At 37.3% G+C, this 60948-nt stretch overlaps 4 protein-coding genes across 5 annotated transcripts in view; 2 read left to right on the top strand and 2 right to left on the bottom strand.

Annotated features, from left to right (window-relative positions):
* Positions 1–11004: 11004 nt before the first annotated feature.
* LOC103962271 (60S ribosomal protein L5-like) lies at positions 11005–11463 on the bottom strand. Its single transcript, XM_009374959.2, has one exon. The coding sequence runs from the start codon at positions 11461–11463 to the stop codon at positions 11005–11007; it is 459 nt and encodes a 152-aa protein (XP_009373234.2).
* A 1676-nt stretch (positions 11464–13139) lies between these two features.
* On the top strand, positions 13140–25176 carry LOC103962256 (protein VASCULAR ASSOCIATED DEATH 1, chloroplastic). The gene is made up of 18 exons (XM_009374939.3): positions 13140–13432; positions 13705–13764; positions 15542–15592; positions 15842–15907; positions 16456–16551; positions 16741–16827; positions 17024–17121; positions 17215–17402; positions 17884–17924; positions 18166–18247; positions 18390–18476; positions 18609–18663; positions 18910–18976; positions 19128–19227; positions 23869–23930; positions 24017–24059; positions 24146–24447; positions 24653–25176. The coding sequence occupies exons 1-18, from the start codon at positions 13232–13234 to the stop codon at positions 24899–24901; spliced, it is 1935 nt and encodes a 644-aa protein (XP_009373214.2). The 5' UTR covers positions 13140–13231; the 3' UTR covers positions 24902–25176.
* Positions 25177–28832: 3656 nt separating this feature from the next.
* On the bottom strand, positions 28833–30080 carry LOC103962270 (phospholipase A(1) DAD1, chloroplastic). The gene has a single exon (XM_048566824.1). The coding sequence runs from the start codon at positions 30063–30065 to the stop codon at positions 28833–28835; it is 1233 nt and encodes a 410-aa protein (XP_048422781.1). The 5' UTR covers positions 30066–30080.
* A 28928-nt stretch (positions 30081–59008) lies between these two features.
* Positions 59009–60948, top strand: part of LOC103962255 (glycine--tRNA ligase, chloroplastic/mitochondrial 2) — a 14947-nt gene continuing 13007 nt past the window's right edge. Inside the window, exons 1-4 of one of the 2 annotated variants that reach the window (XM_009374937.3) lie at positions 59009–59296; positions 59439–59489; positions 59931–59998; positions 60692–60773. In XM_009374937.3, coding sequence (XP_009373212.2) covers positions 59033–59296; positions 59439–59489; positions 59931–59998; positions 60692–60773 — 465 coding nt within the window. In that variant the 5' untranslated portion in view covers positions 59009–59032. Of the gene's footprint in view, positions 59297–59438; positions 59490–59930; positions 60009–60691; positions 60774–60948 lie in introns of both variants that reach the window. The other variant, XM_009374938.3, reaches the window with a different exon arrangement.

The raw sequence follows: 60948 nt of genomic DNA, 5'->3' as shown, positions 1-60948 counted from the left end.
CGGACGAAGCCGCTTTCTCCACCGAATTTAGCTTGGCTTCGATGCTATGAATGGTTGAGCTTTGTTGCTGCTGCTGCTGCATCGCCTCCATGGTTGGCTGTGCAGATGGTTTGAATGGCGGTGGTACTTCAGAAAGGGTGGTCGCAGGAAGGGGAAGCCATGCTAATGAGGGGTGTCAAGCGCAAGGGTGCTTTGGGGATGCGATGGGTGGGAAGAGAGTGTAGTTTTTCGCAAAAGACAAATAAAAAATGGTGATTTGCTGAAAAGACAAAAACGCCCTTATGGAATTGCGCTCAAATCCATCGTCCTTTTCGTAACCACGGTGATCTTTAATCCGTGTCAATGGTCTAGGTGGAGCTATGGCATCTTGCCCTACTGCTGACCTAATTGAAAACCGACGATCATGAAAGTGAGAAGAGTGAGGGCGGGCTTTGCCGTAGGGTCTGTGGAGATGGGCCGTGTTGGATAATGATCAACAATTAATTACAAAGTTATATATATATATATGTTTAAATATGCTAATAAATAATAAATTCAACTCAATAATTTGACAGATTATGAATAAATGATATTAATATCAAACAAGTAAAAACAGTGATCGAGGCTTGTGTACCACGATGTATTTGAAACATAATTTTTTCCTTATTCGGTTCTTGTAGTTTAATGGACGTTTGTTTCATAGGGATTCAACAATCAAACTTGGACTCCAGCACTAGAAAACTTGGCTTTTGGTGAATATGTTTGTTGTACTCTTAGCAAGAATATTTTGGTATTTCAGAGGAAGGTTGTTGTTTTTTATGTGCCATGCAGATGGATGTATATATAATGCATATATGTCTATTCGCAACAGGTATGAATATGAGATGTATCTTTTGAGAGGCATCATCTCATATGGATGTAAAGCTCTTGGCGTTCTTTCGTTGTCTTCAGACTTCATCTGAATGGATGAGTTTGTCAACTTAAAAATTAAATAATTAAATTTGAAATTAAAAAATAATTCATTATTAATTTTAATTATTAGAGCCCACGAGCCCAATAACAAAATATTCAACAATGTATGCTGCCATCTTACTCCATAAAATTAAAAATGCTAATAATTTGATTATTCTCTCTCAAACACATACAGGAAAATTTGGAACTACTATTCGGTTTAGTTACGTCTAATTTTTACTTTATATAAGAAAATACTGGCTTAGAAAGTTGAATACTCCAATGAATCACATTTTTTATAGAACGATATCGGAGTAAGCAATTGTTAGTATTGAGCTCGATATTTATATGAGCCGAATATAAGATCTCATAAAGTATAAAAGAATACCACTAAACGCTAACGATAATCATAAACTCTAATTATTGATTAAAAATATCATAATGCTTTTTTGTCCGACCTTAAGCCCTATATACTAAAGCCCAAAGGACCCAAAACCTTGTTGCCCAAAGACCGAATATACCACTTTCAATGGACCCATATGCCCATTCTATAGCGTGAGATCGTCCAGGTCCTGAACCAAATGCGTACCAAGCAACTCCAATAGACACCTACTAGTAGGATGTGTATCACGTGCACTGCACGTGACACGGTCTTTTTCAAACCCTACAGAATTATTCAATTGCTCATTTATTGCGAAAGTTTTTTAATGTGGCCATCACGTACGTAGTGTTATCAAGTAATATATTATAATTGCATATCACTTTTACAACAGTGAGGGAAAGGAAAAATACTAATTTATTTTGATGTGGATTAGATTTTCACCGATTTTCTTCCTCACTAATATTATCGTTTGTCAACCAAAAAAAAAAAAAATGTGTTATAATATGAGTAGGCGATTCATTTGATAGGTTATAGAACTAGAGAGTTAATAAACTGATTCATACGTTATAATATAAATAAATTGATAAGATTACATGGCAATATGACAGTCACACTGAAAAATTCTCATCTTCACATTTGCAATACCTTCTAGTGTTTTGGCCTTTGAATTAACTATTGTGACATACATTTAAGAATTCCAATGCTTCACGAGAATTACCAAATAGTCTACGAGGAATCGTGAGTAAGTAACACCAGTACATCACTTAAGCTCTATTTTCACATGAATTTAAGGCATGAAACATGCCCAACTTGAATTAGGGATCAGTTTTAAAGGAGTTAAACACCTAAAATGCAGAATTAGTCCAAAAAACAAGAAAAGCATGAACAAAGCATAATGCATAACTGCGTATATTATCCTTAATTACTATTTTCCCCTAACCCATATTTTTAAGAAAAAAACCAAAATTTGATAAATGCATAAAATGCATAGGAAGTGGTTAATATTTAGTCACATTACCCTCACTTATTATCTCACTCTTTTTATTGGTCGTCTTCTTCAATCCTTAAGTAATTAAATCCCCGTCAATCCTTTCATCCCAAACCACCAATCCTTCAAACCCAATTTAGCCTCTTGCTCGGGATTTTAACCTGCTCGATAGCTTCGACATGTTGAATTATAAGTCTATAGCTGATTAGTATAGGTGAAATAAGATGAGTTTATTTGTGTATTCATTTGAGCATATCTGCCAAGTGTGAGGTCAAAAAGATGTAAGGCTAAAATAGTCATGTGTAGTGATCCTATAAATTAGCTAAATGTGTGGCTGAGATCAAGTATGATGTGTGTGGATCCAGCTAAGGCAAAACGGTCATGAAATGCACGAGTGTGTGCTTAATTTTCCATTAAGAGAAATATATTCCTCTCTGCAACTTCTGCAAGAGAGAATAGAACATTCATTCCTTTTGCATCCTTTAATCCTCTCTATCTCCATATCTTATAACCTAGAAAAATAAAAGAAAACAACACGGCCTCAGAGCCAAGTTCGATCATCTGAGCATGGGCGTAAATCTGTGAACTCATTGAGTTGAGTTGAAGCTCGGTGAAAGTCACCACAGACCCATTATCATCTGAGAAAAGAAATCAACTCGTTCAGACCAAAGATGTCTGGATCTGTAGGCTCGGAAGTGAGAACTCCAATTTTCTCTGGTGAGAACTACGAGTTCTAGAAAATCAAGATGGTGACGATTCTCAAATCACATGGGTTGTGGAATTTGGTAGAGAAGAGAGTTAAAACTTCCGATTCGAAGAAGAAGAAGACTGAAGGATCATCAGAGGATGATGTAGATGAAGAAATGGCTGCTGTGTTGATGCAAGATGCAAAGGCTCTAGGAATCATTCAGAATGCAGTCTTGAATCAAATCTTCCCTCGAATCGCCAATGTTGAATCAGCGAAGATGGCATGGGATTTGTTGTATGGAGAGTATCACGGTGGTGATCAGGTATGATCTGTGAAATTGCAAAATCTGAGACGTGAATTCAAATATGCTAGAATGCGTGATGATGAAATTTGTTTGGGTATCTTACTAGGCTAAATGAGTTGATTAATCAGATGAAAACGTTTGGTGAAATTCTGTCTAATGAAAGACTTGTGCAGAAAGTTCTGATTAACCTTAGTAAACCATATGATCCCATATGTTTAGTCATTGAGAATACAAAATGTTTGGAGCCTGTAGAATTGCAGAAAGTAGTTGCAATTTTGAAGAGCCAAGAACAATGGTTTGATTTGCATACTGTTGATGCAACTGAGAGAGCATTCTCTTCACTCTTTGTGAATCCAAAGGAACAAAACAAGAGTGGTGCTCACTCTGGTTCATCCAGATTTCAGAGAAACTGGAATTCTAAAGGCAAGAAATGGGAATCAAAACCCAAATTTCAGCAGAAATCTCCTTTGAACACTTATCAGAATATGAATGCATCTCAGTCAATGGGTCAAGAGGTTGCAAAGCCTTAGTGCAAGGTGTGTTCTAAATACCATTTTGGTGAGTGTAGATACAAAGGGAAACCAAAATGCTTCAATTGTGATAAATTTGGGCATTGGGCTAAAGAATATACTGCAGCTAAAACAGTGCAAAAGGAAAACAATGCTAACCAATTGGAGATGACAAGGAATCTATTTTATGCAAATAGCATAGTTACAGAACCAAGGGTGAATGGAGAGTGGTACAACGATAGTGGTTGTAGCAATCACATGACAGGAAATGTAGAATTGCTTGTTGATGTAAGAACCAACATAGCTGGCAAAGTTCAAATGCCAACTGGAGACCTTGTGAATGTAGCAGGAATGGGCTCATTAGTGATTGATACAAATAAAGGCAGAAAGTATGTTAAAGAAGTAATGTACCTGCCTAGTTTAAAAGAAAACTTGCTAAATGTAAGTCAAATGGATGAGCATGGATATTTCTTGGTGTTTGGTGGTGGAATGTGCAGTGTGTATGATGGTCCAGTGCAGTGTGTATGATGGTCCAGCACTGGAATGCTTAGTTATGAAAGTGAAGAAGAAAGTGAATAGGTGTTATCCATTGGCTTTATTATCTGAAAACCAAGTGGTTTTAAAAGCTAGTGTCACTCACTGTACAAGAAGAGGTCTATGTTGAGCAGCCTGAAGGTTTTATAGTCAAAGGCAAGGAGGAAAAGGTGTTCAAGCTTCATAAAGCTCTTTATGGTCTAAAACAAGCTCCAAGGGGAGAAGATATCTTGATTGTTTCTATCTATGTGGACGATATAGTCTATGTAGGCAGTTGCAAATCAATGCTAGAAGAGTTCAAGGAAGATATGAAAATGAAGTATGAGATGACAGATTTGGGACTCCTTCATCACTTCCTTGGAATGGGAGTGATTCAAGCTGACTCTAGCATCTTCATTCACCAAAAGAAGTATGCAAGTTCTTTACTAAGTAAATTTGGATTAAATGAAGCGAAGACTATCACAACTCATTTTGTAGCTACTGAGAAGTTATCTAAAGATGATGGAAGTGGACCTGCGAGTGAGGAAATGTATAAAAGCATTGTGGGAAGCCTTCTATATCTCACTGCTACAAGGCCGGATATAATGTATGCAACAAGTTTATCGGCAAGATTTATACACTCTCCTGCCAATAGACATTGTGGAATTGCAAGGAGACTACTCAAATACATCAAGAGAACTCTGGATTATGGCCTAGAGTATGTGAAAGGAAGGAAAGCTTGTTTAATTGGCTTCTGTGATAGTGATTGGGGTGGCTTATTGGAGGACAGCAAAAGCATATCAGGATATGCATTTTCATTTGGAAGTGGTGTGTTTTCTTGGGCTTTGGTCAAGCAAATCTGTGTTGCACTCTCAAATGTAGAGGTTGAATATATAAGTGCATCAGAAGCCACAGCTCAAGCAATATGGCTGAGGTTTGTTTTGGAAGATTTTGGAGAATTACAAACTGAAGCTACTCCTCTTCACTATGATAACACTTCTGCCATTGCTATTACAAAGAATTCTGTGTTCCATCAGAAGACCAAACACATTGATTAAAGGTATCATTTTATTAAGGATGCACTGCAGGAAGAAATCATTGATTTGGTGTATTGTTCCACTAAAGAGCAGCTAGCAGATATTTTCACAAAACCTTCGGCTAATGATCGTTTCAACTATCTCAGGAGTATGCCTGGAGTGAAATCAGCTCAAGACTTAAAAGGGAATGTTGAATTATAAATGAAATGAGATGAGTTTATTTGTGTATTCACTTGAGCATATCTGCTAAGTGTGAGGTCAAAAAGATGTAAGGCTAAAATAGTCATGTGTAGTGATCATATAAATTAGCTAGATGTGTGGCTGAGATCAAGTGTGATGTGTGTGAATCCAATTAAGGCAAAACAGTCGTGAAATGCACGAGTGTGTGCTTAATTTTCCATTAAGAGAAATATATTCCTCTCTGCAACTTCTGCAAGAGAGAAGAGAACATTCATTCCTCTTGTATCCTTTAATCCTCTTTATCTCCATATCTTATAACCCAGAAAAATCAAAGAAAACAACACGACCGCCATCACTTCCTGTCTTGTCTATGGCATCCAGTCTTCTCCCATTGCGAAAATAGACGTCAAGTTCATCTAATGCAACCTCACCAAATTCGAGCAGCGAATATTTATCGCTCTAGAAACCCTACGATTCAACGGCATCATCATCCTCAATTGTACTGAAAACAACAACAGTGGCAAAGCCTACACCTACTTCTTTTCACTCTCACACATCCTGCCGCACAAATACAACTACATCGTGAAGGCAGATGACGAAGTTTTCATTAGGCTTGAGCCACTTGCCTTGTTGCTCAACTTGTACTACAAATTCGTAATTCCATGTGCTAGCATGATCCTGTTTGTGAACTACACGTTCGGGATATGATTTGTGCTGCCCTGGGATTTGGTTGCATGGATTTGAGCTTGTGACACTCCGAGAAAGGACGTGTTTGGTCTCGAGTATAAGTTGGTCGGAAAGTGGTTGAAGGTGGGAATAGAAGCAAAAAACCAGTTCTCGAATAAGTTGGCAATGTACAACTATCCGGGAACCGATGTGAAGTATTCTCGTGAGTTTATACCAGAAACTGTGGCTGTTCACCGGCTCAATGGGTGGGATCAATGGCTGCGTGTGCATGAATTTTTTAATACCAAAGTAGCGCTCTAACAAAATTTTTACTTTTAACTTTTAATAAATTTTTTACATGAACTTTGATAGCTACATTAAAATTGTTATGGACAAATTACAATTTTTAAACGAATGCATGGGAGACCGAAACATAGGAATTTGAATGTCCAACTTTCCAATGCATTTAATCTACAATACGAACTTGTTTGACATTTTTTATTTTACACAATTTACAACGGGGGAATACGTTGGTATCAAACTCCCTGTTAGCGCCCAATCATTTTACGGAAAGCTCTAGTGGATTAAAGACATTGCTCTGTATGTTTGTACGACCTCATGCCAATCCCAATTATATTATATGTATTTATCTGAAAAATTAGTAGTTGGTCATAAACAAGCTTTAATTAATAATCATGTCACGCCAAATAAGAAAATATATCATACCAATTATTTTAAAGTTTTAAACAAGCTTTAATTAAGCCCAATTATTTTAATTCATGAATTATCCCTTATACTCATTATCATGGTCAAAATAATTGGAGAACATTGTAAGTGAAATTCCTAAATTTCAGGCACCCAATTCAAGCTATTTCATTTCTGTTTATTGTTTATACCCAAGACAGAGTTGATGAACCAAAAAGTCTGAATAAAAACGCCATTGAACAAATCCTCTGTAGGACCAGATTCTGAGCAAGCTTCAGGGTTGGAAACATACTCTTCTTTCGCAGGTGGGGAGAGAGGTTCTACTTAAGGCGGTGGTTTAGGCTATACGGTGCTTATCTGATGAACCTGTTCAAGTTTCCGGAACTTATCTGTAAAGAAATGGATTATTTGGTTACCAATTTCTGGTGGGAGCATGATAAGAAGGAGAGGCATATCTATTAGGTTTCCAAGGACGTTCTTCGATTGCCAAAAGCTCAAAGGGTGTAGGTTTTTCAAAGCTTTATGGAGTTTAATGATGCCCTTTTAGCAAAGCAGTGCTGGCATTTAATTCAGGAACTAGAGTCACTGTGGGCATAGGTGTTGAAGGCTAGATATTTCCCTCACTGTTCGTTTCTAGAGGCTAAGCAGGGTGATCGTGCTTCATGGGCTTGGTCAAGCTTGTTATGAGGTCGATATATTCTGCTGCAAGGCGCCCATTGCCAGGTGATGAGTGGCCAGCAGATTAGTCTGTGGCGGGATCAATGGTTGCCTTCGTTTCTGGATGGTCACCCTATCCCTTCGGGGGATGTGCAAGTTAGCCGGAAATCCACAGTGGATTTCCTTATTAATCCAGCCACTAGATAATAGAATTTGGAGTTTCCTTGACCGTTTCTTTTGGTGGAGGTACTTGAGGCTATTTTGGCCATTTCAATTAGCAAGACTATATAGCAGGATTGATTAGTCTGGCTTATGGTTAAGACCAGAGTGTATTTTGTTATTCTATCAAATCGAGTTATCATTGGCAACATTCTCAGCTTCCTCCTCCTTCGCCCTAGTACTCCTCCTCGGCTGCTTCCATTCCAGGGAGATTATGGAAGTGGGTGTGGCAGCTTCATACTTCCTCTAAATTGAAATGTTTTATGTGGAAGACATTGCATCGTGCACTTCCCACGACGGCAGCTCTTTACAACCGGAAATACGCGCCTTACCGCTTTGCCCTTTATGTCATTCACATGAGGTGTCTGTTGAACATTTATTTTTTCTCTATCCATGGGTGAAAGCTATTTGGTTTGGGGGTGCTTTAACATATGAAGTTAATTCTCCAGAAATTACTTCATGGGATACTTGGCTTCTGGCTGTTCTACAGGATCATGTTCTTTCCAAGAATGACTTGATGCGGGTTTTTTCTCTCATTGCATTCTCTTGTTGGCACATTTAGAAAGCACGGTGTCATTTCTTTTACCAACATGATGCTATCAATCCGTTACGGGTTCTCTAAGCTATTTTCACCAGTGTGGCGACTTTCCATGATGCTAGGCAGGTTTCCTACAGTCGACGGGGATGACACCTATCTCATAGAGAGGGAGAGGTTAGGTGGGTGCTGCCAACTCTTCCTTATGTAAAAATAAATGTTGATGCCAGTTGGGATGTTGCTACAAGCACTGGATATGCAGGGGCAGTGGTGCGGGATTTTTTGGGGAATTTCTTGGCAGCTCGTCGCACAAAACTTAGGGTGACTTGCGTGGCTTATGCGGAAGCCTTGGCTATGCAGAATGGTTGTGACTTGGGTATCTCTTTGGGTCTCACTCATGTGGTTGTTGAAACGGATTCTCATGACACTATATCCTGTTAGCGGGATTCAATTTCTGAGAGCAGGTGGGAGGCTTTTCCTATTTTAGCAAAGTGTGTGAAGCTTGAAGAAGCTTTTCATGTCTGTCGCTGGTCTTGGATTCCAAGATCAGCTAATTTGGCGGCTGACGATTTGGTGTCGTGAAGGTGTGTGGAGATATGTGATGCGTCTTGGGTGGATAGGCCCCTATCTTCACTTATGCATGTTTTAAATAAAGATGGCTTACCTTGGCTGCCTTAATTTGTGGGGGAGGTGCTAGGGGGGACACTTTGAGCCTTGCTTTGAGTATTGGTTAGTCTAACCCCTGTACTTCATGGTTGTCTTTAGGTGATTGTTGTTGTTTGGCTTTCGTTGTTCTTTTAGGCCTCTCTTGCCTAGTTAATGTAGCTCTGTTTCCCAAAAAAAAAAAAAAGGTTTGCCATTGAAAAGTTGATTATGACGTCACCACTAACAGAAAAATGTACCCACGGGATACATGGCCTTCTTAAGTCCCATAAACTGCAAAGCTCTTCTGATATTTATGTTTGCATTCAAATGCATCAGTATTTGTTGGAGTAGGTACTCTTCCCTCCTCTCACAAATTTTTTTTTTTTGTCTTCTTCTAGTTATTAAAAAATTAACACAAATGTTGACGTGACTTAACTGTAATCGTTCAAATAGAAAGGGAAGGGAGATGAGGAAGACTAGGAAGGGATGGTTACCTGATTAGCTAGTTTGTACCCAAACTGAAAAGTTGGTTTTCCAGTCCCCATATATGTGAACAACAAAATGTACCCAATGCAAAAAGATTGTACCCACACTGGCATTTTAAGCCCCATAAAGGGGAAAAAACTTATTCAAGCATTTTAACAAACACATGTTGTACATACCAGAATTTTTCATAAACAAAAAAACAAGCCAAGATGAAATGCTCGCATATTCAAATACAAGTCATCAAAGTGAAGATACAAAAACACCTTGTCAAAAAAGAAAGGAAAAAAACCTCGAACTAGTAGTAAGATCTCCAAGTTTTCTTTGCAAATGCAAGTGCAGTTCTTTTCCCCTTGAAAAACCTCCAACTTACAAAGATTACCCATTTAAAAATCTTTACAAAGTCTCCCGATGTAAGAAAAAACTAACACAGTTTCTTCAAATTCTTTTGCAAAAATTTGCGTTCATTTGAGCACTCGTGGGGAAAATATGATTATGACTCAAAGTTAAGCGAAATATGAATTTGGCAGTACATATTGTTGGAGTGGAAAATTTCGGATATTCCAATTCTCCACTAATGAGTAATCTTGAACACATTGATAAGTTTTAGACACCATCTTCGCTTGCCATCAATAAGGGAGCAGGAAGACCTGCAAGAAAACACTTTGACACACATGTCAGTGTTTGTTCAGAATGCTTGTAAAGTATAGAACGATCTCGTACCTCTCATTTTCTCTCCCCCGTTCTGGTGGGATTTTAGTCTTTTTATAGGCATTAAAAGCTTGGCTTCCAAGTCCCATTATCTCACTCCATATTCTTTTGTAGTGGCTAATTCATGTTGCTTGATTATAGCTCCACTCTCAATGTTTGACGTGCTAGTGGGTTGTTTAGTGGAGTAATTTTTAGCTCTCATATTCCCCCATTTTTTCTTTGCAAACACATATCATTTAGGGTTTGCAGAGGAAAAATGTTTCTTTGCAAAAATTCATTTGACTTGAGATATCATCATGAGTTTAGCCTTCGACCACAGTCATATGGTTTTCAGCCTTAATTTTGGCCTTCGGCCACTGTCATATTGGTCTTCAACCATGAGTTTTGGGTCTTAAACCTTCGGCTCTTATTCGGTCTAGGTCTTCAACCCACGATCTCATGATCTTCGCTCGCCAATTTAGAGCTCATTTGGAAGTGCTTGTAAAATAACTGAAAGCGCTTTTGGTGAAAATGTTTTTAGAACCAATATTTAGTAAATATGCAAGTAAATCCTGGAAAGCACTTAAAGTGCTTTCTGGAAGAAGCACATAACTAGTGCTTATTGCAAAAAGCACTTTAAGTGCTTTTGGAACCCAAAAACATTTTATCTAAAAGCGATTTCAGTCATTTTAAAAGTACATCCAAACGAGCCCTTATGTAGTAATAGCATGGAGTAATTGAAATTCGAATAATATCAATATTACTAATGAGCATGAATAAGATAAAAATTCTTATTTGTCGACGATCGAGAGTTAATGTATAATATGTTTCTTTTGATCAGGAGCCTTCAGCACAGACGGTATTCGTGTGCTTTTAATATGCTCCATAATTCATGCACCAGAGCACAAATTCCATGAAATGCTTAGTATTCATCATCACTATCACTATTGTCGTCGTTGCTAGGTCATTGAAAGCCTTCAACCTCTTAACCAACTTCTTCTTCCTCTCATCAAAGGTAAGCTTCTTTAGGTTATACCTCTTGCATTTTTGAGGAGCCAACTTTTTAGTCTTCTTGATTGTAGGATCAACACCGATGGCAGCATGAACTTTCTTGTACAACTCCTTGATGTTATCTGCTTCAATGCCCTTCTTAATATATTCACTGAAGTGACTATGGTATTTCTCTGGCTCATCCTCCACCAAAGTCGTCATGTATGCAGCAACATGGCCACCATAGATATACTTAAAAGAGAGTGAATAGAAAACTTCCTTGTTTGGGGTTTTTGGCCTGTGCCCCCATTTTGGCTTGGGTGGCATCCACAACTTTTCCATACAGCTTTTTGTACGTTTCCCACAAACATCATTAACTGTTGGTGTGAAATGTCCTACATGAAGAAATTGCTCCACATATTCTTTTACTGCAATCCCCACGTTTGTTGAATCCTTTATTGAGAAGCGACCCTGATTGTTTTTTTTTTTTAAGCTTCATTTAGGTGGAGGTGGGTTCCTGCAAAAGGTATTGCGATGCTCAAGTCAGTCAATTGAATTCGTATAGAGGTCTGATGCTTGGGGAGCAAGTACCGCTACTTGTCCCTCGCTCCCTCTTCCGTAATGGAGGTAGTTATTTACCTCCTTCCACATGTTCTCCTTCTCATGCTCTAGTGAGGGTCACAACACACATGGATTATCACTCATGATCTTTGTGAGCTTTACCCTTTAGTCTAACCATCATAGGCTTGTCTTACATAACACCATCTCTTTGGATGATCGGTATGGGCCTATGAGTCGAAATCGAATTTGATCCTTCCACACATATCCACAATAATATTGATGAATTCGAATGCAAACGTAAAAATTAGAAATGGAATAGCTTGAACTAGGTTACTGAAATCTTAGAGTTTCAGTTACCATGATCTTCAATTATTTTGACCGTGATAATGAGTGATAGGAGAGAGAACTAGTGATCAAGGACCGAAATCTAATTTATTCTTTAAAAAATTAAAAGAACCACCAAGCCGGAATCTAATTTCTCCTATAAAAAATTAAAAGAACCACTAAACTGAAACGTCGGGTCGAAAAAGAAAAACGTAGAAACGGAAGCAGCATGATTGATGACAAGGATATCTCCACGTCTAAAAGGCTTTGGGTCACTTTCAAGAAAAGATTAATAACATTTGAAAATGTATTATTAAATAGGGACCTGCGCATAAATGAATCAAATCTTAAGTTGAGTTTTAATTCGAATGGAAACATAAGAAATGTTTTCAATTTTGCTTAGCATTGAATATATGAGAATAAATGTGAAAATAAAAGATCTAAATAATTTTGGAAATTAAATTTAACGGTTAAATGCGAACTTGAACTACATTATTACTAACTCATTGTGAGACTTAGTCCACTACTCCACCCTTAGTGTAGATAATATCGTTTGTTCATAAAAATAAAAATAAAACTATAAAAGTGTTAAAGTATTTTGCATTGAAAATGGTCTTCTAAAGATCACCCCCTCTCATTTAATGTAGCTAATATTGTTTGTCAAAAAAATAAAAAGTTTTCTAAAGATTTTCTTTTTAAATTTTTCGATGTATTGGAGATGACTTTATTAGCGTATTAGACATGTTTTTTTTTTCTCAGACAACGATATTGAAAAAAAAAAAAAAACTTAGCTTCACAATTCAATTAAATAATAAACTCAGTCATTTATAATACTTAAACATAAAAGCATTTACCTATTAAAAAATATTACTTTAACGTAATACCAATATAAAGATTAATTTTTTCTGCCGTAATTTTGTCATTACGTACCGACTATCCGTTGCGATCCAATCATAAACACACCACGAACACGAACCCAGCGTGCATGGTAATTTGCTCATTATTCAATTTCGAGATGCCACGTGGAAAAACGTCAACGTCGGCCGACTGACCCCCTTCAGACCGCCTCTCGACTTTCCCTCGTTTTAAAAAGGTGAGGTCGACTGCAACTCCCACCCCCACAACACAACAACCCAACCGACGCTTTTTCCCCCTACCAAAATTAGGACCACTTCTTCTTCCCCTTCGCCCCGAACCCGAAAACCCGACCCGAAACGTATCACACATGGCCGTGGCCACCGCGAGCCCGGAGAGGATCGAAGCTCCTCCGCAGAATCCGACAAAGGATGCCTCGCCGTCGCCGTCCAGGCTCTCCACCGCCGACGCCCCCTCCGAGGCTGAACGCTCCTCCTCGCCTCTTCTTTCTTACTCCGCCGACACGCCCAATCGCAGCGAGACTCGCAATTCTTCTCCCACCGCCGATGAGGTCATCCCCGATCACACACTCGTAGCTTATTTACTTGTATTGTGGTTCGGGAAAGTTCGTAATTTTGGCCTCCCAGATCGAAAACACAAATCTCACTTAAAATTCTTGAGTTAATTGCTGCATTTCAACTTAGGAAGAAGAAATTAGTGCAATTTTTTTTCTTTGAAAAATGAATTTAGACTTGTTTGATGAAGAAATGATTTTTTTTTCTTTTTAGTATAAATTGAGGAAAATTGGGATTATTTTTTGATTTTTTAACTTTTATATTCCAGTCTGCAGCATCATTGAAGAGTGAAGAGTATCGCCAGTTGTTTCGCCTTCCGCCCGATGAAGTGAGTGAATATAATTTCGGGTTTTATTCAAAGTGTTTTTTCCCCTTTCATTGGTGTTTTTACGTTTTGATTGATTTAGAAACGGAAAGTAAAGTATGGATGTTACCATCCTGGGACTTATCTAGCAATGCAAAACTGTTTAGAGGTTTAATACATATCTAGGAATAACAATGGTGAACTGACAGATTTTCTATTTGAGAGTAAACTGATTTAGGGAAGATCAAAAGAGCAATTGTGATCGGACTATAGCGGAAAAGTAATATCGTTGAGGCTGTTCTCGGAGAAGAAATGTTGAACCTATGATTAGTAAGAAAAAGGTTTCGTATTTAGGTACCGTAAGTTTGCTAGAGTTAAAACTCAACAGTGTACTGACTTAAATAATAATAATAATAGAGAGGAAGGCAAAGAATACGATAGGAGTACCTACATACTGCACCTGGGTACTTGAGCATCAGTCCTGATAGAAGGATCCATCACGCATCTAATCTAACATAATTGTTCAAATTTCAGTCTCTTCGTTCAAGCATTGCACATTATATACTATGTTATATATTATATTATATTATATTGTAAAGTTTAACTTGGAAGTCATAGCAAGCACCACGAGTCCTTAAATTTTTAGCAGGTTGTATCTCATTTTCAAAGAACTAAGAATCTTTTTCGCTAAATATCAACTTGATATACACTGTTTTTTCCACCCTTTTGGGTTGATTTTTAATGCTCTACAATTCAGTAGGTTTCTTATTTAACTTTCATATTTTGCACAGTTGTTTCTCCACCCTAATTTAATCTTCTAATTTAGTCTTACTGTCGTGAAAGTAAGTATAATCTTTATTGGGTGGTTAGCTAATTAGAAATAGGATGTGATTGGCAGCACTAATCTAGTTTTGGCATTGAGATATGCATCAAGTTTTTGAACTTTGTTAAAATTCAAGAGTCTGTTCTCTTTCCCAAATGCATTGGTGGAGAAATGAGACACAGAGCTGAGTACCAAATTCTTTTTTGCACTATGTTTTACTGGTTGGCTTATATAAGTAGCATCATCATGGCTAAAATACCTGTTAAATGTGGCTAAGGAGTCTTTTGTCAGGACATTTAGTTCATATATGTCAAATCATTGTTGTGTTATACTCGTCACGTGATTTCATTTTAATGAGTATGACACATATGAACATGATCCGATTTTTCTGATGTATCCTGTTTCTTGATACTGATGAATTATTTAGAATCGGTCGAAATATTTTGAAGAAAAACTTAATTGCTGAACTATACCATAAGGCATGAATAGAATCCATTGATGCAGGAATTATAATGTGAGTAGTTAGCTTGGGAGCAATATTTGGCCTGTTAGGCATTGCAGTGAATGATAGGAGGTAAAATGCCTGTTTTTCCTCGGATATCTTCACTATATCCTTGAGTATTAAGTTTGTAATTGAAAGGACTACTAAAGCTTATTCTATATTTTACTTCTTAAATAGGTAGACTGGGTCATGGGATGCATTAACACAGACATTATTGACTTTTGGATGACATTTAACCGTTTGTGTGTCAAAGTGTACAATGTCCACTAGTGGTATATGTTGATGCTAAGAGGAACATGCCTTTACATGTTGATTCAAATAGTTATAGTTGTTGAGCATTGAGTGTGAAGTTCTCTCTCTCTCTCTCTCTCTCTCATCCATGTATACATATAGTTGAACCTCTACTTTTATGTTATTTGTGTGTATCTTTGACATTTTCTCTTTTTTCTTGTACTTTTTTTTGTTGTTTTCTTTAGGTCCTCATCGAAGATTTCAACTGTGCATTCCAAGAGAACATACTTATTCAGGTTCATTTTAGACGTTCTATAGGTTATTATTTAGAAATTAAGTTTTATGTCAGGTCTTATAGTTAAACTGACGCACTGCTTCTCATTGTTTAGTTAGTAGGTTATTGCTTTACCATACTCTTTGTTTTGGTTCATGATGAAAAATTGATTTTGTCCAAAATTATAACTTTTCTTTTTACTTCTTGATTGAACATTGTTTTTAACGCGTATTCTGCTTGGCTTTGCTAACTCATTACATGTTTCTTGTAGGGTCATATGTACCTGTTTGTTCATTATATTTGCTTTTACTCAAATATATTTGGATTTGAGACAAAGGTATGGTATTCAGCTTGTCCTGAACTTTGTCCTATTTTAATAAATTTACAATTGTTGCAAATTAAGTGCTATGCATCTTATATTCTTTTCTTTGCTAACTTTATCCTCCTTATGCTGAAATTTCATCTTCATTTTTCCTAGCAATTTTGTATATATATTCAATAAATCTTGTTCATGCATTGATTGTGCACTAATACATGTAGCTGACATTGCTGTACAAAAAGGAGACATTGAATATTAAACAACTTCCTACCCAAGAGTAACATGAAGACACAACTTTACTGGTTTATACAGCCACAATAACTACCTACCCAAGAGTAAAATGAAACCAATTTTTTTTCATCAGTGCTGAGTTAATTAATTCTATGTGTAAAGGGGCTTCAGGAATCACACAGTAATCAAAACTGATAATAATGTTCCAAATGGTTCCATACATTGTTTCAGGAGATTTAAGCTCACTTTATGTTTACAATTATTAAAATTATGTTTTCATTTTGGTTTGGACTTTAAAACATATTATTATGTATTAAATGTAAATTCCCCTTCAGAAAATAATTCCATTCCCAGAAGTCACAAGTGTACGAAGAGCAAAGACAGCAGGGATCTTCCCTAATGCCATAGAAATTTTTGCTGGAAGCAAGAAGGTAATGCTAAATCTGATGTTTACTTTGTACTGGTGATATCTTGTAACCCCATGCCCCTTTTAATGTCATTTCAGTATCAGCAATGATATCTTGTAAACCCCTTGCCCTTTTAATGTCATTTCAGTATCAGCGCCGTTTTAATGTCATTTCAGTATCAGCAATATCTTACACCACTTACTGTTTTGGCAGTACTTCTTTGCATCCTTTCTGTCTCGCGACGAAGCACTTAAGATAATAAATGATGGATGGTCGGGTGCCAAAGAGTTTAGAGAACAGGTGTCTAATTTATTTGTATTACAGTTGGCAGTGATAGATTCATTTCTTTAAGTGTATTAATTCATAACTTCTTTTTTTACTTCTACAGAATTTCATGAAAGAAGATTTCATTTATGTGTACATTTCTTTAAGTGTATTAATTCATAACTTCTTTTTTCTTTATTCCTCCTCCCTCTTATCTGCAATTTTCTCTCAGGATTTGTTATCTGAGACTGGCAGCCAAGAGAATGGAGTTGGAATTGAAAAGGTGGAAAGTTCCCAATTCTTAGTTAATGAACTGGATTCCACTGACAGGTACTTCTCAGAAATATCTTTAATATTTTATTCTGGTATATGATGTTTTGTAATTGTGACTTGTCCTTATTTAGTTGAATAAACGTGGACCAGGAATGGGGATATTCATGTTTCACAAGACTCTAAGCTTGCATCCAGTGTTGTAGACGACTCTGCATTGACATCAATTCCAGAGCAACACGATATTGTAAAAGAGGATTTGGAACCAGCTCAGAATAGTGACCCTTCATGTTCGAAAGATACTTTGATCTGGAAAGAGGAAAACTCTGATGCTCCAAATGGTGAGTTTATTGTACAATCTACAATCATTGCTAATGTTGCTTCATTTGTCATGGATGATCTGGGATCAAACTTGGATTCCTCTGGGTGTTATAATTGTCTTTGTTGTGCAATGTCCCTGTGCAATACAGTTTCTACCTCACCACTTCCATCTCTTTCTAGAAGCATGAAATATTTGGGGTCTTAATGGGATGGGATATGCATGAAACAATTGATCAGTGGATGAATTTCTGTATGACACAGTTACACATACAAATGTCCCTAGCCTTTTGTTTAAGTTCTAAAAGGGTAGGTGGGGGTGAAGTTGGTCATGGGTTCAGATCTTGCTAAAGCATGTGTATATCTGTGTTGATTGGCTACTAGGTTTTGGTAATTTAATTGATGCTTCTATATTTTCTCTTCTTCAAGTTTCATTGTTTGAGCATATTGAATCCATCAATTCTCGTTGTCTTTTTAGCTAAGCTGGTTATTTTTGACGTGCAGTTCCAGAGTGTTATACAAAGGTTGCAGAGTCACAGTTTCCGGTAATTTTCTTTTCTTTTTCTGAATAATTAAATGTTTACTCCTATTAACACTGGAAAGGGAACTGTAATTTTAAAAAACAAGAGGGTAGGTTTGTGGAGTTCAACAAAGCTTCAGGAGGAGAATATATTAGCATCTTTTACGTTCTGCCATTATTATTTTTATTTATTTTTGTCATTTCAAATACTGTTTCCATTATGGAAAAGTTAGTTTGAAAATTAACATCCAATCTGTGAAGTGCAGATAAATGTTGAAGATTTCTTTAGTTTATTTTTCTCTGATGATGTGTTCACAGAATCATTTCATACAAGTTGTGGAGATAAAGGTAAATTTCTGGAGCTTTGATGAATCCCTGTATTTAGTGCATAATTCAGGTTTCTTGATGGTTCTAGAACTTTGAGGCAAAAGTCTTTTTATTATTATTTTGTTTTTAAGTTTCTAATCTGTATGGTTTTATGCCTTTTCAGAGTTGAAGTGTACCCCATGGAATCCTCATGATAAATTTGGGTTTTCCCGTGATGTTTCCTTTCAGCACCCAATAAAAATTTATTTTGGTATGCCCATGTTTTTAGTTTTATCATTTACTTTATGAATCTCTCATGTGTACCTACATGCTTTGTTGGTTGGTTCTATTATATGTTTCAGTCTGTTTTAACACTGGAAATAATGTTTTTGTTGTCATAAAGGTGCAAAATTTGGCAGCTGCCAGGAGCTCCAGAAATTTCGGGTTCACAGAAATAGGTCTATAATGCCTTTTTTGAATGTTTCTTGAATTTGTTTGCATAGATTGTGATTATATTGTGAGGAAGGGATGACAGATTAACTTAGGTGACTGTCAATTTGAGATCGTACATTTGCAAATCTTGTTTTGGCTGGGATGTATTATGAACTGTAACTAATCCAAAGGATTTATGCAGTCCACACTTTGCTTTCGTCTCAAGAATGTCTCTGTTATTTTCATGACACATTAACTTTGACTTTTGCCAGCCACTTAGTTATTGAGACATCACAAGAAATCAACGATGTGCCTTATGGAGATTATTTCCGTGTTGAGGTACAAGCTACATTTCATCCAATTTCATAATTCCACCATACATGTATTATATATATTTTAAAAAATTATTGATTACCTTGCTAAACCTTTTGGCTGTTGTAGATAAAATAGAACTCAATTAATCTCATTTTTTTTTTTTTTTTCATTTCAGGGATTTTGGGACATTGAGAGAGATCCTGATGGATCAAAGGATTGCTGCAATTTGAAGATTTATGTAAATGTGGCATTTTCAAAGAGAACTGTGTGGAAAGGTTTGCCCTGGACAACACTTATTTATTTTTGGAATTTACCTTGGTTTGTGTTGGCCAATCATGGACATAAACATGTGACTTGAGAAATGAATTGATTGATTCGACATGGGAAACACCAGAGTTTCCAAAGAAATTATACGAGGCACAAAGACATGCATAAATAGTTACATACATATGAGTCAAGATGTAGTAAGTCGTACCAAAAACCCTTTGATTTGAATATAAATAGCACATTAGAATACAAGTCATATAATTAAAGTTCATTAAAAGATGCACTTCTTGTGTTTGGAATGTTATAGCATTATGATCCTGTAGTGTCCAAGTCGTTTCTGACAAAATAAATAAAACTTCAGATTATACATGTACATACACGGGGACGTTGTCTCTTGGGAAAGTGCTGGGGCATCGGAGAGCATTTCATGAGTTATGCCCCTATGGATATTCCATCTTTTTTTTTTTTTTTTTTTTTTTTTTGAAACTAGTGTCTTCGGATTTTTGACCCGACTAATCACTAGGCCCCCGCCTGACCCCACAACATTTAGGAAGCAAGAAACTCTAGCAATTGCTATGTCATCCACATATAGCAATAGTAATATGATCATTCCGTCTTGGAACACATGATAGTACATGCAACAGTCATATAAACATCTTCTAAAATTGATTTTCAGCATAATCAAACCTCTTGTACCACTGCCTTGGAGACTGTTTCAGGCCATTCAGGGACTTCCTTAGCTGACATACTAGGTTCTCTTTCCCATATTCAACAAACCCTTCTGGTTGAGCCATGAAAATCGTCTCCTCTAGATCCCCATGAAAAAACGCTGTCTTCACATCCATCTGCTCAATCTCCATGTCATGATGAGCTGCCATTGCTAAAAGCAATCTGATAGAAGTATGCTTGACTACAAATGAAAAGATCTCATCATAATCCACCCCTTCCTTTTGTGAGTACCCCTTAGCCACGAGCCTTGCTTTGAATCTCACGGCATCTTGTTCGTGTAGTCCTTCCTTTTTCCTAAATATCAACTTGCATCCAACTAGCTTTCTGTCTTTGGGCTTAGGAACCAACTCCTAAACAGAGTTCTTGTAAAGATACTCAGTTTCTTCTGTCATAGCACTTATCCAACTATCTCGCTCATCACTTGCTATAACTTCTCAATAAGTAGTCAGATCTCCTTGACTAATGTTAAGATACTTCCATTTCTTTGGTCAAACCCAAACCTGTCAGGTTTCTTCTTGTTTCGATTAGGTTTGTCCAGTGCATCTCTGGAATGCAGGTGGATTCTTGGTTGGAGTTCAAACCCTTTGGGATATCTGGCAGATTAGAGTGCCTTCAATCTGCCCTATTTCTTGCTCCACCTGATTCCTAACTGGTGAACAATGCTGATGCTCTTCTTCTTCCTCAAAACCATCAGATTCGGCCTCATGCTCGATTTGCTCCACCTAAGCTTCTTCTTCATTTGAACTGATTAACGGATTCTTTGTTACTTTAATTTCAGCATCGTCCTTCGTCTCCCTACTGCTCTCGACTTTATTCAGAGGCATGGTTCTCTCATCAAAGACAACATCTCGGCTGACAACCTTTTTCCTGTTGTGGATATCCCAAAGCTTGAACCCTTCACTCCTTTCTCAAAACCTAAGAATATGCAATGTGCAGACTTCGGTTTGAGCTTGGACCTTTCATCACTTGGAATATGTGCAAAAGCACTACAGCCGAACACCCAAGCTTGAAACCCTTCACTCCTTTCTCAAAACCTAAGAATATGCAATGTGTAGACTTCGGTTTGAGTTTGGACCTTTCATCACCTGGAATATGTGCATAAGCACTACAGTCGAACACCCTGAGCTTGGAATAGTCCATCGGCTTCTCAGATCATACCTCTTATGCGCTCTTAAGACCGAGAATTGTAGATGGTGACTTGTTAATTAAATAACTTGCATGATTAACAGCATCTGCCCAAAAACTATTAGGCAATCCTGCATGAAATCGCGTGCTCCTTTCTTTCTCCATGAGAGTTCAGTTCATCCTCTCAACAGCTCCATTTTGTTGGGGATTCTTCTTTCTTGTGAAGTGCCTTCTGATGCCTTCCTGCTTGTAGTAATCGGTAAACTCATTACTTGTATATTCACCTCCAGTCACTTCTAAGGTACTTGATCTTTCTTCCAGTTTGATTCTCGGTTTCCATTTTCCATTCCTTGAACTTTGCAAAAACCTCGGATTTCTGCTTAATGAAATAAACTCAAACCTTCCTAGAAAAATCATCCATGAAAGTAACAAAATACCTGGTTCCATCATTTGATTTAGTTGGTGCAAAACCCCAAACATTTGAGTGAATATAGCTGAGTTGTTCCTTGCTTCGGTTATCTGCACTGCTACTTGCGAATGTTACCTTTCTTTACTTTCCGAGAACACACTATTCACAAAAGTCCAATTTGCAAGATGACACGCCTTCCAACAGGCCTTGCTTGTGTAATTCTTGCAACCCCTTTTGGCTTATGTGCCCGAGCCTATGATGTTAGAGTTCAGTATTGTCTTCTATACTCTAATTTACGGAAACAGCTGCTCCCTCGACTGTAGTGGTCCCAATTAACTTATACAACTTATTGGGTTGTAGGTCACCCCGCATTACCACAAGCGATCCCTTGGTTACCCTGAGTCTTCCTTTTTTAGATTTGTACCCATAACCGGCCTCATCTAAAGTACCCAAGGAAATCAAATTCCTTCTTAGTCATACCTGACGTTCCCCAAAGCTTGTATCATCCCATCGAACATTCTGATTCTAACAGTGCCGATTCCACTTACAGGACATGAAGAATCGTCCCCCATTAAGACTTCCCCGCTGCCAACTTCCTTGTAAGTATCAAACCATTCGCTTACTGCACACATATGAAAAGTGCATCCGGTATCCAAAATCCAATTTGTGAAGGCCTTGGAGCCCGATGTTACTGAGAGAAGCTCCTCGTCACTCTCATGCTCGGTGATTGCACTAGCTGAACCTGAGCTTCCTTCCCTCTTGGCTTTCTTCTCTTTCCAAATCTTGCAGTTCCTCTTCCAATGATCGGCTGAACCACATTCGAAGCAACCTTCTCTTCTTTTTTCTTCTTGGATTTTGACCTACCTCTGTTGCTGGTTTTCTCTTCCGTTGTCTTTTCCCGCCCCCTCTCCTTGCCTTTGGCATAAAGGCCTTGAAAGCTTTCAGTTATATTATCCAGTTTAGCATATGACTGAAGAGCTTGAATTACATCTTCAAGCTTCTAGGACTCTTTTCCAAACATTAGAGTTGTTCGAAAGTGCTTAAAGACGAAGGTAAAGACCTTAGCAAGATGATAGTCATATCATCATCTTTGTAAGTTTCTCCGACCTTCTGAAAATTAGCTATGGAATTCTGAACCTGCATATGTGATCTTCAATATCACCTCCTTCTTCTAGTCGAAGCCCGAATAGTTCATCCTTTAAAAAAAAGTTTATTGGACACGGTTTTGCCCATATAAACCTTCTTCAACTTTTCCCATGCTTCCTGGGAAGTCATCTTTTCGGTGATGTGTGACCGAACCGATCTTGTGAGATGGATCTTGATGGAACTCTTGGCCTTCTTAAGAACCTTAGTCCATGCTGCTTCTGTCATGTTTGCCGGCTTCTCACCATCGGGTGCATCATCCAAATCCTGTTGTATCAGTACGTTCTTCATCATCCTTTCCCAGTCCGTGAAGTCATCCTTGCCGTTAAAGGGCTTTAACACAGGTCCAAGATCCGCATGCATCTTCCCTTTTGACATCGTAGAACACCTTGAACTTAGCTCTTGATATCAATTGTTGAAAAAATCGCACACTACACCTTGTTCTTTAATGTAACCAACAACAATAGACTAAACTAACAAATATAGAAAACTTAGAAACACACAAGACTTATATTGGTTCTGCAGAACTTTTCCCTACATCCGGTTGTGATTTCTCTAGCTCCTTTGATTAATAATAGAGAATTACAGAACTTTTGCAAAACCCTAGAACTAGTCTCTCTCTCTCTCTAATCTCGGTTGTCACTGTTTTTTCTCTCCCAGATTTATGCCTTACCGCACCCTATTTATAGGCATAGGGTGCAGTTTACATGTCCTTTACAGATTATAATACCTATTCTAAGTGGAATAGGAAATTAGACTTGCTTTCCAATTCCAAATAGACTTCTAGGATTTCTAATCTAAATTGAATAAGGAAACTAAGATTCTTTTTTAAGTCTTTTTAGGAGAAGAATCGGTGCACCTCTTTTTTTTCCCTAAAACAATCCTAAACAGAAAAGGACACTAATTGACGAGCCAAAAAACCTAACCCATGCATGCCGCAATGATTTTCTAGGGGAGGGAGGACCTTTTTAGCGAAAATTTGTGCTTTAGTTAGGGTAGCTTTGCTTTAACATACTTTGTACTATTTGTTTGAAGTTATGCAATAGCCATTGAGAGAGTCATGATTAAAAGCTACTCTTTAATGGTTTTGATAATATTCAATTTTGTAGTGTTTTGTGTGCCATTCTTATTTATGTCGGTGTATGCTTGTCTCTTATATACAAAAAATAGGGATGTAGAGTAATTTTGTGACCAAGGACCTAATATTATGTTTGATCTAATGCTAAGTAAGTATGAATTGCAGGCAAAATAGTGCAGTCTACCATGGAAGAATGTCGAGAAGTTTTTGAAACCTGGATAAACATGGTATTATTTATTTATTTATTTTTGCATCTGTGTGAATTTTGGAGTTTGTCAGAGTTGCCTAAAATTTTGCATGGACTTTCATTCAGGCACATGAATTGTTGAAGAAGAAGAATCTTGAAAAACAAGAAGGTAGGACAGTTGTGGACAAATTAAATCATGCAATCATTGTTAATGTGGGTACTCGGATCAATTCATATAATTATTTTCATAAGCAGAGAGGATTCCTGCGGTTACCATTGTTCAGAAATTTGAAGGTCATCCTCAAATTGAAGCAGAGATGGTTGTACCTGCAGAAAGGTTTTACGAGCCCAGTGAACTCAATAGGGTACAACACTTGTCTAAATCATTGGATGCAGCCCAGCAAGTTGGGAAGCGGTTGCTGGGAGGTACAATTGATGTTTCCCCTCTTACATCATGGTTAAGAGAATCTATGCTGAAATTCCAGTCCTCATTGAGAAGTCAAAGCCAGCTTCCCTTGATCATAGTCATCGTTTTTGTTGTGATTTTCATCATGCAGGTATTTACTCTCGACCATATTGGTCAAATAATATTTGTTTTCACGTGTTGGCCCTGGTGCTGTATACATATTTCCTTGAATCGTCGTCATGCTGGATTAATTTGTTACGATGCATAATGTGACAGCTAGTGGGAATTTGCATTGCGTCAGCTTTCTTAATTGTTCTTTTATGTTGGTTAAACGTAATTTGTTTCTTTGATTGTAGTTGAGCATACTTGCACTATTAGCCAGACCCCAACACATCCATGTGCAATCGCCTGTGGACTATGGGAGTGGCTTGGGAAGTCAAGTAGGTGAAAGATCATCTGAGGTGGTCGCTTGGCTGGAGAAGCGAATCCACCACCTTAAAGACGAGATGCGCTTGGTTGAGACTCGGCTTGAGAATATGCAGCATGAACATGCTCTGTTAAAAGCTCAACTCAAGGATATTAATCATCTAAGTAAGCGCAGGTAACGTCCAATTGTATATCCTTCTCATTCTTCAAGTGATTACGAAATGTATGTTGTCCTTTTTATTCCGGTTGCAAAATATATGTTGTTCCATTATGAAGAAAATCCGTAAACTTGTAGAGAACATTGTTAATTGAAATTTATAGTTCGTCATTCCTGTTGGGAATGGAGAATCACGGCTTGTCAGAATGCTCTCATTTGATTTCAAGTGATAAATTAAATATCCCGTAGCGTCGATTAATTGTATATAATAAGAAACAGCACTAGTTTCTGTTTTCATTTTCCTTGCCTTGATATGTTCTTTTAGATAGTGTTTCAAACGAATGATTATTCATGGCTTTTAATTATTTATTTGGCAAAGCTCGAGTAAGATAACTGTCTAGTATATACACCAAATTCTGTGCATTCAAACCTTTTGTTTAGTCCCCGTTGCCCTTGGGGAACAACTTGAGCCTCCGCCAAGAACAACACGCGCTCATCTTGACGCCTCTCGAATAATATTGCCAAAAACGTTTAACACTCGACCCACAGAGATGGCTCGAGAAGCACTTGGTTATTCTGGAGGGGCGGGGGCTCGAGTTATTCTGGAGGTGCGTCTTGAGCAATGGAAACTAGGCAAAAGATTTGAATGCAATCAGGTTTATTAAGTATTTTCACACATAGAAGAGGTCTTTTTTTTCCGAAATTTCCTCTCAGGTGTCCTCCTCTTTCTCACACACCCCACACCACCACCACCACCCCCACCCCCCGGCGGGGGCTGCGGCGCGCTAGTATAATTTCATCAAGAGCACAGTTATAGTTCTAAATGAAAATAAAATAAAAAAACTTAAGAGCACAGTTATAGTTCTAAATGAAAATAAAATAAAAAAACTTATAGGTAGAAGAGTGATATGAAAATAAAGTTAAGAAATCGAGGGCAAAACATTGGACTTTGTAAAACCGTAACTTGTAGAGGGAGTAGGGTTCTCCTAATCTTTCTCCTTCCTTTCCCTGCTCTTAGAACAATTACGATTAAATCACAACAACATCTTGTGTTGATTTCTTTGTACAAAAATATAAAAAATGAAAATGTGAAAGGTGGGGAGGGAAGGGGAGGAGAGGGGATTCTATTCCCTTGCAAAGGGAGCCAAGAGTTAAAGTCGTCATTGGGAGAGCAAGGAGAAGCACCTCTACTTTTTCTCGTCTTTTCCTTTTTTTAGGCCGTGGTTGGTTGAAGCTCTTGGGAGGATTAAAGAAAGAATCAGTTTTTCTTCTGTAAAGAACTTGTCAAATAATTTATAACCTAATCTTTTCAAAAATGTTCGTTTGGGCTCCTAGAATATGGCGTCTTGGAGGTTTTCTATTTGATTGTATTGAAAGGTCCAAAGAATTGGGATTTCCCTATTGGGTCAAGTCATTTCGGGACAAGTGGATCACTTATGATGAAGAGAATGAGTTTCAGGAGAATGATTCGGAGTTTCAAGCAGAAACAAAGAAGGCAAAAAGGAATTGACTTGCTTAGTGACCAAAACAAATTATATTGGCATTACTGAAATTGCATTTCATTCGATATTGAGTACCAAAGTCGTTCTAAAATGACTTGATTCAAGGCACAGACTATTACAAGATTGAAAAGAATGGGAGCAAAACCGTGAAGGAAAGAACTCACGAAACAAGAAGATAGATCGTGGAAGTCACACGTAAGGGCCATGAATTCACCTTCATCTAGCTCTTGTTCTATATCTATGGTTGAGAACCGATCGAAATATGTGTTCCCACACTTAAAAAAAACTTGTGGCATATCGCTCAAATCATTGGTCCGGTACTAGATGTAGCTTTCCCACTGGGCAAGATGTCCAATATTTACAACACTCTGGTATATGAATGTACCCGAGAAAAGAACTAGATTATGTCCTGATAAGACTAAAAAGAATACTCACAAAAAATATATGATCCTTTCTTCAATGGATCCTACTATGAACAAATCAAATTGTCCAATTTCAATAATGTGCCGCTCGTTGACATCTAGTTTCCATAATCACGTGCAAGTTACGCGCCAGCCTCTGGTTGTTCGTTGACGCCCCCTCCGCCATTCGATTCATCTCCCAAGGACAAATCCAATAGTGTAGATAAACATTCCCAAAATCGTTAGAGATCCAACGGTGAGGCCAAGAGTGATATCATGACTCACTTTTATCTTCCTCCAAGAAATATGGACATCCAAGATTACCGATTTTGTGATGTCAATTTTTTGAGACCATGTATCTTACTCATGTTTGTTGGTATCTTATGTCGTTGGAAATGTCAAATTACAAAAACTGAATCTAACAGCACGAAAAGGGGGTCACAAAATTTGAAAAGAATCACATTTTCCTCCAAACAAACCTTTTCTAGCAAACGGGTTGGAATTTTTTCACCAAAGTACATACACAAGTTCATATAACCATGAAGAACATATACCAAGCAACAAAATCTAGAAATTTCAAAGTAAAAAAAAAACGTGAATATCTCAAGCAATCTTCCACGGTGGGTCTCGTTCTTACGACTTGTTTCACGAACTATGAACAAGGGCATCACAAAATTGAGGATTCGATTGCATCTAACCCAGCTAGATTGCCTAAGTACCTTGTGCCAATGCACAAACATCAAACTGCCATAGTTCTTATTAGCTTTTTTATACTAGGGTCAAAGGTGATACCACAGAGGGTAAACTAAGAGAGAGAAAGATTACTAGAAGAGTGAACAAGATATTTTCCTCTCATCTCCTCTAGAGCTAAGAGAACTGTTTCTCTTGTAGGTGTGTCTTTTCCCTTCCACAAAGTCTCTTTATATAGTGGCTAGCAGGTAAGGAGAAAATGAAACGGTTGATGTCTTTTGTTGGTGTGTCTTTTCCCTTTCACAAAGTCTTATATAGTGGCTAGTATGGAGGGTGAAAATGAAAAGGTTGATGTGGGACAAAGAACACACACACACATACACAATATATATATAACACATCCATATTGGATGACTAATATTGTATTTTATACAATGTAATTATTATATAAATCCTACATATTAGTTATTGAAACTGGTTTGCTATTTAATCCTATGTATCAATTATTTGTTTTCTTTTCTTGTTACTCATCACTTATGTCATCTTTTATCTTTCTTCCTAACCAAGTCGTTAACAGAAACACAACAATCCAAATAAAAAAGTTATGAAGTTTATTGTCATATATATACACAAGTATGACCACAATTTTATGTTGGTGCGTTGAAAAGCTTTAGCTCCGAATCAGTTAAAATTGGCGCCGACGGTTACTCCGGTCATTTTCGCTTAAACCTACTGAGAAAGTGTTGGGTATGGACGGCGCTACCCCTGCCGCCAACAAAGCAGCAGGACGTGCCACGTCCCGAGTCGGTGCAGTCAAACGGAAATCGCAATGCGTAATAACGTGTCGGTACCAAGGACACGCGTCTTTCGAGACCCCTCCAACAAGAAACAGACAATATTAGCCTTTTTAGGGTTTTAGTCACGCTCTTACGAAAGCACGGGTCCCGGTGGTTTACGTATAAAAAGAATCCTACCTGCTTCTGCTGTGAATCTATGATTGCTCAAATGCTGTATTGCTGCATGTTTTTGGAATAGAAAATGGTTCGGTTGCTACTTCAGACTATTAGAAATCAAACGTAACAACGACATGTTATTGTAACTGTATCTCAAACTATGTTTTACCAGTCAAACATGACAACGAGATATTATTGAGTGAGTCAATCAACTTGCTTTCACTTCCACTTAGAATAGTCAAACAAAAACCCGTGATTAATTAGTTAATTTATCTCGTATAGTGATTACAAATAATTGAGACCCCTCTCCTCCAAGATTTGGCGGGAAAAAATTACGTTTATATGGACAAATGAGATGGACGAAACGATGTCGTTAGTTGCTACTCTCTACGGGTTCTTTTTGTTGATTAGTGTTTTTTGCTGAATAATCTCTTGGCCGTGGCTTTGAACGGACATTTTGAGCTCTGGAAATTGTCGACGAGGTGGAGGTACGTGCTGAGCTCGTGACACGTTGACACGTTGGTGCCCATCAGGTACGGCGAGTCCTTGCTACTTAACCTGAGCTCCTTCCCAACCTCCGCGTACGACAACTGCGTGTCCTCCACCTTCTGGTGGATCCAGTTCTGGAACTCCACCGCCTTTCGGAACCCCCTGTAGCACGCCAAGTGGCGCCGTTCATTGTCGTCGACTACGAAACCAGGTACTTTAGTTATTACATCGTCGGAGTTCACAATGCGTAAAACTTTTGGGCCTTTCTTGTCCAGGTTCCGGCGGAAGCTACTGTTTCCTACACGTGGCCCGGCAAACGAAAAGACGGTGACTAGCGGCGACCGGTTAAACGTAGTTTTTATGTCGTAAGCTGCGAGCGTTGCAAGCGCGGCGCCGAGGCTGTGCCCGGTCAATGTTATGCTGAGAGGCTCGTTGCCGTAGGATTGAAGCAACCGCGCGATCTCTTGGCGTAACATTTGTTGCAAGCTCGGGGTTAAGTCGGTTCCTGAAGTGTATAAGCTCAAAAATCCACTTTCGACCATTGGCTCACAGTTGTCCAGACCTGAGTTATTAGGGCTGGACGGAAGCTGGGTGAGAGTGGCTCGAAGATTTTCAAGCCACTCCAAGCACGTGGCGGTCCCTCTAAAGGCAATCACTACGTCCCGTCTTCCAAGCCTTGCAATTTCGTCCTTGTCTTGACAGACCGCCACGTAGCCAATCCAGCTGGACTGCGTTGCGACCCAGCTCGGCGCCTTTTCTATCCAGCTTGGAAACTGGATTCCCGACGTGGCACGTAAATTTTTTGTAATCCGGTAGCCAGTTCCCGGAAGCCCGGATTTTTCAAACAATGAGGCTTTTGAGTACTTGCATGTTGCGTAAAAATTGGAATCTGGATCAAATTCAAACGCCTTGTATGCGGCATCGACAAACTGACCATACCGGATAATCTCACCACGTAAATTGTCGTCTAGAGGGTCGAGAAGGTTTTCCCAGTTGTTGAAGCCTTGGTAATCCATCCAACTTTTGCGAACGGGTTGTTTACCGGCGGTGGTGTTGGTGGTTATGGGGGTGACAGGGGTGAGTGCTAGGGAGCTAATGTCAACTGGGTTTAGCAAGTGCTGCCAGTTGGGAAGGTTGTGAGTCAAGGTCATGTGTTTGGGGTTTAGAGTTGATAATTGAGTGAGGGTGCATGAGGTGATTGTTGCCTTGTGTGAGAAGGTTCTGATAGAAAGCTTCATTGTGATCGGTTTGTGAGAAGTTCAGAGAGAGCTAGCTCTTCACTGAGTCTCTCACTTTGTAAGTGGGTGCCAATTTGTAGTTGCATTTCGAAGGAGCTAGGGATGGTCCTTTTATAGTAACAAAAAGTAGAGCCTGTGTATGGAGAGAGAGAGAGACAGAGAGAGTTGGTATGACGAAGAGACAGTAAAGAAGCTGAAAGTGTTTCACACTTGTACCTTAAAAGAGGAGAGAGAACTTCAACATATAGGTCCACTTTTGAGAGAAATTTTTCCACGGTCCAGCTCATTAGCTGACCTGAAGTTTCATCCATAATGACTTGACACCTAGACATATTTTTCATAGAACACGCCGTTTAATAATTAAAAAATAAAACATATTGGAGTTTGGGCCCCACTAGTCTCTTCTTCCTCTTGCCCTTCTTCAGGAAAGGCCTTTCATCACTACAGCACCGCCCTTCTCTCTTCCCCTCCATCTCTATGCACACTAGCAACCAAGCAATCTCCGACCAAAGCGAAACCACCACCTGCATCCGAACATCCGCTACTACCACCACCAAGATCACCCACTCGATGTTGACGCCTTCCACCAAACAACCACATCATGCCCACCACTATGAACACCCACCCGAAACTCAAGTCTTTATCTCCCAATTGAAATATGAATTTGATACCATCTTCTTCTATAGTCTTTCCCAACTGAAATATGATTTTAAAAGAGATGGCATAATTTTGAAATTAATTGTTGAATTATAATTTTGAATAATGTAAATGCAAAAATCTTGGATGCTTTCGTCGGAGATTGCTTGGTTGCCGGTGTGCATGGAGAAAGGGAGAGGAAGAGAGAAGGTTGGCCGGTGTTGAATTCATAAAAAGCCTTTCAGTTTCCCGAAGAAGGGAGATAGGTAGGAAGGAGTGGGTCCAAGCCCCAATATGTTTTTTTTTTATTTTTTATCTTTAAATGGTGGGTTGGTGTTAAAATATGTATAGGTGTCAATTTAAAGTTGGTGGAACTCCAAGTCAGCTAATGAACCCGGAACCTAGAAAAATTTCTCCACCTTTGAATTGGCGGGGAGCAAAGAAAAGGTAAGGTACTTTATTAGAGAAATGTAGGGAGATGAATGATATATATGTTGGTATATGAAATCTAACACAACGCGTTGGTTTGCCATGTAGTATAGGATAAGACATAAGTATCTTACTCATTACATTTAAGTAGTTCATTTTTCCTATTTAAATTACAATTTTATTTGTGTGTAACATTTTCCTTTTGACTTTAATGAGTGTTGGCGGGTTTTTGTGTCGAAGGCTTTGATGGGCTTGTGTTGTAAAGAGATGAGCTAAAACCTTCACGTTCCCCGTTTCTGAGTTAGCATGGACTAGGTCCAAAGCATCCCAAAGGAAAAGCGAGTTCTAGAGAATGCTTAAATGTTCTTCCACTGTAGAAATGACAAAGAATATGTTTGCCACAATACCTTTCTCTGTTATTGATAGAGGAATATAAACAGCAGTAATTTCTACAATTATGTTGAGAGACCTATAATCTAAATTAACAATACAAGGCAGAAATCAACTAATAAAAGGGTTAATCAATTACATATTCGCACAGCTAATTATACTCCCAAATACATGGGATATTATTGACTTTCCAACTCTCCCCCTCAAGTTGGATATTGAATGTCAAAAACAGCCAACTTGCGTAAGATTCCATTGAATGCAACTTCACCCCAAGGCTTTAGTAAATACATCTGCAAGTTGCTGAGATGATCCGGTGTGCTTAGTTACGATTGAACCATCCTGCACGTTGTCCCTAACAAAGTGACAATCTATCTCAATGTGTTGAGTGCATTCATGGAAGACAGGATTGGCGGCTATATGTAGGGCAACCTTATTATCACAATAAAGTGTAACACGTTTAAGATAAGGCAACTGTAATACTCGTAGCAAATCACACAACCAAGATAATCCATAACATGTCCCTGCCATTGCGTTGTATTCCGCTTCTGCGAAGAAAAGTGAAACGGTCTTCTGCCTCTTTGTTCACCAAGAAATCGATGAATCTCCCAGAAAAATACAATAACTAGCTATCGAACGTCTTATAGTTAGGACAACCAGCCCAGTCTGAGTCACAATAGGCCTGAAGTTTTAAATTACTTTGAGATGGAATGAAAAGCCCTTGTCCAGGAGTATTGTTAAGGTATCTCAAAACGAGAAGCGCTGCCTCCATGTGAGGTTTTCTTGGCTCATGCAGAAACTGGCTAAGCACTGCATACATAATGTCGTGTCTAGTAATGGTTAAATAAATTAACCAGCCTGCTAACCTTCTGTATTTTGCAAGATCAATAAGCAAATCGCCCTTATTAGATAACTTCACATTTTGCTCCATAGGAAAAGTAGTTGGCGTGCTCAAGTAAGCCTCCATCTTTAAGTATTTCAAGGGCGTATTTTCGCTGAGAAATATTGATTCCCATCTTGGAACGAGACACCTCGATGCCCATTAAGTATTTGAGGTCACCAAGATATGTGATTCGAAAACGAGAATGAAGGAATTGCTTAAGATAAGTGATAGCAGCGACACTATTTCTGGTGATCACTATGTCATCAACATTTATCAACAATGCAGGGAATGATGTTCCTTTCTTCCGTGTACAAGTATTTAGTATATTATTATAATATTCGTCTCTACGAATGCGTGGGCACAAGAGTAACAATATTTGGACTTAAAATAAAGTTTTTACGGGCTTTGAATTCAAAGGTATTTTCATAAATTCGTCCCGTCTCCGGAGAACTTTATTGGTTGTTAAGAGTTAGTAGGAACCAGGGGGGTATTTTCTTCTCCCTTCCTTTCCCTCCGCGCCTTTTTGGGGATGGGACTCTCACTCTCTCTTGGTTATTCCTCCACCGACACACAACACCAATACCACCATGATTTCAAAATCATCGACGAATCGAGTTTCTAAAATCACCATCATCTTCCTCTCGCAGCCACAGGTTCAACAATAGTTTCCGTTTCTTGAACTTCGAAGTCTGGACACCGTTGCACAAAGCTCCGTCACGGGGCTTTTTTCCTGGTGGAGATAAGGCTTAAAACCATTTTCTTTGTGTTCGTCTCGTCGTGTACATGAATTTTCATTTATGGATTGCATGGTTTGGTTGAGAATCGAGTGAGAATGAAGCCGGGAATATTCAGAGAATTTTTAGGCAAATTTTGCAGGATCCGATGAGTTTTCCCTTGGTTCGGGTCCTCTCCGACGGCTCAACTCAGCTCGCGTCAACGTTGACGGTTGAACTTTTTTGATTTTTGGCTGGGACCCCCAGATGTTATTTCAATGCGTTGAATCCAAATTCACACTCCGTTTCTTCAAATTTGATCGTTTGAGCATCGTTTCATGATTGACCGTCATTTGAATTTATAATAGGTGGAGATTCAACCGTTTGATCATTATGAAATTGTAAGGTGTTATTTTAGAAGTAATGTGTTGACCTTAGAAACTCATAGATCGGAAATTTGATGTGCAGATCTTTCAGAATGAAAATAATTAGGATGATTGACTTTAATAAAAACCATTTTATTGAGGGTTGACTTAGGGCCAACATGTTCAAATAATTCTCGAATATTGACGTTAGTATCACTAGAGGTCTGACAGACTTAGTGGCCAAAATCTTCCCATTGTCACTCTTATTTAAGTGAGACATTTGTTTCTGCTAGGTATGATATTCAAATGTTTAAGAAGTATATTTTGAAACTTTTCGTATGAAGGAACAACTACGATTGGCTTGAACCTTTTTCAAAGTACGTAGACATTCTAACTTGAAAGTCTTAAGATTAAATAAACATTAAATATTTCATTAGTCTCGAAATTCAGAATGAGACATTATTGTGTCTCGGTCTAGATGCAAACTTTACTAGATTTTTCATGTGGGTGTTGGAATTTTTTCTTGATGTGTCAGCGGTTTCAAATATTAAGTGGGCTTAGGTAAATATGATTTTAGTTACGTTTATGGGGAAAATAGATTTTATGAATTAGAATTAGACCTTATAGTATATGATCGTATAATTCAGCTTATACGTGTATGACATATATACTCAGCTTGTCTACAAACATGATATCCAACTTACACATGTATGATATATCCTCAACTTGTTTGCAAATATGATATCCAGTTTACACGTGTATGATATATATTTAGCTTGTCTACATGCATAGTATTCAACTTACACGTATATGGTTATATTATTCAGCTTGTCTACGAACATGGTATTCAACTTACATCTATATGGTTATATATTTAGCATGTCTACAGACTTGGTATTCAGTTTATACGTGTATGGTTATATATTCATACGAACATGGTATTCAGCTTACACGTATATGGTTATATTAATTATCCAGCTTGTCCATAATATAGACATGGTATTCAATTTACAAGTGTATGATATACTCTCATCTTGCCATTATGTTGAGATTACTTTGTAATGACATGGTTATATAATTATATTCTCATTTGACATGACCTCGAGATTAGGCGATAATGATACAATTACATAATTATATATTTGTCATTGCCTAAAGATTACTCGGCAATGACATGATTATATTATCCAGCTTCCGCTAGTTATGGTTAGTGGATAATATTGTATGCCATGCCACTGGTGAGTATCAGTTCTCTATATATGTATCTATTAGCTCTCAGCGCATACATGATTCAGTAGGCGTAGCAGTCCTCACATTTGGCGTTGAAGCCTCTTCCCAAAGCTCTAAGTCTCTAATACATTCTTACTATGTTATCTACTCAGCTTTACCAGTAAAACCCGTGTTTTGACAATTATGCTCTGAACATATTACGAGGCATGTAATAGAAGGTTAGAGAACCATTACGTGTGGCCCCTCGGGTTATGTGGATATAAATATCACTTGCATGTGTTTTAATTTGGGCTTATCCCTATTTTATGGGAAGTTCTGCTGAATTTTCGGTAGACTATATTAGTTGATATTTTTAGTTATGACTTCATGCCTATAATGACTTTGTCGCCCATCTAAGTGATGGCTAGCACATCTCGATTTCGGTGCCTACTATATATCAGGTTGTGGTGTGTCATCCAAGCCCACGATGCCCTGCTTCCTTTCTTTGCTTACAAGAATGAGGTGTTAGGAAAATATCTACATTTAAGGACTCTAGCCTATAAGCAGTCTGGTTCATGAATGAGACGCTAACATTGCTTCGCAATTAAAGCTAGATTAAACTCCTGTAAGCTTCTAAAACCCAACCCATCTTCTTGTTTTTGGCAATCCCAGATATTCCTAACTCACCAATGCATTCTCCTTTTTCTCATTTCTTTAACCCCAAAAAATTTTGCTAACATGGAATCAAAATCTCTACAAATTGCTAACATGGAATCAAAATCTCTACAAATCGACAGTAGGAATTTGACCTGGTACCTGCCTGAGCCACCTCTTTGATAAGAACTTATATGCCCGCTTGTGAAAGCAAATTTTGTAACCCTGAAGTTTCCTCATTAAGGGGGTGTAGTCAAATGAGGATTTTAAATGATTTTAAAAATACTTTAGAATCATGGTGTAGTCAACTAGGATTTTAAAAGAAATTAAAAGAATCCATTCAAATACAGAGATAGTCAATTAAAGGATTTTAAAAGACTTTAGAATCTTGACGTAGTCAACTGAGATTTTAAAGGATTTTTATAAAGTCCATGCAAATCTATAGGTATTAAAAAATTTCTAGATTTTGAAGGATTTCTTTCAATAAGAGATTTTGTAGGATTTGAGAATGGATTATAAGCGTAACAAAATCCTACCTCCACCCCTAGGATTTCTTTTCAACCCCTTTGCTCTATCTCTCTCTCTCTCTCTCTCCATTCTGCAACTCTATCTTTCTTTCTCACTCTCAGTTTTCTTTCAGACATGGAACCTGCCAACATGATTTCTTTTCACGTTCATCTGTCACCGTCCTAGATGCAAACTTGAATTTTTTGAATTGTACAATACTTTTTGAAATTTTTATTTCCTTTATTTTGGACTGTGTAATAGTATTTCTTGTAATGCTTTGATAGGAAGTGTTAATAGCTACTAGCAGTTTTTATAATGATTATGTGTTCTGTCTGAATGTGTTAATTTTTTACCATGTTAATTGAACTCTTGGAAATTACTACTAAGAATCTTATTGCCAATTCAAGCTTTCTGTTCTTTTTCGTGTAATCATGTTAGCGTAAGAGTGCAAGCATCTTCCAAAGCTTATTTATATTAGTAACTGTACTTAGACTGAATAACACATTATGAACTAATCAATTGTTGAGGAAAAAATGGTTAATTTTGAGACATTTGATTTAAGAAGCACTACTTGTTTTGATTAGTTAAGATTATTTTTCATAAAGAAATCACAATTCAAATGATAAAGGGAAAGATAAGACATATTTGATTAGTTTATACTCAATATACATATGCTTATGTCTTTTTTAGATTGTGCACTAAGAAAAGAATGTATGTTGTAGGAGTCAAAAAAGAAATCCATAGAAATCCATAATAATCTGTCAAAATCCATATGGAATTGTAGAATCTATTAAAATCCTTTGAAATCTGTCACTCAAAAAAGTCCATTAAAATTATCTGAAACCCAAATTGACTACACCCCTTAAATTTTGTTTAACATATGTCAAAGCTTCTCGCTTTGACCTCCCCCAAATTGTCGGCATATCGAGATAATTCCCCGAGTCTTCAACCCTTGGCATCCCCAAAATTTCACATAGTTCTTCACCAAGGCCATTAGAATTGTTTGCATTGAAATAAACGCTGGATTTCTGTAAATTCACCTTCTGTCCCGACACTGAACAATAGGTATTCAACAACTTGATAAAATTCTTGTAGTTCTGTTTGGACCCAAAATTTCACCATCGGCCCGAGTAATCGAGGCTGTTGCGTAAGCGTACTTCCACACTGTCGATGAATTTGTGAAGATAATTTTATTAATATTAAAAGATGACATTATGATTTTTATCATAATTATCTTTTAATAATGATTTATCTTGACATTTTCATGTGAAAATAATATATCTCCAAGCTAGGAAACAGGCGGCACAATTCAAGATAATTCAAGTTGATGTGGATGTTTGGCATATGGGTGTGTGGTTGGATCAGTTTTTGGTTAACAGATATGCACGGCATCAAATAATGAAGCATGCAAAACAGGATGATATTATGAGGTCACTTGAAACTACTAATGGGATTGGATTCTGAACAGATTATTATCCATTTAAATATGGTGATAATTAAAAATGAATTTAATATTCATAGGGTCAGGATGCATGTGGCAGTTTTGGTAAAAGATGATGAGAGCCTAGGAAAGCTAGGTTTTTGGTGATGATGTGGTGATGTGATAAGCCTAGGATTTGATGGTGATGGAGTTATGATAGGAAGCCTAGGTAGGCTAAGTCTTTGGTCATGATGGGATAAACCTAGATGAGTTTTCATTTGAAAAGTCAGCCACACGGATCATATTTCATTCTGCATAGAGTTGCAGTCAGACTCCACAATTATCTAGCTGTGTCAAGCAAATATCAACACTATAAATACAAAGCTGCATCTTCAGTTTGAGGACCTCCAATTCAACAAATAATTGCCCTGCCCAAAACCTCTCAAACCTCTTGAGATTTTTTTTTATTTTATTTTCTTTTTCCCGTCGACACACCTTCAGTTTAGATAAACAACACTGTGAAGGTAACTGGCGAACATCTTCAGTTTGGATAAACAGCGTTATTGCTGTAGAATTAGCCATTCCCGAAGCACCTTCAGTTTGGATAAACAGCACTGCGTCGAGGCCGACTGATTATCTATCCAAGTCTCGGTTGAGAAGGATTTTCGAATCCGTTCTTGGCGAAGTGAGGTGTTACCAGGTTACTACATTCGGCACCCTAAGAGCCGAATTTGATAATGAATTTCGCAGAACTAGCAGCCTTGTCTTCAGGCTCGAGAATCCAAAGGTCGAGATTTGTTCCTTCCTCGACCGCAATCGCAAGATCAAGAAGTCAGTAGCGCACTCAACGTAACATCAACAAATTTTACTCCTTGGCCGAGCTCGGCCGACGAGTTGGCACGCCTGGCATTCAACTGAAGGACGTAGTTAGCTTATTAGTTACTCAGCCTGCGCGCCACATAGGCTTTGTAATTTTTAGGGTCAACATTTTGGCACGCCCAGTGGGACACAATGCTAAAACTACGAAGTTCATATGATATATTAAGATTCCAATCCGGCTCCACGTAGCCGATTGGACGAGCTCCTAGAGGAATTGAAAAAACACAATAAGGAACGAAAAATATCTTTGGAAGTGGAAAAAATTCTTCGTTGCCATACAGAGATGCAAAAGTCATTCGCTTACATTTTGAGAATAAAAGCTCATGATACCCTGCAAGAGCAATAGGTAAATGAAGACCGGGCTCGATTTAATACCTGGCTGGATGGAAAATATTTTCCTTACGTTTTCGACTACAAATCGATTCCATTGGGGAATGGTTGGTTGAAAAAACCAGGGGGCAATTTTCCTCTCCGGTCGTAATCAGACATCGGCCTAAGAAAATTGTTACTTTGGCCGAAGAACAAAGGCCACCTATTTTTTTGGTCGAGACTGAAAATATGGTCGGCCAAGAAGAAAAACCTAGGCCACCTATTTTTTTGGTCGAGGCTGCAAGTGTGGTAAGAGAAAATGTTCAAGTTTCTGAGCCAAAAATTGACTCAGAAAATAATTCGTCAGAAAAGTGTTCCAATGACGAACAAGACCAATTCATGGTTTTAGTTGAACAAACCACGCCAATTGACATGGTTATTAGTGAGAAAGCTGATATAGAGAAATCCCATTTGGCTAAGTTGTTTGAATTCAAAGCCGAAATTATTCCTAGGGGCATAATAATTGTTCAACACATTCGACGGCCGAAAATGAAAAAATTTTCACCAAGTTACAAATATTTGGAGAAAATCCTTTATTCAGCTTAACGCGAAATCAATTTGAAAATGTTGATATCAAAAGATATCGACTTGGAATGAAGCATCGATGGCCTCCTCCTTTTCATGGATCAGCCATTTTTAATCCTATATATTAGATTTCAAATTTTTATGTATTTTCTTATCCATCTGGCTATTTAAGCCGATGCATAAGAAAGTAGAGGGGCAACGAGCATCCTGACCATGGACTAAAATATATATATATAAAGTTAGCATACATCAGGATGCCATTACCAAGAAGGAAGGTAGTAGGCTTCAACCTATGAACGTGTGGTAACAGGTGGGGAGTCATGACCAATTCCAAGTTATGTCAGAATATCATTGGTAAAGATTAAAGTTTTGTCGATACCAGTTCTAAGTCATGACAAGATGATGCGGCAATCTAGAAGATAATGTGTTCGGTTTAAAAATTGTTTCTAGCCGAGCCAATTTTGGACTTATAAGTCTATTTGGTAAAATCGGCGGTTATTGCCGAGAAAGATTATTCGCCACATGCTGCGTATAAGAAGATAAAGGACGTGTTGTAATTTTTGGCAAGCCACTAATGGATTTCCTTAAAACTGAATGATGGTGGTTTTGATGGTGTTACTTCTGTCATGCTTCTCGAAGTCGACTCATTTTTCTCGACCCCATATGGTTTAGTCACTTTTATTAGTCGCTAACATATATACACACACACGCACATGCCGAGCTCGACGAGGTATTATTACCGAGTGCTGGTGCTCCACCATGGGGTTATTCGACCTGCTAGTGCTCGACCATGGGGTCATTTGGCCTACCATGTGTATACACACACACACACACATATACAGAGATGTTGCCGAGGGATATCCCGTGCGGCATCAAATCATTTATTGATATTCAGGACAAGCCCCTCGAGATATGGTTCAGGCAATCCCGTCCTCTACCTATGGATACATATATATATATATATATATATATATATATGTATACATATATATATGTATATACCAAATGGGGTGGAACTAATAGTAGGAGGCATAGCCTTCCATATTGTAGGAGGCAAAGCCTTCCATAGAATTCAGAGTGCGGAAGTAAAATACATATAAACATTGAAGTAATTCGAGATAATGAATGACAAAAAATTGAGGTTGATTGAAGCGGAATATCCATGTATGATCAATTATAACATGAATGCAAACAATTAAACTAAACATAGGTGTTATATTCATATTGAAAATGTATTAAAATTAGTGATGCAGATAGATTTTGAAAATAAGTTTATTAAACTTACTGCAATGCAGATTACAAACTGATTTTTTGCCTAATGGCAGATAATGAACAACAAGAGACTGGAGCTCGCAGGCATCCTGGATAATATATATGTATTTCAAGTGTTTAAAATCTCTATCCTTTATGGATGAGCAAAGATATATATTGTTGAACTGAATTCTTGTGTTTTAAAAAAACTTTGCGTCTTCTGAAGATGAAAACCTCTTTTATAGAGCGAGGAGAATGAATGATGCTTGCAATATAGATCCGGGAATCCCGCTTCCATCTGAAGAAAGCTGGTAAAAAGATGAAAGGTGATTGTGTAATCACGTTGCTTCTTTCACAAAAGTTGGATGAATAGTGGCTTTTCTTGTCTTTCACTATTGATGAATAGTGACTTCTTGTCTTTCACTGTTGATGAATAGTGACTTTTCTGAGGAGGAAATGATGGCAGCTATTGTTGAAGATGTTGTTGGCTGGTACAATCACATGGGCAAATAATGTAGGTTAATAATCAAATGGGTCCTGGGCATCTTGAAGATCTGCTTGATCTGCCCATTTGGAGGGAAGTTGAGATGAGGCATCAAATGCGTCAGAGTCCGAATCTGAACCTTTTCTTTTTTGTAGCATCGCTGCTTCAACCATGAGCTGTTGAGCCAAGTCCAGAAGCTGGGAGGACTTATCAGATTTCTCCTTTTTCTTCGAGCTGGAGGACTTAGAAGGTTTTCCTTTGAGGGAAGATGGCAGACTAATATCTAATAAGGATTGAATTGGCTCCTGGGTTTTTAGCAGCTCAGGAAATTGCTGATGAATTGGCAAAGCTTGTGAGGACGAAGCTGAAACTTTGATTGGCAGTGCCTGAGAATATGCTTGGGGAAATTCCACTTTTACAAGATCAATAATTTTTTAGTGGTTGAATTTATCCCACCATTTTACCCATCGGGTTCTGTAAATACCACCAGTGTCTACTTCAAAGTTCCATTTGAGAATCCATGGGATCTTATACTTGGCCATGAGCAGTGAAAAAATAGTAACTCTGTTGTCGAAACGACTTCTGTCAAAACTGGGTTGGAAATTGTTTGTGAGCATATGACGAAGGTCATCTAGAATGATAGAAGAGCTTGGGCCATGGGAAGCCCACCAATCAGGAAACCATGCAAGAAACCGCAATCTGAAATTCTTATCAAAGGTTATGAACCATGAATGACTAAAATCTTCTGTCTGGTGGAGGAAAATGTTGGTCCATGCTTGGATATAATCATAGTAATTGTAATGGTTGTTTGGGATGAGAACATGCTGAGTATGAAGGGGTTTTGTGTGATAAAGGGGAATTCCCCATTTGAGTTCGGTAAGGAATTTTCCAATATGGAGTGAATGCTACAATATTTTGTTTTGATGAGTGGTGCTGTAAATTGGCTTAATAGCAATGCTTTCTGTTTCTGAAAGGATGGCCTGGTAATATTTTAGGCTTTTATAGGATTCAGTTGGTAAGAAATGAAAATTTGGTGGAAAGAGTAATTTGGCAATGTGCTCTGGGGGTTGGTTTTTGTCGATGTGAAGAGGAATGCTAAAAAGCTTTTATGAATTGGGGTTTTGGACATAAGGGGATGTTTTAGCATAGCTAGGTGTTTTGGGTTGTGAAGGTGCTGGAGAACGTACTGAAGAGTAAGGATCATAATGTTGGAAATGTGCCCTAAAACCAATCATATGATGATACTTTATGGACATTTCACATGTTAAACTAATCTAGTTTAATATTAAGGGCAAACATTATTGTTTGAGCCGTCTCATATAAATGTTATATGCTTAAACGATAAGTCCAAGGAATATGTGATTGGAAGAATGCGATCTAAAGAAGTTAAATTTATGAGACCATTCTTTCGTTGACACATCCTAAACGTTCCTGATCATAGGATTGTCAATTGGGCATTGACAGTCCGTTAAGATCAGTACGTGCTATGTCTTCTCTCAGGGAGAGTGACTAGTCTCGAGTCATTGGTGTGTGTGACATCAAGACAAGTACGTAGGTGCTCAATAGAGAATGAGTTCACTGAACACGATCAACGAAGAGTTCTCATATTCATGTCACATGAGAACTCATGGTTGGGATAATGCAAATTAGTCTTTTGACCTGAGGCATCACAGTTGTCTTGTGGTTAGGTCCTTAATCTTTGATTATGTCAAAGTCACTCCATCAGGAGGGTGTCCATGGCATCGTTGGGGTTAAGCCACTTAGCCATGGAGGCAAGTGAATGTGCAACAAGGGATCTCTAACCTTCAAACTGTTTGAGGGAGAATACTCTATGATATGATTAAGAATCTTTGGCCAAAGTATGAATGAGATTTAGGAATGTGTTCCAAATCACATTCAAGGTAATCATATAAGCACAAGACTCACATTGGATAGTAGACATGGATAAACTATCAAACCAAACAATGTGGTCAAGAGTATTGTATTAGAGAAAGACCGTATTGCATTTGTAATCCTAAAACTGAATAGGTTCTCCACCTCTTCTGATTAGCTTGGGTAACCATGACATGCTGCTAGGCGTCAACCATGGTTTGTGGAAGCCCTAAAAGTGTATTATCACTAACGGGAGAATTGAAAGTAAGTTTCAATTCACAATCGATTAGAAAGAGTTTTAATCGCCCACTGCCTCGCTAAAAGGAACCTAATGGATCGTTCACCGAGTAAGGTAGAGTTTGAAGAAACAACGGAGATGAGTAAGAATAATTAAATGGTTTAATTATTTATCTAAGGCTAGGATTAATTAATATGTTAATTAATCAAACAAATAAGTTCGTTAAAGACCTCGGGTTAGTTTTGGGCCGCAAGGCCCAATGGGATTTGAATGTCAAGCCCATTAACTCAAGTTGTATGACAACTTGAATAAACAAAGGGCTTGAAAGCCCAATAAACCCTATAGGCTTGCCATGTTAGAAGAATAGGGCTTTTGGTCCATTAGGTCACTTATTTGAAGGGACTATATAAAGGACTTTATAGCCTAAAATTTACATATGGTAATTTTTGGGGAAAGGATGAGAACACAAGCTCTCCTTTCTCTCTAAAATTTAGGCCACCTTGGAGGGATCATCTAGCAATCAAACTCCTCCAAGGTCACTCATTTCTTCTTCATTATGCCTTGGTGATGAATCATTAGAGGTTCTCAATTTTGGGAACTTGGAGAAACCTTTTCATCCATCCAAATCCATGGATCTAAGATGCAAGGAATGAAGGCCCTCTCTTTGGGTGATTAGCCTTTGCTTATGCAAAGAGGAATCTACAAAGGTATTGATTTCTCAACTCACTTTATTTTGAGTTGAGTCTTGGTTCACCTATCTACTAGGCTTTGAATTTCATGGGTAAATGTTTTGTTTTAAGTGCATACAAGCATGATTCCGCCTTTAATTGTTAATTGCATGCTATTGATGTTGCTTAAATGAACATGTTTTTCACAAATCTTCCTTCAAGTGGTATCAAGGGCCTAAGTCTAGTAGTTGGTGAATCCTTTTGGGTTTTGTAGTTCATAGTTTGTGATTTAAATGTTGTAATTGTTACAAGCTTTATTCTTGCTTCTTTGAATGTAAATTTTGTTAGAAAATTTGCCATCTCAAATGTTGTAGATGTAGTTCATATGAGCATGAATTTTGGAGCTAAAATTTGGTGCCATGTTTTTGGGGAAATTCGGCCAAATCCAAAGGGTGGATTTTTGGGTTCTTGTTTGACTTGTTAAAAGTGTTTTAAAGTGACTTTTGGAACCCCTATGTACCCTAGTTTGGTTGTATGTTATTTCCCTTAAGTTTGAGTGGTTTTGGTATGTTTTTGGGTGAAGAATGTTCATGGAGCTCTTATGGGTTTTCATGGATGTTCTTCATTGTTCTTGATATGTTCTTGCCAAGAACAAAAGGTTTGGTGTTTTGATTCAAAGTTTTGATTTATTTCATAAAGTTTTTGTTTTGAAATATTTCTTATGTTTAAATATATTAGATATTTGTTTTGAAAAATTAAAGAAATTTTAGTGGGTAGGTATGTAATGATTTATTCCATTACACACACCCCACTTACAAAAAACTTTGAAATTTGTTTTATTACTTTGCTTCAAAATCAGCCACCCTACTCAATTAGGGTCCTTGTGGGGCTTTTGTGCAATTATATAAAGTTTTGATACTTTTGTGTATTTGCATTTTGACCCAAAAGTTTACGTTTTTACGTACAGGTCCAAAATCACTAAAAAGATAAATTGTTTTGCTCCTTTAATGAAGTTTTATTTTTTTGTGGAAATTTTTGGGTTCTAGTTGTAATTACATGAAGTAGTGGACTTTTGTGTTTTTACAAAGTGACCCCAAAAGTTTAAGTTTTTGCAAAATAGCCCAAAAGTTGAGGTTAATTGCACTATGGCCCAAACAAGTTGAGGTCATAGCATTTTGGCCCAAATTAGGTAGAGAACAAAATTGTTTTGTCTCTTTAAATGAGAATTGGATTTTCATTTCATTTAGCTCCATTTAAATCAATTCTATGGATACAAAAACCAAATGAAAATGTTGCATTCAAGTTTAATTAGTTAAAGCGTTAATTAATTAAAGAACGGGTGATTATGAACCTAAGCCTACGATAATTGAGCTATGTGAAAGGCCGTTTCAAATTTGTTTGAACCATGGGAATGTGTAGATTAAATTTTGGTTGTAATTTGATATGATCAATTGTTGTAAAAGAGCATAAGCTCTTCTTTACTTTAAAGTAATTTGATTTGATCAATTGTTGTAAAAGAGCATAAGCTCTTATTTACTTTGAAGTACTCCTTTCTTGTTTTATTCGATATGCATGAAATTGGAGTAGTTGGGTCCAACGCCCAATAAGACAACACGCCTTAATGTGATTAAACGCGTAACTAAAATCAATCACCATCCCTAGACCGAGATTCAACACTAGGCTCGTGTTGAATCGAATCAAAGGTTCATAGTCATCCTAAGGCCTAAGGCAACTATATAGTCCATCAATGAATGCAAATCTTATGTTAGTAGTACCATATAGTCTTGCTTTAAAAACCGTTTTAAAAGCATAGTGGGAGTATTATATACTACTAAATCAATCATATGGACCAATAGTTGTAATAGGACCAAAATGTTTTAATTGGATTAAAATGTATGTTTATATGTGATGAGACCTAAAAACCCTCAACCAAATCAATATTAAGTTGATAAGCGAGAGATGCTTTGAATATCTCTTCGTGGCCTTCCACCGTGGTAGGCTCCAATCGTTTGTGACTTGCACACCGGCTTCACCCTATAATGGGGGAGTACAAAGTGCATGCTTACATTCAGGAGGAGTCTATACGCATATGATGAGGTGAGTGTAGACAACGAGTATGATCAACATGATATAATTCTGAGGTTGTGCTTGAACCTCTACATAAACTAAGCATGGTGGGAATAACTTAACTAAGTGCAATGGTGCCAACATGATATAATTCTGAGGCATTCATTCTCTAGAGGCCAAACTAGATGGGTAATTACAAGAGTTGTAAATGACTAAAGTGTTATTCTCTCATCATTATTTTTGCTAACCAAAATGATATAATTCTGAGGTGGGCTTGGTAATGGTGAGTCTCTCATACCCCGCTAAGAGTTCAACAAAACTCTCGAATTCCGATGAGGGATATGGAATTTGCCAAAAATAGTGGGTGGTGCTATTTGATTTAAAGACCCGAATCAAATGGCTTAAAATCAATCAATTTATATTCGTTATGTATTTGTTTACCAATATATTTGCAAACGCTATACAAAACTTGACAAAGAAAAGCCGAATGCTTTAATTTCCGGACTTAGTTCTACAATCCCATAGATTGTCTTTAATGGCTTGTAGATGTAACTAAGTAGTCTCATCCTCACAATCTTCCTATTGATAATGTATCATTGGAAGAATATGTTAGATAAGTCTAAACATGAGAAGGACAACACTTTTAATGTCATAATTCTTCAAATACAAATTGTTGTATGAAGAAATAAGAGTTGCTTTGAACAACCCTTAATCAACACAAACTTTAGTGCTTGTTTCTTTGTTACATAAACAAGGAACTTTTGAAGTAAGCACAAGGGCATGGACGCTTTATGTGCCATGATTCTTCACTTACAAATTGTTGTATGAAGAAATGAGAGTTGCCTTGAACAACTCTTGAAAGTTTGTTATTATGTTTAGAACATAATGGTTGGTTGACAAAAATAGTCCATTTATATGGACTTATGATGATTTTGAATCATTGAGTGTTGAAGTGTTAAACCACTTAACGAGACGGAAACTAGGCAAGGACTTCACCTTTGTGTCCCTATCCTAATGGTTCACTAAGTTTATTGTAAACTATATAGTGAACAATAACCGCACGCTCTCCAAATCGTTTGATGTGTATAACACATTTGAAATAAGTTTCAAGAGAGATAGTGGGAGTTTAGGGACCATGACTATTGTAATCAAAAGGGAAGTCAAATGACGAAGGCAAAATAACTCCAAGGGAACAAACTTTCTTTATGAAAGGATGGACATTGGAAGGGGTATTTGCAAGAAATGTCTTGCAAGTGTCAAAGAACACACCTTTCGAAGGTGTTGTAAAATGTTCTTGAATAATTCAAAACAGTTGGTTCTTCTACTTGAATACATGATTCTGTATTAGCAACTATGTTTTACAATTGTTGTAAAAGTGTGCTAATAAAAAGGTAGAAGATTAATGAGAGAAGAGAAAGTACTTCACATTCCAAACGTGAATCGAATATAGATCTCTGCGAAAGCGGATTGTACTTACTTCCTCATATGAACTACCAAAGAAATTGGAAAAACCAAAGATTGTCTTTACGTCCCAATTTTAAAGGAACATAATTCCGTCACAGTTGTAGAGATGGATGAATGTTTTGTTTGACAAAACATTGTTCTTTATTAATGAATGATTAGATTATGGTAATCTAATTAATTGTCTTTATAGTAGAGATGATGTGGTAGTTTAACTATTTAGAATACGATGATGCTTAAAACTCAAAAGGTTGCAAGGTAGTGACTAATCCCAACTGAGTTGTGATACCTCTAAAACATAAGTTACGAGTTGGTCATAGATGGATGCTTTGGATCGTTAGATCCGGATCCAATACCTTCTTGTTAAAATTGTATAGAGGCGAAATGTTCGAATCTTTATTCTTTTGGAAAGAAGAAAGAATCACAAAGTTGTTGAGGTTAATTCACTTAGATGTTAGTGGCACTTGTCCACAACATAATACTACTCATGTTGTATGACATTCACCGAAGATCACTCTCGGTTGGACTATAGTTTATTTTGAATAAACACAAGTCCGAATACTTTGCAAAAGGTTTCAAAGAATTCAAGAAATGTAAGTAGATGAGTAAGACGTCTAAAGTATTTACCTCCTTAGATTTGATCCAAGGAAAAAGTAACACTTTAGATTAATTTCCTTGAAAAATATCAAGGAAAGTAGCATCGTAAGATAATGAATTTCTCCATTAGGAGAAGAATGAACATAAATAAAATTTAGTTCGTTGGACATTATCAATTACCCATATATATATGATATATACTTCTAAGACATGTTAGTTGTAGAGATCCATCCATCATGGATCTTAGCAAGCTAGTGGGAGCTATAAGCGTCTTATGAGAAAAGATCAATTGTTTGATTTCTCATAAAGATGTAAATGAATCTTTTGTTTACTAGGTTTACAAAAGATTAGTGGGAGTTGATCATATTCCTAAATTTGAATATATATACATGATATATATTAATTTTTGAAAATGAAAGGAATTCTTCATCGTTAAAGTTATGACTTTAAACATTCTATAATGATAGAATGTATATGGGAGACATAGTCTATATACATGGGATGGAAATCTATAATGATAGATTTCAAGATATAATTGGATTATATCAATCCCTAAAATAGACAAGAGATGCTAGAAGTTTCTCATATGATGATAAACTTCAATTAGAATGACAATTCTAGTAAGACTAGGAAGTTGTTCTTCTCAAAGGGAATGTACCCTTTGACTCCCAAAGAAATAATGCGTAAATAGAATCCTTTATGCATACGCAGAAAGGTGATTTATGTATTTCATATTGTATGAAAACATTGATATAAGTTGTACCTAGAACGGTACAAGATGATATCAATGCAAGCCCAGGATCAGAATCATGGCAACTGTCAAGTGAATCCTTAGGTATTTAAGAAATACTAAGGATGGATTCCTCAAGAATGAGGAAGAATTAGAGTAACGTAATGGAAGCATAAATGTATTAGATTATGAATCTAATCCATCATAGGATATCTCTTCATTATGAATGAAGTGATAATGAGATATCTCTTTATTATGACTAAAGAGATATTTGGGTGGAAACGTTAAAAGTAATGACTTTAATGTGTTCCATCATGTATGCAAAATATATTGCCATATAGAAGCTTACAACATTGTTGTTTGGATGGGAAAGTTCATTCATGAACTCTCCATTCGGTTCCAACCAGAAAGTGTATGACACTAATGGGGCGATAGCTCAAGCCAGGGAATCAAGGTCTCATCAATGTCTGAACTCAAATGAGAGACTGAACCACATGATTGAGAATCATGTATAATGGTGACGTCGTTATTCTCAAGATTGCTTCTATGGATAACATATAGATATCCATTGTCTAGACCTACTACTCAGCCATTTATGAAATGACTACAGAAGAGGTATCATCACTGATGACTAAGCTGATTGGCTCTAGTGCAAGTGGGAGATTGTTGGAAATGTGCCCTAAAACCAATCATATGATGATACTTTATGGACATTTCACATGTTAAACTAATCTAGTTTAATATTAAGGGCAAACATTATTGTTTGAGCCGTCTCATATAAATGTTATATGCTTAAACGATAAGTCCAAGGAATATGTGATTGGAAGAATGCGATCTAAAGAAGTTAGATTTATGAGACCATTCTTTCGTTGACACATCCTAAACGTTCCTGATCATAGGATTGTCAATTGGGCATTGACAGTCCGTTAAGATCAGTACGTGCTATGTCTTCTCTCAGGGAGAGTGACTAGTCTCGAGTCATTGGTGTGTGTGACATCAAGACAAGTACGTAGGTGCTCAATAGAGAATGAGTTCACTGAACACGATCAACGAAGAGTTCTCATATTCATGTCACATGAGAACTCATGGTTGGGATAATGCAAATTAGTCTTTTGACCTGAGGCATCACAGTTGTCTTGTGGTTAGGTCCTTAATCTTTGATTATGTCAAAGTCACTCCATCAGGAGGGTGTCCATGGCATCGTTGGGGTTAAGCCACTTAGCCATGGAGGCAAGTGAATGCGCAACAAGGGATCTCTAACCTTCAAACTGTTTGAGGGAGAATACTCTATTAATATGTTTAAGGCTAGGATTAATTAATATGTTAATTAATCAAACGAATAAGTTCGTTAAAGACCTCGGGTTAGTTTTGGGCCGCAAGGCCCAATGGGATTTGAATGTCAAGCCCATTAACTCAAGTTGTATGACAACTTGAATAAACAAAGGGCTTGAAAGCCCAATAAACCCTATAGGCTTGCCATGTTAGAAGAATAGGGTTTTTGGTCCATTAGGTCACTTATTTGAAGGGACTATATAAAGGACTTTATAGCCTAAAATTTACATATGGTAATTTTTGGGGAAAGGATGAGAACACAAGCTCTCCTTTCTCTCTAAAATTTAGGCCACCTTGGAGGGATCATCTAGCAATCAAACTCCTCCAAGGTCACTCATTTCTTCTTCATTATGCCTTGGTGATGAATCATTAGAGGTTCTCAATTTTGGGAACTTTGGAGAAACCTTTTCATCCATCCAAATCCATGGATCTAAGATGCAAGGAATGAAGGCCCTCTCTTTGGGTGATTAGCCTTTGCTTATGCAAAGAGGAATCTACAAAGGTATTGATTTCTCAACTCACTTTGTTTTGAGTTGAGTCTTGGTTCACCTATCTACTAGGCTTTGAATTTCATGGGTAAATGTTTTGTTTTAAGTGCATACAAGCATGATTCCGCCTTTAATTGTTAATTGCATGCTATTGATGTTGCTTAAATGAACATGTTTTTCACAAATCTTCCTTCAAAAATCGCTTTTTAAATAGTACTATAGTTGCTTTGAGTCGGATTCCAAATTCCTGAATGGAAACGAACAATTTGTTCAGGAGATCCGGAAGAAGTTTTCTGTTTGAGGATACCTCCATAACCGATATCAGAAGCATCGGTCTCGACTATTTTGAGAGAGCCGGGAGTTGGAATGCCAAGGCAAGGCAAAGTTTTGACATGATTCTTTATCTTTCTGACAATGGAAGTATGATTTTGGGACCATGATGGAGGATTCTCCTTGAGACGATCGAACAAAGGTTTACATTGTTGACGAAGATGAGGATAAAATTCAGAGACATAATTAAGAGATCCAAGAAATCGTTGAAGTTGAGTTTTATCAATAATTTGATCTGGGAATTTGTCAGCGAACTGGATAACTCTGTCTATGGGTTGGATAGTAGACCTGTAAATATGGTAACCTAAAAATATAATTTTGGTTTGAAACAACTTAATTTTGGTTGCCGAGACGACTAACCCATTAGACCTAATGATCCTAGTAAATGCATGCAAATGCTTCCAATGCTCATCTATGGTTTTTGAAAAAATTAAAACATCATCAATATAAACAATGGAAAAATGGCTGTATTGATTAAAAATCTCATTCATAATATTTTGAAATTCACTTGGTGCATTTTTCAAGCCGAAAGGCATTACATTCCATTCATAATGTCCAAAAGGAGTTACAAAAGCAATTTTATACTTATCAGATTCATGGATTTGTATTTGCCAAAAACCTGATTTCAAATCGAATTTAGAAAAAACAGTTGCTTGAGAAAGTCTTTTTATCAAATCTCTTTTGTTAGGAATTGGATAACGGATCCATTCTAAAACATCATTTAAAGGTTTGTAGTTAATAACTAATCGGGGAACACCGTGTTCTAATTCTGCATTTTTCTGGACATAAAAAACAGGGCAAGACCATGGAGATTTACTTTTACGAATAATTCCTTTTTCCACAAGTTGATTGATTTCTGTTTTACAAAATTCTAAAATTTCTTGATTCATCTGAATGGGCCTGGCTTTTGTGGGGATTTTTGACTCAACAAAATCTTTAACATAGGGAAGTTTAACAATATGCTGTTTTCGGTGCCAAAAAGCATTGGGAAGGTCAAAACAAATTTCTTTAATAAGTTTGTCAGAAAATTGGCTAATAGACTCGACCAATGATTTTTTCGCGAGCTGTTCTTCAACTCGTTTGTGTTTAATTTCATCTTGCAAAAATTCAATTTGTTGGGATTTTGCAGTAATCTGGTTGAGGGTTTTTGAAACATTATCTTTTTGAAGTTGTTTTAACTTTTTAAGATCGGTTTCCATGCAAAATTCAAAAGTAATTTTTTGGCCCAAAATCTTTGTCGAAATATAGTTGTGATGAACTTTAAAAGGATAAATTAATGCAATGAAAGGGAGTCCTAAAATAACTGGATCAGAAATATTTTTAATTAAAACGAATGGAGTTTTAAAACAAACATTTTGTTGACAAACATGGGCTTTGGGGATCTCATATTTTAATTTCATTGGGGATTGGTTTGCAGCGCTGAGTACCTCAGTTGACTTATGATAATACTTTGTAGGTATTAATCCTTCTTGAATGCAATTTAAATCTGCGCTTGAATCAATTAAAGCGATGGTTTCGAAAGAAAAATCTTCGATTATTATCTTAATTTTTGAATACCATTTACGAATTCTAATTTTGTCTAAAAGACTTAAAACAAGATTTTTTAAAGAAGAAGATTTGTTTGACTGTGCGTCGGAATCAGAATGTGAAGAAGAACTGTCCTGTTCAAGTGTTTGGGTGTGAACTCTACTGAGTTGTGAGCGAATTTCGATATTTTCGGATTTTAAAAACTTAATTTCCGATTTAATTTGATTAACTTCTTTTTGCAAATCCTTGATGGTGATTTCCTTTTTGGGTTTATTAAAACGTTTCAAAGTGGTACTGAGAGAAATCTTTTGAGAAGAAGTTTGGCTAATGCCAGGTTCATGAAGAGAAATTAAATTTTTGAGTTTTTTCAAATAAAAAGATTTCAAATCAGGGTCATCAATTTTGCTAATTAATTCTATTAAAAACTCTTCTTGTTCTTCTTGTTTATTAAGTACTGAAATTTTATTACAACAAGTGTCTGTGCATCCAAACTTAATGTTTGGCAAAGAAACGTCGCTAGAACTATCAGAATCTGTGGCGGAAAAATCCAAATTTTTATCAGATTGACTAGAGTCGGTATTTTTAATTTCTAAAGCTTGGATAAGTTGAACTTTCTCTTCGTTAGAGATTTTTAGCTGGTTAATAACCTTCTTAACTTTACATTCATTTGCATAATGACCAAATTTGCAGCATTTTCCCTTCTTGTTCTGAAAATCCTTTTTAGATTTTTGAAAAGGTTTTTTGTTTGAAGATGGTTTTTCATAAAATTTATTTGTTTGGAAAGGTTTGTTGGAAGATCTTTTGTTTTTATAAAATCTGGATTGATGTTTAGAAAACTTGCTTGTTTGTTGGGCTTTTTTCTTTTTACTCGAAGGAGCTATTGGAGGTAAACCATATTGTTCACAAAACGTTCCAAGTTCGTATTTAGCGATAGATTTATCTTTATTAACTTGTTTTGAAATCTTCATGTCGATACACATTTTCAATCCTTCCTTTTGTATAACATTGACTATGTTACCATAAGTAAGGGTATGATAAGGTATGACACCTTCTTCGTTTACTAAAACATTTCGAATTTTATGAGCAAAAAGGTTTGGTAAACCATTGATAAATTTTTCTTTCCAAAAAGGTTGATTACTATCTTCTCGAAGCATAACTCTGGATATAAAAACATCTTTATACCATCTGAAATCCACTTAAGGTTGGACACCTTAAATTACTCAGCTGGTCGTGAATACGTGTAGTAACGTTGCTAGGTGTTCCTATAAAGTGTTCTATAATCGTGTAAAGTAAAGTATAATCGTGTTCTATATATATATATATATATATATATATGCCAATTGCATGGCCGACAAGTCTTATCAGGCAATCACATTATATGTATGTATGTATGTATGTATGTATCTATATATATATATATATATATATATATATCCAGAGTACCAGTAGAAGCAGTGGGCAAGAGTCCTCGAGACTTTGGCCTCATTTGGTTTTTCTTCCACGTGAGCTAGCCTTCTCATTCGGTGATGTAGTGATTCGGTGGAATTTTTCCAGGAACCTTGTTTCAAATACAAGTCCATCTGGGGACTCTTTAACAGCATCACATGTTATTCTTTGGTTAAGAAAGAATTTATGACTAGAGCAAATGGTCTTTGTTGCAAAACAAATGATAAGAGAAAATTCGGCTAGGATCCCTCTAATGGAGATTTGGCCGAATAAAAGAAAATTTGGCGAGCTCAGTAAGAAGCATTATGGGGCGTTTTTGTTGACCAAAGTCGATTTGTCACGATTCGGCCTAGGCAGGCTGAGCTACCCCCGAGTTCTTCTCGACCTCGACACAATTTACCCTCAACTCTCCAAATTTTTCTCGACCTCGGCAGCCGAGAAATGCGACATTTATCTCCGTTTTTGCTCTCTGTTCTCCACTGTAGTTTTTCTGCCATCACAAATGGGCTGCTGAAAACAAATGGTATCCATCCAAACCAAAGGCCACGAAATGAGCCAGAGAATTCTCCTGCTTGGATTTTCCACCTTGACAGTGATGTGGACAGGTGGTTGCAGATTTTTTCAACAAAAATTGTTTTACCATTTTCTTTTTTGGTACAAGTGAAAAGTTAGTAGGAGTTATCTAGTTGTCTTTGGTGATGAGGCGTTGGTAGTAATTCAAATTCAAGAGCAGCGAGGACGCGACCTTAGTGATACTCGACCAACTGTCGACTCCCCTTGTGCTCTCCGTTATCACTGGGGGTGAAAGAAACGGTAGTCCTTGGCTCATTTTGCTTAAAGAATGAAACATCAACCAATATGCCGCAGCAAATCTGAGAGTTCATTGCCTTTACAAGCCATTTTGGGTGCTCTTTGAAGGATTCGTTTGGCGAAGTTGTTCTTGGCTGAGTTATGTTTGTACTCGGTGAACAAATATTATTAGCGTGGTTGGTGGGTATGAAGTTTTGACCAAGGTCATTGGCTAAAAGATTTATATACAAATTCTGATCAGCTTATGTGGAGCTTTTGTATAACTTAGATCAACAAAGTTGTTTTTCTCACCTCAGGCAGGTTCAAGGATGTTATCAATTCGGCGGAAGTACTCAGTAGTGGCCAAGTTCAACTGCAAAATGCTTAGTTTCCTTAACCATTCGGCTTACGAGCCGAAACTTAAGAAAACTGGAGGGCATGTTTAGACCCAAAATTGCACCATCGGGCCGAGTAACGAAGCCGTTGAGTAAGCGTACTTCCACACTGTCGGTGAATTCGTGAAGATAATTTTATTAATATTAAAAGATAACATTATGATTTTTATCATAATTATCTTTTAATAATGATTTATCTTGACATTTTCATGTGAAAAATAATATATCTCCAAGCTAGGAAACATGCAGCACAATTCAAGATAATTCAAGTTAATGTGGATGTTTGGCACATGGGTGTGTGGTTGGATCAGTTTTTGGTTAACAGATATGCACGACATCAGATAATAAAGCATGCAGAACAGGATGATATTATGAGGTCACTTGGAACTACTAATGGGATTGGATTCTGAACAGATTATTATCCATTTAAATATGGTGATAATTAAAATGAATTTAATATTCATAGGGTCAGGATGCATGCGGCAGTTTTGGTAAAAGATGATGAGAGCCTAGGAAAGCTAGGTTTTTGGTGATGATGTGGTGATGTGATAAGCCTAGGATTTGATGGTGATGGAGTTATGATAGGAAGCCTAGGTAGGTTAGGTCTTTGGTCATGATGGGATAAACCTAGATGAGTTTTCATTTGAAAAGTCAGCCACACAGATCATATTTCATTTTGCAAGTTAGAGTTACAGTCGAACTCCACAATTATCTAGCCATGTCAAGCAAATATCAACACTATAAATATAGAGCTGCATCTTCAGTTTGAGGACCTCCAATTTAACACATAATTGCCCTGCACAAAACCTCTCAAATCTCTTGAAATTTTATTTTATTTTATTTTCTTCTTCCCGTCGACACACCTTCAATTTGGATAAACAACATTGTGAAGGCAACCGGCGAACATCTTCAGTTTGGATAAACAGCGTTGGTGACGTAGAATCAGCTGTTCCCAAAGCACCTTCAGTTTGGATAAATAGCACTACATCGAGGCCGACTGATTATCTATCCAAGTCTCGGTCGAGAAGGATTTTCGAATCCTTGTTGGCAGAGGTCATCTCATTAGCCTTCTCGGCGAAGTGAGGTGTTACCAGGTTACTACATTTGGCACCCTGAGAGCCGAATTTGATATTGAACTTCGCAGAACTAGCAGCCTTGTCTTCAGGCTCGAGAATCCAAAGGCCGAGATTTGTTCATTTCTCGGCCGCAATCGCAAGATCAAGAAGTCAGCAGCGCACTCAACACAACATCAACAAATTTTACTCCTCGGTAGAGCTCGGCCGACGAGTTGGCATGCCCCGCATTCAACCGAATGACGTAATTAGCTTATTAGTTACTTGGCCTGCGCGTCATGTAGGCTTTGTAATTTTTAGGGTCAACAAGTTCTATTGAGTAGCTTGTAAGAAAATGAAAGTGACATCTACAAAAAGCAAGGGAGTTGATTTGAATTCCTTGGACATAATCCATCTCAATGGTTTTGTGAATCAACGAAGATAAAACTTCGCTAACTAGTAAGAATAGATACGATTGACAGTGGATCCCCTTGACGCAACTCCCGAGATGGTTGAAATTTGCGACCTGAATTCCCATTAATAATAACAACAAAATCCACTAATCTAACACATTCACCAACAAGTTATTTCAAAATCTGTGAAAACCTATCCTTACCACCACAACCTCTAAAAAAATCTCACTCGATTCGATTATAAACCTTACTCATATCCAGTTTGATCCCAACTCCAATTTTCTTCTTATTTTCCTTAATTTGAGAAAATGAAAAACTTTGTGAGCGATGAGAATATTATCCTGAATTTATTGTCCATTTACAAAAGCAATTTGCATTAGAAAAATCAAATCATGTAACAAAGGCCTAAGTAGATTGGAAAGAACTTTAGATAACACCTTATATGAGTAGTTGCAACGACTGATTTGCCTGGACTAATCAACCTCCTTTGGATTTTGGATTTCTGGTACCAATACTATGAGTGGTATTAACTTTCCTGGGGCTGGACGCTCCATTTATGAAATCCTATGTCATTCCTTAAACTTCCTCAGAAATAATAACCCAATAAGACTGATAAATCATTCATTGAAAACCATCTAACCATGGTGCCTTTAAGCCTCCCAGTTGAAAGAATGTATCCTTAATCTCTTGACCTGTAATCTGGCATAGGAGACTATAGTTCATCTCAGTTCTAACAGATAGCTCAATGCATTCAAAAATTACTCCCCAGTCCCGAGGCCCCTTGGTAGTAAAAAGGCTTGCGATGTGATCTTCCACAATACCTAGGTGCGTTTATGTAACAGACTATCTCTGATTTGACTAGCTTAAGAGGCTAAGCTGGACTAACTTAGAATAGACTAAATTGAACTAATTTAGTGAAGCATTTGATGTAACATTAGACTAAAAACAAGATTATCAAGGAACTTTAAAATTATATTTAGTATTTAATCTATATCAATAAAAATTTATTATTAATTCTATTTTTTTTCTTTTGTTTGTGGACCCTCCTCTTTCTCTCGAGAAATATCAATCCTCTCTACCAGAATCAACCCAATTCAGACACACAAATCTCTTTTCCTTCATGAACCACGCTTTCATGGAATTCCCATTTGTAGAGAATTCCCATTGGCAGAAAATCACATTTCAAAATCCCCAATTCCTACTAATGCCATTCCATTTTCTTTCGTTCTCTCTCTTAACTTTTTCACCAACCAAACACCTTGAAAATTCCCAAATTCCTACTAACTACTCACCTTATATGTCACATAGATTGAGATCATAGTTGGTTAAATTTTCGCGACGGAACACAGCTTGTGGGAGAATCAGCGGAAGCGGGTGTTTGGCAAGGGAGAAAATTTAGGACGTTTGTGAGGTTGAGAAATCGATGTGTGTGCGATCTGGGATAGCCAATGAGCCATCTTTGGCATGTTCGGGTCAACACAGATGGCGGAAAACCCCAAATTGGGGCTGGGTTTGAGGGACAGTGGAGATCGGCGAGAGTTGTCTCTGATTTGGTCACTAAAGAAGGTGACCGCAATTGCTAATCATGTAGACTGGGCCGCTGCTTACAGACGAGGGAGATGGGACTAACAATCCCGTTGTTATTGGAGGATCTCACTAATACCTCCTATTGAGGGACTTAGTCGAGGAGTCCTCCTTTATCCTATTATTAAACTTAGTTCTGCTTATAACAAACACATGCTTACACTAATATCTAACTCAATTCAGTCCAGTAAAACTTAACGAGGCCAAACAATCGCGCGTGTAACGTCCTCACTGCATTTAGATCCTCTTTGTTTTGTGGTTTCTTCCTTTGTGGTTGGTGGGCCCATTCCCAGTTTATTAAGGGGTAAAGAAGGCATTTTCAAAGGAAAGGGAAGAAAAATAATACTATTTATCAAATATAGCAAAAAATTAACTCTTAATTTCAAAAATATCACTTTTTATAAAAACTTTCAAATATATCCAAAATTTCACTTAAATAGACAAAAATACCCTCAAATTTAACAATTACATAAATTAAGGGCTTTTTAGCTTTTGTCACCTCAAGCTCCGGTCCAACTTCACCTTTACTTCTACACTCCACCACCACAACTCTATCCCCTTCGACCCCCTCATCACCGACATTGAGCGTCGCCGCGGATACCACAAGTGGGAGCAGCAACATAATTTCAATCAGGTCTTTAAAGCCTTTTTTCTTACTAATATCATTTTTAGTTTTAAATATAAAAATAGTTTTTAAAGTTAATCCACATGTCGTTATATGATTGTATTTGTGAGACTCACGTGACACCACATTATCACACTAATAGAGCAATTAACCGATTTTTCACGAAAAAACTAAAATGATCATGATGGACAAATTCAAAGAAAGACTAAAATGATTAACGATAAATAAATTCAAGAACACTACTACTAATTATCATTAATTGTTAAAGACTAGATAAAGGAGTTATGGTAATATCATGAATTATTTTGGCTAAAAATATTTTAATTTATTTGATTGTTAAATTTGAGGGTATTTATGTCTATTTAGGTGAAATTTTGAATATATTTAAATTTTTTTTTTTTATAAAAAGTGATGTTTTTAAAATTAAAAGTTAATTTTTAGCTATATTTGATAAATTCTGGAAAAGTAAAACCCTTGTTCGGATTCAGTTGCTGATAAACCCAAGTGGGTAAGGTTGTGTGATACAAGCCTCAAACTCAGGGAGCGGAGCCGGTCATGGCTATCCTCGCTCTCCCACTAGTCATCTCCTTTCTCAAGCCCCACGCTTCCCGCCTCCGCCTCCTCCGCCCCAGCAACCCCAATAATCCTACCTGTCTCTACAACCCACTCTGCCACCGCCACTGCCGCCGCTTCACGAAAACCACCGTCTCCGCAGTTAGTACCTCCGCGGTTCCACAGCACGACTCGTCCACAAACCCCAATGATGAGCCCCGGAAAGCCTCCGTCCTTACTTTCCAGCAAGCCATTCAGCGGCTCCAGGTCTCACTCTTCAGTCCAAAGTCGTTTCCTTTTCACTCTGTGTTGCCAATTGCTTGTTATTTGCTTGATTAATTTTGTTGGGTAATCTCAGTTTTCATGCTTTGATATTCCATTGATTGCATTGTCGTTTTCTACTTTGTAGGAATATTGGGCTTCAGTTGGATGTGCCATAATGCAATGCAGCAACACAGAGGTAATGATTAGTGCTTAACTTTTTCACTTGGGTTTACTTATAAGGTTATGCTTTGTTTAATTCTTTCCCTTTTAGTTGTTGCTTTATTTGGAGAAATGTGTTTTTCTGTGCTGAATTATAACCTCTGATCCGCACAGTGCACCTTTCGCCCTACTGTATGTTCAAAATTGTGTTTTGCGTGTTGTTCTTTATCAAATTGGACTGAAAAGTCATTTTTCCTTTTTTTTTTGTTTTGATAAGTAAAAAACTCGTGATTAAGAAGAAGAAAGGTTCGCCAGGTGGACGGGGAATGCTGCAAAACTTAATGGGCAAAATAAGCACATATTTCTCTTATAGTTGTTTAGGTGGTTTGAGGCACTAAGCATCTTAGTTTTTGTCTGACTATCCCAAATTTATGCCTAGTTACGTATTTTTCTTACTGTGACTTTGGTTATTGATCAGGTTGGAGCTGGGACTATGAATCCCTTGACATTCTTAAGGGTTCTTGGTCCAGAACCATGGAATGTTGCGTAAGTATGCGTAAGTTTGTAAATTACTACATTAATATATATTCGGAGGACTACGGTATTGATTTCCCTGATGTGTGGGGTTATCTGGTCATAGTCATATTTATTACATTGCCAGTAAGTTTCCTTTACCAACTTGGCCTTATAGAGTGTTACCTACCCACCCATATAAACCCTATCAGTTCTTATGTGGGATTCTTGTTCTTAACCTTCTCCCCAACTCAAACACTTTATGCCCTCATTGTGGATGGAGCGTCTGTCTACCCACCCCATCAGCAGGGGATCAGTTATCTATGTGGACCCTCTATATAGACAATTCGTGCGATATTGGATAAGGAACTAGTCCTGTCGTGATCTTAATATCACCGGTTGTGAGCTTACTGTACTACCTAAAGTACGAACCAAAGTGATAGGTGTCTACCCACCCTTATGAATCCTATATCGAATCTGTTGTATCAATGGCTAGACTCCATGAGTGATAGGTGTCCCCTTCTCCGATGTGGGATTCTCTTCACATCCATCTTGGCTTATATTGAGCCAACCTTTTACACCAACGAAATCCACTTCCTATCTGATGTGGAATTCTCTTTATGACATTTATTCTTCTTTTTTTTCATTTTTGTAATTATTACCACATAGAGCAGCTGGTCCTTCAAGTTTTTCGTTTAACTGCGAATGTGGACTTCTTGATAATAGGTATGTGGAGCCTAGCATCCGACCAGATGATAGTCGTTATGGGGAAAATCCAAACAGGCTCCAGAGACACACTCAATTTCAGGTTAAGTTTGCTCTTTCTTTTCTTTTCTTTTTATTTTTATATTTTTTATTTTTTATATTTTTATTTATTTATTTATTTTTTCCCCCAAGCAAGTTAATGCAATTTTGGATGACACTTGGTTCTACTCTTTTTTGGTACAATTCTTTCATATTACCTGTTGTCATGGACAGTTCCT

The sequence above is a fragment of a genome, unplaced genomic scaffold (genome assembly GCF_019419815.1).
Source record: "Pyrus x bretschneideri cultivar Hongxiangsu unplaced genomic scaffold, Pyrus_bretschneideri_v1 Contig43, whole genome shotgun sequence".
Taxonomy (NCBI): Eukaryota; Viridiplantae; Streptophyta; class Magnoliopsida; order Rosales; family Rosaceae; genus Pyrus; species Pyrus x bretschneideri.
Note: the sequence above shows the minus strand (reverse complement) of the source record. Positions and strands in the feature narration are given on the sequence as shown.

Excerpts from the sequence above, each read along its gene's own strand:
- LOC103962270 (XM_048566824.1), bottom strand. The coding sequence starts at position 30,065 with ATGACCTTGACTCACAACCTTCCCAACTGGCAGCACTTGCTAAACCCA.
- LOC103962256 (XM_009374939.3), top strand. The coding sequence starts at position 13,232 with ATGGCCGTGGCCACCGCGAGCCCGGAGAGGATCGAAGCTCCTCCGCAG. Across the intron at positions 13,765-15,541 it reads TTCGCCTTCCGCCCGATGAA|GTCCTCATCGAAGATTTCAA; the intron begins GTGAGTGAATAT and ends TGTTTTCTTTAG. Across the intron at positions 15,593-15,841 it reads AAGAGAACATACTTATTCAG|GGTCATATGTACCTGTTTGT; the intron begins GTTCATTTTAGA and ends TGTTTCTTGTAG.
- LOC103962271 (XM_009374959.2), bottom strand. The coding sequence starts at position 11,463 with ATGGAAAAGTTGTGGATGCCACCCAAGCCAAAATGGGGGCACAGGCCA.